Source organism: Prunus avium, chromosome 1 (genome assembly GCF_965620075.1).
Source record: "Prunus avium chromosome 1, drPruAviu1.hap1.1, whole genome shotgun sequence".
Lineage (NCBI taxonomy): Eukaryota > Viridiplantae > Streptophyta > Magnoliopsida > Rosales > Rosaceae > Prunus > Prunus avium.
In genome coordinates, this window is record NC_142284.1 from 57,219,144 (window position 1) to 57,273,254 (window position 54,111).

General features: G+C 36.2%; 7 protein-coding genes across 9 annotated transcripts in view; 4 read left to right on the forward strand and 3 right to left on the reverse strand.

Moving 5' to 3' along the window:
* Positions 1-13,818: 13,818 nt before the first annotated feature.
* Positions 13,819-16,835, reverse strand: LOC110752018 (cyclin-D4-2). The gene is given in 7 exon segments (XM_021952594.2): positions 13,819-14,461; positions 14,464-14,533; positions 14,712-14,842; positions 14,942-15,143; positions 15,259-15,357; positions 15,483-15,569; positions 16,052-16,835. Coding segments are annotated over 7 exon segments (972 nt in total). The 5' UTR covers positions 16,370-16,835; the 3' UTR covers positions 13,819-14,396.
* Positions 16,836-24,838: 8,003 nt separating this feature from the next.
* Positions 24,839-26,700, forward strand: LOC110752019 (uncharacterized). Of its 3 annotated transcripts, none has more exons than XM_088247297.1 (4): positions 24,839-25,165; positions 25,459-25,510; positions 25,753-26,010; positions 26,107-26,700. In XM_088247297.1, exons 3-4 carry the CDS (start codon positions 25,966-25,968, stop codon positions 26,641-26,643), a joined length of 582 nt encoding a protein of 193 aa, XP_088103423.1. In that variant the 5' UTR covers positions 24,839-25,165; positions 25,459-25,510; positions 25,753-25,965; the 3' UTR covers positions 26,644-26,700. The 3 variants fall into 3 exon arrangements, with proteins under 3 accessions (XP_088103423.1, XP_021808287.2, XP_088103424.1); XM_021952595.2 differs by having other exon boundaries at positions 25,851-26,010; XM_088247298.1 differs by having other exon boundaries at positions 25,888-26,010.
* Positions 26,701-28,157: 1,457 nt separating this feature from the next.
* CUTA (Nitrogen regulatory PII-like, alpha/beta) lies at positions 28,158-31,052 on the forward strand. The gene is made up of 6 exons (XM_021952581.2): positions 28,158-28,369; positions 28,491-28,600; positions 29,343-29,405; positions 30,064-30,095; positions 30,290-30,384; positions 30,686-31,052. The coding sequence occupies exons 1-6, from the start codon at positions 28,182-28,184 to the stop codon at positions 30,765-30,767; spliced, it is 570 nt and encodes a 189-aa protein (XP_021808273.1). The 5' UTR covers positions 28,158-28,181; the 3' UTR covers positions 30,768-31,052.
* A 620-nt stretch (positions 31,053-31,672) lies between these two features.
* Positions 31,673-34,347, reverse strand: LOC110752013 (14-3-3-like protein G-BOX factor 14 kappa). Its single transcript, XM_021952590.2, has 4 exons — positions 33,740-34,347; positions 33,334-33,456; positions 32,079-32,192; positions 31,673-31,965 (listed from the first exon to the last, which is right to left on the reverse strand). The coding sequence occupies exons 1-4, from the start codon at positions 34,235-34,237 to the stop codon at positions 31,945-31,947; spliced, it is 756 nt and encodes a 251-aa protein (XP_021808282.1). The 5' UTR covers positions 34,238-34,347; the 3' UTR covers positions 31,673-31,944.
* Positions 34,348-37,162: 2,815 nt separating this feature from the next.
* Positions 37,163-40,473, forward strand: LOC110752014 (Pentatricopeptide repeat (PPR) superfamily protein). Its single transcript, XM_021952591.2, has 2 exons — positions 37,163-37,695; positions 38,579-40,473. Exon 2 carries the CDS (start codon positions 38,652-38,654, stop codon positions 40,203-40,205), a length of 1,554 nt encoding a protein of 517 aa, XP_021808283.1. The 5' UTR covers positions 37,163-37,695; positions 38,579-38,651; the 3' UTR covers positions 40,206-40,473.
* Positions 40,474-41,309: 836 nt separating this feature from the next.
* Positions 41,310-44,657, reverse strand: LOC110752015 (Chaperone DnaJ-domain superfamily protein). The gene is made up of 5 exons (XM_021952592.2): positions 44,404-44,657; positions 44,194-44,271; positions 44,014-44,089; positions 41,809-41,882; positions 41,310-41,702 (listed from the first exon to the last, which is right to left on the reverse strand). The coding sequence occupies exons 1-5, from the start codon at positions 44,515-44,517 to the stop codon at positions 41,631-41,633; spliced, it is 414 nt and encodes a 137-aa protein (XP_021808284.1). The 5' UTR covers positions 44,518-44,657; the 3' UTR covers positions 41,310-41,630.
* Positions 44,658-49,881: 5,224 nt separating this feature from the next.
* PGI1 (phosphoglucose isomerase 1) overlaps positions 49,882-54,111 on the forward strand; it is a 6,005-nt gene continuing 1,775 nt past the window's right edge. Inside the window, exons 1-9 of the mRNA XM_021952492.2 lie at positions 49,882-50,566; positions 50,670-50,792; positions 51,119-51,217; positions 51,642-51,725; positions 52,257-52,400; positions 52,479-52,544; positions 53,110-53,178; positions 53,297-53,404; positions 54,062-54,111. The exon at positions 54,062-54,111 is cut by the window's right edge and continues 3 nt beyond it. Of these exons, the coding sequence (XP_021808184.1) occupies positions 50,027-50,566; positions 50,670-50,792; positions 51,119-51,217; positions 51,642-51,725; positions 52,257-52,400; positions 52,479-52,544; positions 53,110-53,178; positions 53,297-53,404; positions 54,062-54,111 (1,283 nt within the window). The 5' untranslated portion in view covers positions 49,882-50,026. The remainder of the gene's footprint in view (positions 50,567-50,669; positions 50,793-51,118; positions 51,218-51,641; positions 51,726-52,256; positions 52,401-52,478; positions 52,545-53,109; positions 53,179-53,296; positions 53,405-54,061) is intronic.

Sequence of the window (54,111 nt, forward strand, 5' to 3'; positions counted from 1 at the left end):
AGTTTCCTTGTCTTTCTTTAAGCATTTCTGAAGTAGCTCAATAAGAAAGAGGGAGAGAGAGGAGACAACCCAATCCATAGAGACATGGAGTATGGAGTAGCGGAGAAGTCGACCTCCAGCTGCTATGGCCAACCACTCTCCAGCTAATCGCTTCAAGGGGGAGCATTTCAATCCTTTCTCTTCTTTGAATTCTGTTTATTTTCGTAGTTGTTTTTGCCTTTTGGTCCGCGTTGAGTTCTTTGTTTTTCTATGCTGAATCCAACTATATAAAGAACGTAAAATTTGGACTTACGGTTGGAAAGTTATAACCTAAAAACTGAACAGAGGTCGAAGCTGAAAAACATAGAAACGAATCTGTCCAAATGGTAATAAACGGGTGATAGAAAGTGCTGTTTGTTTTTTTTTTTCTTTGGTTTCTTGGTTTGTTTCTTTTAGTACAACAATTTATGTTGTTTGTTTGAATTTGTTTACAGTACTTAGTTCATTTTTGTTTATGGTTTGTTGTTCCATTTTATCTTAATTTGTTTTTGTTTCTTATCTTAAAAATTTTAAAAAGATTTTTCATATGAGCTGACTTATGGTAACTCCAGTGAGCACTTCCGTCAATACAGTGTCTAGGAGTTCTATAGGCGACACCTTCGGTGTCTAAGAAGTTTGGGTTTTAAGCGGGACCATTGTGACCCCTCCAACCTTCCCGGATCCCCTGGCTGTGTTTTCTGAGGCCCTTAACTGGTCATCCGTGAGTTGCTTGTATATTGTGTGTTTTTAAATTAAGTTTTTTTTTTATTTTCTTTTCTGTTGAGTCTTTGTTTTTGTTTTGTTTCTGTTTTTGTGTGTTATGTTAGTTTATTTATTTATTTACGTGGTATGGTTAGTTAGTTTATTTCTGAGTGTTAAAACACATTTTTATTTCAAACATTGCATAAAAAATAAAAATAAAAACAAAAATAAAAACAATAAAAATAAAAAACATCATCATCATCATCTTCTTCATCATCTTCTTCATCTTCTTCATCTCCATCATCATCATGGCTTGCCTCTATTTTCTCTTACTTGTAGAATCTGCAGCAGCTCGACATGATCCTCATTTTTCCTCTGCAGTGCTTCCACGTGCAGATTGGCACAGTAGAGCCGCTTCTGCAAGTCCGCCACCATAGCCTTCAAGGAAGCTATTTCCTCGCTCATCGCGGCACACTCCCTTGTCCTCGCCAGTAATCGCATGCCCAAATTGGTAGCGGAGACCGCGTGGAGCACAGTTAAATTGTGGGACTCCTCTACCGCTGCCTTATCAGACCTCTGTGCCACATGCAGATGATCTGTTGGAGTGAGCTTGCTGCTAATCATGCCTCCTAGCAGCACTGCTCTGTTCGACAGTGCCTCAGAAAAGTTCGGTATTGCCTCAGCAAAGTTTGAGGCCGTGCCGTGATGATATGTGGAGTTTGGGAAGACAGGAGTTGGAGGAGCCCTTGTCTGGGCATTCGGTGGTGCAAGTGAGAGCTCAAGGTTGAGATCATCAAGGTGAGTGCATGAGGATGCCATTTGTTTTGCTTCTGAATTTTTTGATGTTTTTCCTTGAGTTTGCAGGAAGAAATGCTGGGTATCATCCGCTTGCAGAAGTGTGGTTTAAATAGACATATGCTGATGAGAGAGAGCCAACACCATTTCGGATTTCCCGGGCATGCTCGACCTAATCGCTTCAAGGGGGAGCACCTTTACTTTACTTTACTTTTTTTCCTCCGTGTTTTCTGGTGTTTAATATTTTTGCCCGTTACTTTCATTTTCTAGAGCTTTGTGTTTTTGCTTTTCCCTTTCGGCTATCATCTTTAGTTTATTTTAGTTAGGGAACTGTGCTTCCATTTCCGTTTGTCGTCTTCGTTTGATTTAAGTTTGGAAAGTGTGCTTTCTTTTCCGTTTTCTTTTTCCTTCTGCAAATTTACTCTTTTATTTCCAAAACAAAATAAAGACAAAAACAACCAAAAAAATAAAATAAATTAAAATAAAAACATCAATAATGCAGTAGAAGTCATTTCTTCACAGTGCTCGGTGTCTCGACCATTGGAGCTTTGAGTTTGGCCCTCTGGCTGTCCTCTTCCTGGGCTTCATGCACAGCCTCTTGGGGCTCACCACTTGAGCTCCCAAAGATCGCAATCTTAGCTTGAGCGTAACTACTCTCACGATCTGCTTGCTTGCGTTTACCCGGTCGGTCTAGGTCCTCCAGCTGCTTTCGCATGTCGCGAGAATACAACTCTACCATCTTTGATAGGTTTTTATTCTCGTCCCGCAATACTTCTAGCTGGTGTCGATTCACCTCCACTATCCTTGACCTTTCCCTTTTCAAGCTTTTTATAGCACTCTGACAATCTTCAACCATACTTCGCTCCGCCGCCAACTGAGCTTTGAGCACCTCTACCTCATGGGACTTCGCAAGTAGGCGATGACCCAAACTTGCGACTGTTGCTGTACTCTGCACGCTCAGTGCCAGGGCATCGCTCACGACCCGGTTGTCATCCCTTGTCCCCAGAACACGTATATCTTTAGGAGTCACTAAATTTCTAGCCACTCCAATGGCAACATCGTTGTCCAGGAGTATTGAGTCAGTTACTGTCACAGGCCCCCGTGCGGAAGCAAAGTAGGGCATCCATACTGGTGCCGCTGCTTGGCCTCGTGTCTGAGTCGGTGGAGCTAGGTTGAGATCCAACGAAAATGGGTAGTTAGAGGCCATTTGATTTCTCACTCTCTTTTCTTCTTTCTTTCTTTTCTCTTTTGTGTGTTTCTGAGTTTGCGTTTTTTTTCACCCTTTCTTATAGACTTAGTCTTTGACAAACCCTAGCCATTACAGCATCTGAGCATTTTCTGAATCTCCAGCATTCCTTGAGTCCCACAACCTTCTCGCCTTCCAACCATACCCAACTCATTTATCACGACGTGTCTTTTCTGAACGAACGCGTTCAGTAAAGTCTTCGCGCCTTTCCATGAGCCCGTAATTTTTGCTTGTGGAGTCTGCGGCGCCTCTACGCGTCAACACGTGTCTCGCCCTGTCAGTTGGTCCCTTACACTGAACCGAGACATCATGACCCATGTTCTCTTAAAAATAAAAAATAATAATAAAAAAACGTGTGGGCTTCGGATTTCATTGTGGGTCGGGTTTCACTTTAGTTTGGGTTTCAAAGTGGGTTAAATTCACCGTGGTTTGTGTTTCGAAATTGTGGGCTTTGGGCTTCAAAATTTTTTTGGGTTTCAGAATTGTGTGATTAGGGTTTACTGTTTTATTTTTTGTTTGTTTGTTTGTTTGTGTTGTAATTTTTATTTTATAATTGTTTTGTTTTTGTTTTCTTTTGTGATTTTTTTTATTTGCTTTAATACCTTTCATTTGTTGTTATGACATTGTTTGTGGCTAATTTTTAAACATTGAGGACAATGCTCATTTCTAGGTTTGGGGGTATTGGAGTTTAGCAAGTAAACTTGGTTTTTCTTAAAAAAATTTTAAATAAAAAATAAAAAATTTAAATTTCTTTCTTGTTTTGAATCTTGTTTAGTCACTTTCCGAACACATTTGATGAGATTGTGATAAATGTTTGCATGACTTAAATGAAAATTGAATTTTATTTATTATTTATTTTTTTGTTCCTTGTAAATTCTTCTTGTAAAATAAATAAAATAAAATAATTCATTAATTAATTAATTTGGCATCGTTCTAGCATGATATGTTCGAAACCTTCTTTGCACTTGCCATTTGTTTCATAATTTTCCAATTAAAGGATTTGCATGACCCAAAGAATTGTATCAAGCATAATTTAGACTTATATAACCATATAATGTGAGCTTTTGAGCCTTGTGCTTCATTTCATGAGTGTTATACACATACTCTTATTTTCTTGTCATCAAAGTTGTTGTTTGATCTCATTATTCATTGATTTGGTTGAACACTTAAAAGTCATTCATTCTTATGCAATTTGATTTCATGACATTTAAAGAAATGATATTAAGGCCTTCTTTGGATCGTTTGTGCCTTTCAAGCTAACCTTATGCATGCTTAAGCATGATTTTCCATTGTTAACCATTTTGAGCCTACATGTAAACCTTTTCTTTCATTTTACCAATTATATTTGCTCGCCTTAGCCCGAAAAACAAATATTTACCTTTCTAAGGAACTCATGAGCTCTAATTCGGATGTGTTTTTCATGCTAAGTTTGGGAAGGGATATTACATAGAAGAAAAAAAGAAAAAAAAGAAAATCACACAATTGGTGAAAGAAAAGAAAAGAAAAAAGTTATGATTAAATGGTAGTTGAATGAAATTTTGTTTTTGGGTTTCATTGGTGTTTGGAAAGGAGTTTAAATCATTGTAAATGAAGGTATAAGGAGTTTTGATCATGTAAAAGAAAAAAAATCTAATCGTGATGATTCCAAGTCTTGTAAACAATTTTTTTTATGCTCTTACATTGTGAGTTCCTTGGACTTTGTATTATCCATACCTTTCATTTCTCACTCACCTTACACCCTTGACCCCATTACAACCTATAATAAAGACCTAAATTGATCTTAAATGTCATGTGGTTGAATTGCATTCATTTTTCTACTTTTAAGTGTTTGGCATCCTTCTTGAGATCATATTAATGCAAGTTCTTCATCTTTCTATTTCGAGTTAAGTCTTTATGGTTTAACTCTAATCTCATGTTTATAACTGAGTGTTGCATTATAGCCCTCTTCCGAGTGATTCCTTTGTGAGAGGACAACTTTGGTGAGATTTGAAGTTGAACTTGTGCTTTGTATGATTTCTGAAATTGTGTGAAAACTAAGATTGGGGAATTTGTTGCATTTGGCTATCACACTACCACACTTTGAGCATATTATGTTTTGAACTTTGCCGCTTTGTGAATAATGTTTAAAATTGAGCTTTTATTGTTAAAACTTTTGAGTCATGTGCATGAGTCATTTCTCTTCAGAAAATGTTCGGAAAGATTGTTTTGAGTTCTTTTTATTTTTGTAATTTTTTTGTTTTGTTTTGTTTTGTTTTGTTTTTTTTGTTTTGTTTTTGTTAATGTAATTATTTTTTTTGTTTTTGTTTTTTATTTTGCTTAAGGACTAACAATCTTTTAAGTTTTCTAATTACCTTGTTTTACAGAGTCAGTAAAACGTTTGTGGGTATCGTATCTGTTAAACCCTCAGGAGACACAACTCCTCCTACTAGGGATGCCTAGAGGTTTAAAGGCTTGTTGCATATGCTCAATGCAATCGAGTTACCTACGAAAGTGGTCTAGTTAACTTCTTGTTTGTTTTTATCTTTGTTTTCCTTTTGTTTTGCTCGAGGACTAGCAAAATCTAGGTTTGGGGGTATTTGATCGGTGCATATTTACATATCATTTTGTACCCTTCTAGCTTATGATTTGGTTATGTTTTTGAGTTAAACTTGTGCTTTTAATCCTTTTTGTGTTTATCTTTCAGTTCATTGAGCTTTAGGTAATAATGAGGGCTTTGGATAGTAAATGATGCAATCTATGCATGTTAGGGCCTAATTTGGATGAATGGATGAAGAGCTTAAAGACAAACTCAATTTTGGCTACAGTCCCCTGCCAGCCCAGTTTCGTAGGTCATATTGCAAGCTTTGTTTCAGCAACCTACATAGCTCGGATGAGGCCACATTCTTCATGAAAGTTGTTCCAATGGGTGTGTAATATAACATATCCAAAATTCAGCCCCATTGGATAAATATGGAGTCTGTTACCTAGCAAACACAGATCCATGCTCAGGATGGATTTTATCAGCGCGCAAAATGAGTTAGCAATTTGTTTTGGCCTTAACTTCCTCCTCCGACCTTGGATTGGCCCAAATGATATATGGCTGGAAAGAAGACATTCTGAACTTCAAGTTCGAGTGCTTAAAGTCTTAATTTGCTTAAGGGAAGCCCAATTCGTAAGCCCTTGAAGTTGCTGGTCATGCTGACCTCAGGATGAGCTATTATTTCTGGTTGGAAGCTTGGTCATGGTGACATGAAGATGAGCTAGGGCTGCTGGTGGGATTTATTAGTGAAGTGCATCAACCATTTCAGATTTTATAATGGAAGTGTTGTATGCATTAGTGAAGTGCATCAACCATTTCAGATTTTATAAAACAAGTGTTGTATGCATTAGCCATACTTAATTCAGATTTTCAGCTTCCTTAGGCCTATATATAGTGAGGTTTCCCAAGCTTGAAAACACACCCCAAGGGGGGGAGCTCTCAAACACTTCTCTAGAGCTCCCTTCCCTTCTCTCCCTCAAATTCTCTTAGTTTCCTTTGTAGTTCTCAATTGTTGTAATAAGATCATTCTACTAAATTTTCTTCTCCAAATCTCTCAAACACTTCTCCCATCTCTAAAGTTCTCAAACACATTTCCCTTCTCTTCCAAAAGTCTCCATGTCTCAAACACTTCACAAACACCTTTCTCTCCACTCCCTAAGTTCCCAAAGTCTCCAAGTTCACAAACATTCTCCATGTTCTCCAAACACTTTCTCAAACAACTCTCTACTTCTACTTTCTTCTCCAAAAAGCCTCCATGTCCTCAAACACTTTTCCCAAACACTTCTCCTTTCTTCCTCAAAGTTCTCTTAGTCTCTCTTTAATGTTTTCTTAGTTGTAATTTATTTTTCTTGTAATGTACATTCTTTCTTAAGTATTCAAGTTTGATAAGTTTCCAAGTTTCAATTATGGTTTTTGTTCTTATTCATTATGCTTATAAGTTAATATGCTAGTTTGAATGATTGATCACCATTTAGGCTTGCATGTTAGCTATCTTGGTTTGAATTAAGAGTAGACACCATGCTTTAATTCGAATTGAACTATGAATAGGAAGAGTATGTATGGACATTCGACAACAGGGATTAGATACATGCTTGGTTGTTTAAATTGTTCTTCTATGCTTAATGGGTTCCTAATGCTTAATTTTAGGTTAGACAACAAATGATCAAATTAGGGAATTAGGAACACAAGGTTATGACCACACACCATGGCTTAATCATACTTTAGCTAGAATCAATCCATTAATCTAATTGAACTTGGGAACTTATCTACTTGAGTTAGTTATTTTCTTTCTTCCTTGTTTTATTTATTTCCTTTTTTTTTCATTTATGTTTTGTGTAGGGAAAATGAATTGGATCATTCAATCACCAATCCTCGTGGGATCGACCTCGCACTTACATATGCTATACTACCAAACGGCTCGTGCACTTGCGAGTATCACAAGTTGAGGATGCAACTGAATCCATTTTGGTGCAGCTGTATCTACACAACAGTAAGTATATGACTCATGATCCTACCTAGTAGCTTAACCAATTGTTACTTTTTAGGGTCGATTCCAAAGTTTGGCTTAATTGCAATGACACTCTTAATGCATGACACACACGACCCCTGTTGTCAGTCAAATTTGACAGAACCATGACATTTGGATTGGATCATGCTTAACTGGCTGATAAAATATAAGTAATATTAAAGGAGGGGAAAATCAAAGGGAGATTCATGATTATACTCAATATAGGGGCTCAAATTATAAAAAGACCGTATATGAAATGGATTTTAAAAACACACCCAAAGTTTATTTATAACATAACAAAGAGACTTTTAACTTTTTATAAATTACAAAATTGTTATCAATTTCTTAAAACAAGCCCAACCCCAAAACCTCATAAAAAACATCAAAACACTCAACGGGTTTGTTTATAGAAATTAAATGGTGTTGAATTTATCTATATCATTAGTGCTAAGAATGGGCATATGACTCAATATATCTCAAAATCAAACCTAAGAGCGAGTCTAATTGCTGGGGCTCCAAAAAGGGCAAATAGAGCTCCGATTAAATCTAAAATCGTACTTCCAATGGTTTGAGCTCTAAATACAAAATTAATGTATGGAGCCCAATTATTGTAAAATACAGGGCAAGTAACCTGCAATTTTTGATTCGCATGGGGTCCACTAGGTTTAAGGGGCTTCAACAAGCTCTATACATTTGTGGACTTGGTTGCAATGCTCTGGTTGGGCTTGACCTTTTAGAGCCAATTTTGTTTCATTAGGGATGGGGTTTTGAGGTGGGTTACTATACTTTGCAGCCCTAAGGTAGTTCAGCCCCAATTAGAGCTTTCATTGGACTTGCCCTAAGACCTCAGGTGCAATGATAAATATTCTTAATTATTTGGGCTACAATCCCCTTGTTTCCTTAAGCTCATTGAAAACAAACTTTACTTTAAACAATACCCACTATACCACCCCCGGCACCCTCTGTGATCCAAATCAAGAACAAAATTTCAAAATCGCATGCTCGAAGGCACCACGGTCGATGAGATGGAAAGGCGAGAAAATGCTTTGAGTTGACAATAATAAGGGAATCATCAACAAAAGCAAATGGATCAAGTAGGTAAAACAAAACAAAATCGTGGCTTCATCTTCGACAACAAAAACGAATCATTGGAAACAAAAAAATATTACAATGTGTTAAATTACCACATAAGTTATCAAATCAAAATTTATCATCTTTCATTCTCCCCTAAAACGAGATAGTGTGGTTCATGCACATAGCACATGAGGGCTGCTGGAACTTTTAAGGGAGATTCACTATTATATCAAATATAGAAGCCCAAATTTTAAAAAAAAAAATCCCAAAAACCCATTTACAACATAACAAAAAGGCTTTTAACTTCTTTTAAATTACAAAACTGTCATTGATTTCTTAAAACAAACCCAACCCCAAAACATCATAAAAAAACCCAAACACTCAATAGGGTATCAAAGTAATTTAATAATCAAAATTAAATTCAATAGGGCCAGCCCAAAATACTCAATATGCTTGTATTGCTACTCAATGCTTTACAAGTTGTGAGGTGATGATATACAATGAGACATCCTCCTTATATAGAGATCTTATCCCACCTACGACCACAATAGAGGGCTAAGATACAGTGTCACCAACTGGAATCTACCTACTATTGTCACCAACCAGAGTCTATCTACAACTGTACACTAAATCTAGACATGTGGGATAAGAGGTCTAGCATTATCCATCCGACGAGCTGGGCCTTGAACTTCTCTTGTGGGGCTTGACCTTCACAAATGGATCCTTTAGGTTGGCCCCATAATTGTTGGGTTGAGCCTTCAACATGCGAGCCGTGACACAAGGCACGACATGACAAGGAAAGGCAAGGCACGGCATGGCAAGGCAGGGCACGACATGGCAAGGCACAACATGGCAAGGCAAGGCAAGGGTTTTAGCCCAAAATATTTTAGCATTCCAAGAATGGATTTTAGCCTCGAAAAAGGTTTGTGAACAATTTCGGAAGCTAGGGTTTTTGGTTTAAGACTTGGATTTACACAAACTAATTTTGTGAAAACAAAAATTTAAAACAAAGTCCACAAAAAAATATAAAAGAATGAATTACTATTCATTAAGTAAAATATTTAAATATTCACTAAAGAAGTAATAATTAAACATAAATGCCAATTAAGGTAATTAAAAAAAGGCTATGATATTACTTAATTACATATATTAAACTAAAGAAGTTGGCCAAAAAATAAAAGTAAAGAAACTAATTTTACATGTTTCAAATTAAAATAATGACAATAATAATTTTTTTAAATTTTTTTATAAAAGGCCATAAAACCTCTCCCGACGACATTTCGTTGGCACAGGTCTATCCCGACGAAAATTTGTCGGAATAGACTTTCCCTGACGAAATTTTATCGGAAGAGGTAGTTTCGTCGAGGCAAGTCTTATACTTGTGCCGACGAAATTTCGTCAGGAGAGATTTTATTCAAAAATAAATATAAATTTAGTATCTTTTAGGTCTAACAAATTTTCTTTTTAGTAATTAAATAATATCTTAGATTTATTTAATTATTATTTCTGTAGTGAATAATTAAATACTTTAATTAACTTAATGAATGTAATTATTATTTTTATTTCATCAAATATTTAAATACTAATTATTCACTAATTAAATAGTAATTAAAACATAACTACTGAATAAAGTAATTTAAAAAGAGAAATCAAGATTATGCTATTGAAAGGGTATAGCCGGGCGGCTATACTTTTTAAAATTTTCTTTTTTATTCAATAAATAATATCTTAGCCTTGTGTAAATACTTTCATTAGTGATTACGTTTTAATTATTATTTATTTAGTGAATAATTAGCATTAAATATTTTAATAAAAATCCTAGAAATTTAGTTTTAGTACCCAAAATATTTTAGCATTCCAAGAATGGATTTTAGCCTCGAAAAAGGTTTGGGAACAATTTCGGAAGCTAGGGTTTTTGGTTCAAGACTTGGATTTACACAAACTAATTTTGTGAAAACAAAAATTTAAAACATAGTTCACCAAAAAAAAAAAAAAAAAATTAATTACTATTCATTAATTAAAACATTTAAATATTCACTAAAGAAATAATAATTAGACATAATTACCAATTAAAGTAATTAAAAAAAGGCTATGATATTACTTAATTACATGTATTAAACTAAAGAAGTTGGCCAAAAAATAAAAGTAAAGAAACTAATTTTACATGTTCAAAATTAAAATAATGACAATAATAATTTTTAATTTTTTTTTTTTATAAAGGCCATAAAACCTGTCCTGACAAAATTTCGTCGGCACAAATCTATCCCGACAAAAAGTCGTCGGATTACACTTTTCCTGACGAAATTTCGTCGGGGCAAGTCTTATATGGTGGTACGCCCAATATGAGGTTAAAGGCCTTTCTTAAGGGGCCCAACAAGAGGGATATAATAGTAATTGAAGCTTCACCGCCATTCACTTGAAATCAAACTAAACCAGTCCCGCCTTTTCTTTCGCTATTTATAGTCCTCCGCCATTGCCAGATCACATCCAGCTCTGCGCCCCGGAGAGAAAGGGAGGGAAGAGAGATTGTGGCCTGGATCCTGGAGAGCTTCTTCTTCGACGAAGGTCAGTTTGCATATTCAACTTCATCTGATATTCTAGGTGAATCAGACTGCTTAGAATTATATTGTGGTTCAATTTTCAATTGGAAAAAAAAAAATTAGGAAAAGAATTTGATCAAAGGTTCATATGCATATTCAGATTCATACGATTTTATTCCTAATTAAAACTGCTTCCGTCGTGTGCAGTTTTTGTTTTTTTGGTGATTCATGGAAAATCAATGTTCAATATAAGATCTAACAAATAATCATTATTATTATTTGTTTCGGTTACCGTTCCATGAATTCATTCTTTGTGCCATTCCTTTTTTTTTTGTCGATGATATTTCATGACCTATTCGACGCTTGAATCTTATGCTCACATTGTGTATGATCATTGTTCTTAGACGGTTGAGTTTTTATTATTTTCAGGCCCAATTCAAGCAACTTGAAAGTGTTCAATGAGCATTGTCCATTTGCTGCTCTGTGGTATGTTTTCTCTCTTGGGCTGATTGGCAAATGTTTTTAGAGATATAAGGAAAAGACAATTTTTTTAAAATTTTCATTTGTTATGATTTGTACTGTCTCAGTTACACCTGTTCTTTGATGAGAATTACCTTATGACCCACCCACAACTGCCAACCTCATCAGTCATCACCCTTCTCAGCCTGCTCCTCTCTAATTTAATCAACATATGTATACAGTATACACAATAGTACGTAACTTCGATTGAGGAATCTTAAAATAAGTTTATTTTGGGGATATTATTGTGTGGTTTACTTGGTATTGTATTTTAATGATCCGACTGTCAAAGTTTATCCCTGCTGCAACCGACTTGCATCAGAAACCACTAACCACTCAATCATCGTCATATTATTTCTTGCAAAGATGATCTTTGAATAAATTTTTTTAAAATGAACAATTTTGAATTGTTGAAGTACAAATGCAAAGTGGAATCCAGAAGGTACCCCTTAAATAACTTTAGGGATGCTTCAATAAAAAGCACTCCACACGATAGTTTTATAGAAGTGACGAATCAGCCTGCTCTGCATGTTCATTTTCTTGACAAATGATTGATTCTCACCAGCCTGTTGCAGCTTGATGAAACTGGGAAAATGACAATTCACTCTCACTTGGATTGGACCTTGAATAAACTTTCTCATTTGCCACCAGGTTGGTGGTAAACAAATAGCTACTTCTGAATGATAAGCTTCTCCCATACACTAAGCCATTCCTCATCTACAGCCTTTAAATTGTCACAAGATTGGCCTTAGATTTTTATTGTTCTGTATCATATTGAATTGTCATTTCATCTTAAATGTTTGTCTGAGATGTTTAGATTTTCAAAGATTGCTTAAATAATTGTTCGGACTCTTTTGTTTGTTTTCTTGAAATTTCATAGATCAAGAAAATGATTTGGCATTGGTACTTGTCTGTCTCATAGGAAGGTTAGCTTTTAGAGTTTGGACTTTGTCTAATAGGTTCAGCTTTGCAGCACATCCTCAACCACCTCCGCTGATTCTGCTCGATTTGCTTTGGTTTCAACTTATTCTTTTAGACAGGTTCTGAAATTTTGATTTTGAAGGACGGTGGCTTTACAGTATCAAGACTTATGTCCTTTCCTTCATAGATTTATCTATTTCCCTCAACGTATTTTCAGGATTCTCTCCTATTTGTGATAATTTTTAATATAATGAAAAAACGACATTACTTAGTGGAAAACAAACGTCTGCTGTTGGCACATTATTGATCAGAGCCCTTGTACTATTTCTGTTGATTTTCTTAGCCCCATTTTGATTGATTTATAATTTTTTTTTCTCTGCGGAGAATATCCCCGAATTGCAATTTCCTTAGGCTAGTAGTATTTGGTGTGATTCTCACGATTGTCGGTAAAAATTAACTTTGTACAATCGATGTGCACATGACATTATTGTTACAGTGCCTTGTTGTTCGGTTAGTCTATTGTTGTTGTTGTGATCAACTATTCCTTAGAGAGGTTGATGGTTTTTTTCTTTCATACATTACATAAAATACATAAAATGCTTGTGGTCAGTGTTCTAGGTGTTCTTTTAATTCTTCTTTTTGAACCATACTTTGCTTTTGAATTATAGAATCATTCGTAAAAGTTGCCAGGCTTATCCTGCATTTTCATATTGAAGAATCATTTGCATATTTAAATTAGGGAAATGCTTAAGAATAATCAGCACACACCCGCAGACAACCATCAACCATTAGTGTGTGTAAGCTTCCTAGTGGATCTACAAGCATCTTTGGTTGACAATTACTGGTCCGCATTATGTATGTGCGTAGATTGTCACTGATTTTAACCTAAACTACAAGATATGAGAAAAACTTATATATTACGGGTTCGTATTGCCTCTTTAAATATCTCTCCTTAAGTGATTTGCATATAAATCGGAAAATAGGAAGGGAGGATTATGAAGATGGGATAAGTTATCTCCCCTCAAACTATGTAATTATATGTTGGTCACTTGAAAGAATAATGTTTAGTCATATGTCACATGTTTCTTTAAAGAGAACCATAATTCTTTCTGCTAGGATGGGAACAAGCTTGAAAGACTTTAACCTAGAGCTTGAGAGAGGCCAGATATTTGACCTAAAAAACCAAGAGAGCCCAATTATGACTTATTAGGCCTAGAAATAAATTCCAAGTATGGGTTGGAAGGTCGAAAACGTTAAGTGTTGCTTTTGGACCTGGTGACAGCAACTAGATGGACAAAACAAAATGCTGTAGGTGGGTGGATAAAATAGGTGCTCTGTTCTCTGACAAAGATATCACCTTAATTTTACATTAGGATATTCATTATTGCATTCCCAAAGTCCCAATGTTCATCAAAGCTGCAGACCCCATCACCCCCACGGTCCAAAATGGACAATCGGTCAAACAGAAACAGAGCACTGGATAAAGTAAGACTGACAATAAAAATATAACATAAGAACATATAAAATTCCTGCAATCATATATTACTTCTTATCTGTTCCAATTTTTTCTTTTTTCTTTTTGTAACCAATTAAAAAAAATACAAACTCCAAAAACTAAACCAAACTGTATCTCACAAACAGAACTAGCTTTTCCATTTCCATTTCCATTTTCCATTTTCCATTCTGTTCCCCTCACTTTTCTCTGCTCATAGTCTCTGGCTGCTAAGAAGTCTAATATTTAACAGCTGGAGAGGTTTTCTTCATGCCAAAAGCATGGCACATATTGTTTCCCTTCTCCATCCTCCATCCTCCATCCATGATCTAACTTATTCCATTCCTCTCCCATCATTCTACTTTTCCAACCATTTTTTTTTTCAATTTTCTTTTTTTTCCTTGATCAACTTCATCAAACACACCAATCTACTTATGTAACAAAAATCAAAATAATTTAGCTTCTATAACTACACCTCAAAGGCTCTGTTTAGCTTCCTTCTTTTAGAATCAGAGCTATTGTGGAAGGAATTTGCACATGACCCAACTGTGCTCTCTTCACTTTTATAGCTGAAGCATGCAGCATCCAAGACCCCAATTGGACTCCGGGGCACAGACTGGGCAGAGCCACTAGCATCCTTAAAGGCCCCACTCATTAAAGACATATCATGAATCAAATTTACACACTTTACCACTCTCTCCTGCAAAAACCAAAATAAAAACAAAAAAAATTCAGTATGGCATGTCTTTTAGGGCAATCATATTTGTATATTTGTATTTGTTTGTAATTGTAATCAACTCAAAATGATATGAGCAAAAGCTTAAACAAAAACCATCATTTATGTCTCCCTTTGGGGACTTGGACCACCAACCATATACCTTTACTAAGTGTACATGTTGAATGAGCATAGAGATTGCTTTCTCAGTGTCTAATGTTTTGGCTTCTCCTGCAACAGAAATTGCTACTGCTGCTGCAACCTCTGATGGCCTGAATTCCAAGAAGTCAATTCCTGCATTCAATTCCCACCCACCACAAACATCAGCCCCTCTTTCATAATACTGGTGCAATTGCAGAAAGAAATTATAACATATAGCAGAAAATGCAGTACCTTTAGCAGTGGTCAAAATGAGTTGGGATGATCTCAAGATTGAAGCTCTGAGAGGGATTTGATCCTCATTGATCTGGAGAAGGAAAGAATCTATGAAGGAGAAAGGGGTAACTGCTTGCATTCTCCATCTTAATGTGCTCAAAACCAGAAGCTCCATCCTTTGAATTGTTCTTGCCTCAAATACAAATTTTGACTCCGCCACCTGTTTGATTGAAAACCCAAATCTTTAGGACAATAAGATCATCTAAAACAGAAAAATCAAGAAAGATCAAACAAAGAAAACTTGACAATAGAGCATGCAAATGAGTTTCTCTAACCTGTAAATCTAGAGAGAGAGGAACATCAATCTCCTCCATTTTGGCTGCAAGAGAAAAGCATGCCACAGCCAACAATTGCATAGTCCAAGCTTTGCCATTCTTCACATAGAATGCAGAAAGAATAGATGCAATCAGCAATGGACTTGGATGCAATAAAAGAGACAATGTGTAAGAAGCACAGGTAGGTACTATAAGTCCTGCTTGATTTATTCCTTCAGACTTACAGGGAATTCATAGGCAGAAAGGAAGCGATCCAAGTAGTTTATGGATAGATATTGGCAGAGTGGTCCAAAACTGAAATGGGCATTTGCCTGTTGAAACCAAAAACAATGTTAGCAATAATCATTAACTTAATCAACCCAAGAAAAATATAATCAAGCTTTTCCCCTCTTTTTCTGGCTTGGTCCTTGGCATGTACAGCTAAGAACAGGGTAAAGGGTAAAATTTCAATTTCTGTTTTGGCTTTGGCCCAAAAGCAAAACAGAAAAAGATTCCCCACCAAGCCAAATTAAGAATGATTGGGATACAATGAGATGTCCAAATGAAAGACAACCAGAACCATGTTCATCCAAAACCCCGAACATAAAAATTTACCCCAAAAAAACATGAAACTTAAGGCTCACTTGCAAAAACCCAGCAACCTTATTTCTTTGAACCCAAAAACAATTGAAAAGAAAAGCTCTTTCTGATTGGAGAATAATACCCATCTCATAAAACTTACCATCAAATGAAAAGAAACCCAAAAAAAAAAAAAAAAAAAAAAAAAAAAACTCACTGAGACTAAAGAACCTACCTTTCCAATCCAATCAACAGCCTGTTTTCTAGCACCCAGGTCCAACTCTCCACTTTGCAACCTCATCAAGTAATCAGAACCAGGCGAGTGGTGGCATTCCTTTTCAACCATTGAAGCCAAATACTCATCACTCTGCAATGGCAGTCCACCCTCATCATCAAAGCCACGATTTTGATCATAGTTTCGATGATTTCTAAGAGGCCACATAGCCTCATCAAACTCCTCCTCCAATTTCACAGACCCAAAATCGTTATCATCGAAAATGTTGTCTTCTGCGCAAAGCAGGCTTGAAACCGTACAGTCAAAGCTGGGTGCCATTGCAACAACAACAATAATCTCTCCAAAACGGACACAAACTCTCTCTTTATCTCTCTCTCTCTCACTTTGGATACCAAAATTTCATCAACTATGAAACAAAAGTTATTAAAGACAGACTTTGGTTTTTGTTTTATATATGCAGTGTGTGTTTGTTGAGTGTTTTCAGATATTGGGGATGAAGAAGATATTTTTAATCAAAGAATAGAAGAACAATAAATATGATGAAAGGAAATAAAAGCCAATAAAATGAATAGTGTATTGAAGGGAAGCAGAGACCCTCTCACTCCCTCTCTCTCTCTCTCAAGGTTTGCGGAAAAGACTGCCGCTTGAGAGGAGCTTATGAAGGAGATGAGTGGCTCCTTTTAGGGTAAAGTGAGTACGAGAGAGAGAGAGAGAGAGAGAGAGAGCACCAATAGGGAGATTGAAAAAATATACACAGCTGGAGACCAGAAGGGTAATTGCCAGATTTTGTGTGAGATAGAGAGAGAGAGAGAGATGTTACTGTCTAGACTAGGAGTGAAATGTCTTAAGGGTGTGCATGGCAAGAAGATTTACTTGAATTTTAATTTTAGATATTTTCTATGACAATAATAAATCGATTAATAAATTCGCTTAACTACCATATGCATGCTAATGGCCTCATGCTACCTACCTTGTTATTTTCCGTGTAAACAATAAATCATATTATTCAAATTTTATTCTCTTAAAATGTGAATCAGTTGTTTCATGTAAATGAAATCAGTCAATCATATCCATTCCAAGACCAAGAAAAAGTAGTGACAAAGGACTCAAAACCATGTGATAGAAGAATCAAATTGCATTATCAAATGTTTGACCATTGCATCAAAATATTGTTTTTGTTATTTAGATTTGTCATATTGAGCATATCTAAACCACATGTAGCTTTTCTAAATTTCCTTTATATACTTTTTTATTTATAAATTATTTTGTTAGTTTTGTAATATTTGTTCGGTACTCTTATTAAACAGAGTGGCATGATAAGGTATTCGTATTACCATATTGTGAATTTAGACTAAATTTCATATAAGAGAATCCTAATTAATAGTCAAAATTCAACATATCCATTTTATGCTATATGACAAGAAAAGAATTACGTCTGTTTAGTTATTCATGTATGTTTGGTTCTCTCTTTTCTTTAATTATAAAATTTCCTATCCCAAAAAAAGACACAAATAAAAGGACATTTTCGGGCTAGTAAATATGGTCTCAAACTAGGAGGGTAAAAGTGTAAATGTGAATAATGAAGAGGGAGCATTGGAGCATGAGGCTGTCTTTTTGCTCCCATGCTGACGCGTGTACAAGCAGCCGATTACCGTAAGCATCCGCTTCCGAAATTGGACCGTTTTGGCCTTTCTCATGCGTGCTCTTATCTTATGAAAAGAAAGTATTTCCTTGACATACGTTTTCTGAAAATTAACTGTTTATTTTTACCTTTCATCTAGTTGCTACATCTTTCTTCTTTTTTTAAATTTACTTGATACACAATACACGTTTAAATTTCTTTATCAAAATTTGTAATTATTTTATTGTTTTATAGTAACAAAATGTCTATTGACTTAAAATGGTAACGATATAAATTGCTTTAATTCCATCGGAATCGTCTCAGTTTTAAATTTATTCAAATCAGACTTTCTATTTATTCTACAACTCATTTTGGATATAGGTTATGCTCTAGATACAAAGAATAAGGTTGTAAGTTGTAACTTAACGAGACAATATAATACCATTCAAAGGGTAATCATGATTTCGCGTAAATTTATAAGTGATGATAGGCTTGATAACGCGTGGAATTTTAGTGTGTTTGTGTCGTGTTATATTCGTGTAATGTAAATTTAATATATCCTTAAATGTAACTTCTTATCTTTTCATGTATAAATATACAAACATAAAAATGTGGCCTTGTGTTTACCCATTTTACCTATAAAGAGTAAAGAGAGATACAAACATCTTCATGTCAATAGTGTTAAATGAATGAACGTTGACTCAATTTATTAAGAAATATTCATTATTGTGTCAAACTGTTAGGGATTCGACCCCAACACTTAATTCTTCGTACGTGTTCATGTCATGTTATAGTTCATACATGATTTTTAGCAATGCTACCCAACTTACTCTTACCCTCCATTTAGATGAAAGAATTGAAAATTACATAGAATTCTAAAATGACGGAATTTAGATTTCTATCATTTTAATTTTTGGCAATTGAAAATTTTAGTGTTTGGATTTATGATATGTCGAATTTTGTAAACGACAAAATTTTATAAATGACACTATAGAAATTGTGAAATGACGACTATTTTGGTGGAAATTAAACTTGGAATTTGATGCCCAAATTTCCATGATTTTTTCCGCGTGTCATTTAATAAATTCCGTGCTTAAGTTGCCAAACAAGAGAATTTTTAATTTCTCCTCTTAAATTCCCGACTTTTAGTTAAATTCCGAGTTATTTACCCTCATACAAACGGATTGTTACTTATTTGATGGCTCGCATTCTAGCACCGAAAAAGGCAACAAGCTAGGCCAAATTTGCAATGAGAATAGTAGCTAATGCTGATACATAGTTTGATGAGAGGTAATAAATTGTCGTAAGTACTTGATACATGAAAGGGAGATTAAAATTAATTGAAGAATTTATTAGCATTTGAGAAGTAACTGGATATTGCAAGTTGAATTTAAACATATTTCTATACATGCTTGAAAGTTAATGAGAAGAAGAACATTTTGGAATAATATTTCAGCTTAGTTACTCTAGTGTCCTTTTAAAGATGTCATGAATTTCACTTTGTTACATGAAAGTCACTTTTACCCAACTTGACCTATAAATTTACTTTTTGTGTTCCACTTTAACTTCCATCGTCAAACATGTTAGATTTTTCATCCAAAGTAAGTGTACAATTCTTTTTTAAAGTGGTTAACTATTGAGAATATATCATCAATCAACTACATCGAAAATTATAAAAACCAAAATATCAATAATATCGATAACATATTGACAATATATCGATGATGTAAATCCATTACGTAAAATATATCGTACATATGCATAGTAGTACTAGCACGGTTACAAATCGAACCCGAGACTTTCTTAAATTTCCTCTGTGTTTTATCTCAAAAAATAGTTAGATGCTCTCGAAGTTGCTTAATATTTTATGTAATTATCATTTATTATGAAGTACGAAGTTTAACATAAACCTTGGCACTAGCACTAGAATAAGATAGAATGTCACATCACAAAATATAATATATAGTGTCGAACCCTGGTTTTTATTTTTTATTTTTTAATTTGGGTCGAAACGCAATTCTGCAAAACAAACTTAACTAATTAATTATTCAATTCGTTTTTCTAAAAATGCCAAAGAAGCATTGCATATATCATATTAATTAAGTCTAGAAAGAATTAGAGATGCTTAAATCTTAATTAAGAAAGGAAATCACATATATATTCACACTTATAAATTAGCCTAAAATGTGCAAACATGCATGTATTTCCTATTACCTTTTTAACCGCGTGCTTCTCATGGCCATAGCACCAAAAGCTATGTTTAGAAATTAAAAAATAAAAATAAAAATTAGGGTTTGTCTTTTTAGTGACCAAAAAATCCCAAAAAGAGATGTACTTTTGCTTTTCTTTTCTTTTTTGCTTTATTTATTATTATTATTATTTCACTTTTAGGCATGATATCTATTTTTGGAATGTGTGAAATTGGGGATTTATATGTAAAGTACAAAATTTCCATAACATTCAGCAATAATGACTTTAGTCTTGTAGATTAGGACACTTAATCACAAAGCATAATGACAGATTTAGATAACAGATGTTATAAGCAACGAGTCTAAAGAGCGCCTATGAATGCTAATTGGAGACCTTGACTTGCTAAGTTAACCCGTCCCCCCTCAGTCAATATAACATTATATCTTTCTCCTTGAGAATGCTGTTGATGATTATTTACTTAGTTTAAAATTCCGGGGGGACAAAAATCATGGAAATTTTCAACTTTAGGGTTACAAAAGCTGGTCCATTTCCTATGGTCCTTCTCTCAGATGCTTCTCGACTATGCCTTGCGATTGATTTTGTGCAGAATGAATGGTTTTGGTCACTGCAGCAGAGTTGAAACTTGAAATTCAAGCTTTCTTTCTTTCTTCTTTTTTCCCCCTGTTTTTTCTGTTTGTTTTTCAGGTGGAAATCAGAGTATTGTTTATTAGAAGTCATCGATTAAATTGATGGGACTTAGTGGTACTAATTTAGCTTAAGAAATTATATAATCAGATTTCAGTCAAAACATTTGTACTTGGATGAATATTTTTTTCAACCATTTGATTCCTTAAGACAGGATTAGGACACTTAATAGTGACAAATTTGTGTGATGTAAGTCCATAAAATTATTATTTCATGACTTGCAAAATTAATAGTTCTTAAATGGGTTCCTATTTGTTTGATTACTTTGACCATGACCTAGCAAACAAAATGGTAAAAAAAATATATATTATAAATGGTTTTGGACCACATATTAGAGTAACTATGTTTTTAACCTTGGATGCTTGTTCCTTGGATTCAATATTAAGACATGCTTATATATTCTAGATCCAAAAGAGACTTTAAGGGACACAAATTTCTAACCCTTTCCCCCCCTTCTGCCTTCTTTCAAATGCTCTTTTTCTACTCTTTAGAATTCACCTTTTTCCTCTTTTTTGTTTTCAAAAAAAAAAGAAATTACCAAAACCCTAATATTAAACTTTGTCTATGTCAGATCCTGTGCTAATTTCAAAGACCATAGCCCTCTTTATTTCAATAAAAGATGAGGCCCCCTCCTCCCCTAAAGACTTTTCCTTTTGGTGTATGAATCTTAAAGAGAGTCTTCTTGTTTGAGATCTGAGCTATACAGAGTTTCATTCAAACCCACTACACATTTTTTTAACTCATCCATTGCTACTCTCTTTTTTTTCACTGCTAAATTTCAATGACCAATGCTGAGTTATATGACTAGATTTAACACTTGATGGAAGGGGTTTGCAGTTCAAGTGGTTAACAACATTTATCCCCGCACTGAAAATCCTATGTCTGATTTCCCCAACCCTAATATCGCTTGTATTAAAATAATAAAAAAATATTCACCACCTCATTGCACCATTTGTTATTTAATGACGTTTATAACTCTTTTAACTCCTTAAGCATGCATGGAAAAACAATTCATGGGGAGGATAGAGATAGGGTTATTATTATAATCAATTTTCATGATCTTTGTCTTTAACTTGAATTTCTACATAAACAAAGTGTCCATTTGGATCACGCTTGCATTGTAATTAACTAATTAAGCATTCATCAGCTGCATCTAATTGGCTAAAACTTTGATTAAAATTTGCATTCACAATAGACCTAAAGTGCTAGATATTAAACTCAAACCTAAGTCCTTGAGATTCACCACTTCATTGCTTAATTTAACTTACAAGTTACATCCTTTGACTGCCAAAATCAATTTGAAAGAGTTTACTAACAAAACCCAAGTCATAAATTAAGCTAATAAAAATTGGTTAATTAAAATTTAAGAACTAAATGAAAAAAATAAAATAAAAATAAGAACTAAATATTCTAAGCATGTGCAGCAGCAGCAGCAACGCCGTGGTCCGCCATCTACAGAATCCAGAACATCCGCCGCGTCTTCCGTGTCTCCACGACAAGCCTTTAGAGCCATCGATCAAAAATAAAGGCTCCACGTGGCACAAGATTGGGGTCCACGCGTCCTCCCTTTTCGTGCCTCTCGTGCAATTTTATATGAACACCATGTCCTTGTGAATTTTTAATTTGGTCTCCCATCAGCAATAACATTCTTATTATAGACGATAAATTCTTTTCTAACACAGATTGAGCTGGCAAGCAAAGCAAACCCACCTGTCTTAGCATTCTAGCTTCATTTTGTTAAGCTATCTTGAAGCTTTGTCTTTTATCAAACTTATCAACTATTATAGAATTCATATGGGCTATCAAGATTCTACCTTAAGAAAATACTAAAATCTATTCTACCGTCAGTCGCATATGTATATGTTTACGATTTATTAACATAGATCATTGTAGAATTCACATTTGATGAATGATTAGAATGTAATTTCTGACCAGATAATTAGTTGATTAAAATGTAACTATTCATCCAAACTTATTAATATATCGTAGTTTTGATTCTTGTATCGCATTGAAGATATTTGACTTACTTAAATAAGATTGAATAATTCAAATATCAACTTGAATTAGCATTTTTAGAGGTGACTTCATATCGTTACGGTTAACTAACAAATCAACAGCTATATCATGTGATCAACTAATATGGTCATAAAAATGACGGTTTCTAAGCTGCAAAACTGATGTGAGTTTCTTCCAATGCTTACTGTGCGTTGGGGATTCTGTGTGTGTTTTGTAGGTTGGGAGAAGGGAGGTACATTTCTCATGTCATGTCCTTAATTAATAGACTAAATAAAGTATTAAATTTGGGAATCCCAGTCCATGATTCATCTCATGTTTAGTCAAATGCACTCTCAATGTCTCACTGTGGAGATGCCAAACTCCATTTGACAAAATGCCATAGCAACCAACAAAACCTCGCAATTCGCTTGGAGATGGAGGAGGAGGGGGACCTCTTTCTTATTTGTGCTCCTCCTAGGACCATTTCTAATCACACTTGTTTATTTAGCCATGTCTTTGTTTCATTTGTCATCACATATTTCCATTTTTAATAATATCTATATGTGACTTCATGTCTTTTGTTTATTAATTACAAGTTGTCTTTCCACTTCAAGTTGTCAAAGGAGGGAAAAAAACTTATATATAATAGGGATAATACTGTTTTGTTATTCTCAGCCAATAACACAATGACACGTGAAAAAGTTATTCTATATATCATTGTGTTATTGGCCGGAGAAAACATTTTTACTATAGAGTTTCTCTTCATAAGAGGAGTTTGCGACTTGATGAGTAATAAAAGAAAAGGTGCTTGACCAAAAAATAAAATAAAGGAGAAGGTTGGGAACTGAGAATAATGTATTGGATGGAGTAGATCCTAGAATTCATAATACTTTTGATGGGCCTAAAGAAAACTGCAACACCTGATGGCCCAATCCAACCTCTTAATGCTAAAGCTTTTGTATAAGCCCATATCTTGAGGGTGGACGTAATGAAAATGGTAAATCAGACCAATGCAATGCAACATGGACACTAAATTTTGTTGTTACGTCTCACCTATAATGTTACGAAGAATAATAGTATTATTATTTTAAGTTTTTTTTTTAATGCAATAAAGTAAATTACAGTACGAAGCCCCTAGGGCAAGAAGGTCCGAAGAGTCAAAGTAAAAGGGAGAAACAACATATAAAGGAAGATCATTCTCCCACAAGTAGGAGGAAGGAATTTCATGGCCCAAGTTCGCTAAGGCGTCAACTACAAGTTTAGCTTCCCTAAAAACATGCTGAAAAATGACACCTTAACGAACTTGGGGCATATATCTTGAATAATTTATTAAATATGTCAAGGAATCGTAACTTTCTTAAGAACATAGACAATAATCAACTTGGAGTCACCTTCAACCACAAGCTTCTTCTAGTTGCGGTTAAGGGTATTGGCAAGACTATCTCTCAGAATTATTTCCTCAGCTAAAATGATTGTCGAATCTCCAAGCTTATTGGCACTGACAAGTAACACATGACCATAAGAGTTTATTATCACAATGCTAGTGGTATCTTGATTTTGACTCAGTCGGGTCATGCTAGGGAGATCACATTTTAGATATCACCTTGTGTGCTACCTTTCTAATATAAGTGGAGGCCACCAATATAATAGGTCTCACTAGTGGCAGAGTCAGGATTCACATTAGAGGGGACCCTGCACAAGATTTTAAAAAATAATTAGAGGGTTCTCATTCTCAAGCGCTAACTGGTCAATTAGCTAATACTACATTAATTAATCATTGGCTCACTTCATACTATCATTTTATATTAATTAATAATATATCCATTAAGTATAACCATATAATTGTTTTGAATTTCAAATTTAAAAATGGTTGAAGATTAATCTCATCATCTACACTATTCAGACTCAAAAGAAATACAAAAAAATGTTCATAAATCCCAAAGTTAAACAAAAGAGGAAGAGAGATTTTTTAAACATCACGAGGAAAAACAAGCTACAAGGCAAAGAAACCAATGCAAAAGCCCAAAAGTCAACAAGAACTAAAAGCTACAAGGTGAATTAGATCATCCAGAGAAACAAATTACCCAAAACACCCAATTTGTGTATACATACATAAGGACACATATTGAAAAACCCGAGAGGGGCATGGGCCCACCCTGGTCCTTAGATGGCTCAACCAGTCTCACATCTATTAGAGAGGTGGTGCACAAAATAGTATATAACTGCAGTCTCCATAGCATAACCCTTATTATAAGTTACAATTGAAAATTATTTGATTAAAATTACAAAAAAAACTTAATTGGAAAGGAAGTATGTTTGTTTTACCGTGTGTTTGGCAAAAGGAAATAAAGACGGGATTTCACCGATGGCAAAGGGAAATCCATGCGTTTGGCAAAATCTACTAGGGATTTGGCAAATCACTTGCGGGAAATATGGAGGGATTTCCCAATCCAAAATCCCGAGTTTAAATCCTATCATAATTGGTGGAATTCTGCAATTCTCAAGAGCGGGGGAAATTGTTTTTGCTGCGCGCCAACAAATACACCTTATATCAGTTTTCTATCAAGAGTGGGAGAAGAAGGCAGGCCATCCAAGTTTTGCAGGTGAGCTTTCAATCTAGTTGTAATTTTTTTTAATTTTTTTGTTGATATTATTGATGGGTATTCAATTTAATGGGTTTGATCGATCTATCTCTACTTTCTTTTTGTTATATGATTCTTTATCTAATGGGTTTGACCGGGCTCTGTTTGTATTCTACTCTCTGCACGGTGTATTCTTTATCTCTACTTTCTGTTTTGTTATCTGATCTCTTTTGGTTTCTTTTTGAAACTAGATTTCAACCAAAAAAACAGAAGTTAATTATTTTTTAATCTGATAGAGAGTGTTTGGTTTTCAGATTTTGCTATCTATCATCTTTCAATCTAAGACTCTGTTTTGCTCCAATAAAGGTATAGTCTCAACCTATCCTTGCTTTTCAATCTGTGTTGTTCCAATAAATGATAGATTATATGTTGTGAAATTATTGTTTTCTGCACTTTCTGGCTGCAGATTTTTACTCTGTATTTATGATATGGGTTCCTCAGTTCTTATGGCTGAGGAGATTATAGCTTACCTTGTAGTCTGCATAATTTCTTGTAGTTTATGTTTATGGTCTCTTCTTCTCTCTGTTTGACTAATTTTTGGATTTAAGAGAACCGTCTGTATAATGGGAGGGAGGTTGACTGTATTGAACAATTAAGAGTTAGCAAGAATGCATTTAAGAGTTTATGCACTATTTTGCATGGAAAGGGTGGATTGACTCCAACAAGAAATGTTTCAATTGAAGAGTCTGTGGCTATTTTCTTAAATATACTTGCGCACAACTTGAAGTCAGAGTGGATTTAGTTGGGATGCAACAAAAAAGATGATCACTATAGATGAAGAGAATGTTTGGAATGAGTATGTGAAGGTAATTTACAATGGAATTACACCTTTTTGGCATGACTAGAATATTTTTTGTGGTAAATTTAGAGTTATTTAACCTTTTTTTTTTCTTTCTTGATAGTCTCATGAAGATGCTAGAACTTTTCGATATAAAGTAATTGCAAATTGGGATGATATAGTGGATTTATGTGGCAAAGATAGAGCTACTGGAGAGGGTGCTGAAACATGTTCTGAAGCTGCTGAGGTTATGACCCTTGATAGCGAACCGAATAATTTTGTTGACTTGGGTGCTGATACTCAAGGTTTTGAGAATTCTCACATTGATGATGTCTCACCCAATTCTAGTTGTCCAAAGAAAAGAAATCAACCATCTTCTGAAATTCGCCCACCAAAGAAAAGAGATACTCCTAATGTTCTTGCTGATTCAGTGGCTAAAATGGCTTCATCGTTCGAACAATTTATCAATGCTACCACACAAAAGCTTGATCCATTAGAAGTATATAATGAAGTTAATGCAATTCCAGAACTTAGTCCAGATGAACAATTGAAGGCATGCACTTGGTTTATAGAAAATGAGAAACAATTTCTCATGTTGAAGACACTTCCAGTTGAGAGAAAAAAAGGAATGGTGTTGATGTTTATTTCACCAAGGGCATAAAACACATTTTTCATTCTCATGTTATCTTTATTAATTATCATTTGTTAATTACAAGTACCTTAAACAGTAGTTGGAATGATTGGATTCATTTGTTTTGATTTACTGTTACATTTGTTTTTTTAGTAATATAGATGACTTTGAATTGATATTGATCGAAATTATCAAAACTGTACCTTAAACAGTTGCAGATCCAACCTAGCTCCCAGAATCATATATCCAACCTTTTGAATTGATATTGATCGAAATTGTCTTTGTTGAACAGTGACCTTCTGTCACAATTACAGGACAGCTAGCTTATCATGATTTCTGAGATGCTTTTTTATTCTTAAGCCTCCTTATTCTCTGCGAGCTTCAATTTTAAAATTCCGTTTATGATTATCCAAACAGGGGAAATTGTAATTTCCGTCATTTCCTAAATTCTATATACAAGATATCCAAACACTGGAAATTTGGAATTGACGTAATTTGAAATGATGTAATTACAAATTCCGTCATTTACAAATTCTATGAAAATTAGAATTACTTCATCCAAACACAGCCTTATTTTGTTGTTGCACTTGGAAGTTGGAACCAGTTACAAGTTACCTGCATTTTTTTTTATGGAATCAGGGTAACTCATAATTTATTTGGTATTTTTTGTAACAGAAATTTGGATAGAAACTTGGGGTTATGGATATTTAGCTCCGTTTTTTTTTCTTCCACAAAACAAAATTTATCCTCTTTCAAATTACGACATTGTTAGAGACCCATGGCCTTTTGTTATGGCAAAAAGCCCCCTGGGTTGAAAGAACCTCTCCACCAATGCATTCTAGTCCCGGCAGGATGTGGGCTCCATCAAGACTGGACATGCCAAAAAGTAAGATCTGCCCGTAAAGAGATTTTTTAAAAAAATTCTAAAAAATTACCAAAAAATTCATAATTTTTATTTATACATACATAGCAATTTTGTATTTATTAATCTCATACATACAAATAAAATCAATCCCATGTGAATAGTAATTATAGATTATTATAAATAAACCCAATCCTAGACATGTATTTATAAAAAAACTCACGCACTATTTAAACATAGAAACACACCCAAAAGCAACTCCAAAATCAACAATTGTATATTTTTTGGGTGTGTTTATAAATGGGTCTTGTGTGTGTGTAATGATGGGTTTTGGGTGTGTTTATAAAGTATTTTGGGTGTTGAGTTTTTTTATAATTTCAACCCCCATTTTTAGTGTTTTAGTGAAACTCCCTAGTAATTACCCTTTGATTTCCATGACAATGAATGGAAAAGCACAAAAGAATTACTAGGCCATGCACTATTAACATAAATAGTAACTGTCCTTGTCTCCTTTTGCCTTTTGCCATGGCGAATGGGTGGAAGTTTCTATTATGCTTGCCCAATAGAAATTCAACAAAAAAGGAGAATTGCTTGGCTGATGTGATTATGTTATCCCGGGTAAGAGCATCAAGTAAAGCATCCCAAACAGGCTTAATGATGACGCGCAACAAAAATATGATAATTACACACCAACTGCTTCTCCCAAATGGCTTCAACAATCTCCTGCAGAGCCAAAGCCATACGCGCCTTCACTTCCCCCACCACAATACGACGTCGTCTGCCCCTGGTGGGAGCATTCTGCGTGCTTAGCTTGGGCATCTCCAACCTCTTTCCTGCTCTTTCCTTCTCCGCGTTCAAAACGGGCTCTGCTCAGTCTCTCGCTCCTCTCTTGAGGTACAACGCCACCAACCTTCTTCACCTTGTTCTTTCTCTGATTTCAAAAGGTTTTTTTTTCTTTCTGTGATTTCATTATTTATTGTTTAATCAGAATTTGTGTTGAATTGTGGGTTTTTAGATCAAAGTTTGGTTGCCAAGCAGCAGCTGTTCACTCTGGGAAAATGGAAGGGAGTAGCACCACTGTACCAAGTATTGTTGTTTATGTGACTGTGCCCAACAAAGAAGCAGGTTGGTGTTTTATGAATACTGGGTTTTCTTTATTTTTCTTTTTGGTTTGTTATCCCTTTGAAAAAGTTATATGATTGATCATTATATGGCACTAACTCTTGAGTAAAAAGGATGGGTATGGTTGAATTGTTGTGCAAAGTTACGAGGACTTGAAAGTAGTATGCATGATAAATTATTCTATGAGCATTCTTTAACAAATAGGTGAGCTAAATGGCAGTTCTAATGATTGGATATTTGCAAATTTGGGGAAAATGGGACAATATCTGCCGCAGGAAGGCACAAACAACTGGAGGCACAAAGTGTCATTCAGTAATGTAGTCCTTCACCAGCTGAGAACTTTATACATCCCATTTCAAGTCATCCTGCTAGCTTTGCGTTGTACGAATTTAGGCCAGCAAAGTTAAACATGGACATTTGTACAAGCAACAAGCACTTAGAGTTGTGGAATGTTCTTGTGTTTGAACTTTGTTTTTCCAGAGAGGGTTCTGTAATTAGATTTATGAAGAAAGTATTCTATTTTCGTTTTCATATCTTGTGATATATTTAGTTGAGACTCCAATAATAAACAATACATATGGGCCTACAATAGCCTATGTTTGAACTGTACTCAATCAATATTACGAGTTGCACTGTTTGCTCATAACTTCTAAACTGCATAACTACTGAGCTTTTTTTTTACCATTTGGGAAACTGAAGTTGAAACCGCTTTATTTATTATTTATGACATACTATCTTTGTGCAGGAAAGAAGTTAGCTGAAAGCTTGGTCAGAGAAAAACTTGCAGCATGTGTTAACCTAGTACCAGGTACGCGCTTCATCTTAATCCTTTCATTATGCTTGTATATTGCGTGGGCTGCTAAGTTTACAGTTGCTTGTTCCCATGATATTACTGAACTTTTTTGTTAAATAGCAAAACTCAACCAGAAAGTACTGAACACATTTTCCACAACTTGATATTTTCTTATGTCTGAATAAGTCATAGTTTTCAGGTCACCACCAACCATCTGACTAGGAACTTCCCCGAAGTTTTGGATAATTTTAGATGTCCAGATTTTTGCAGCCTGTCAACAGAACGTTGTTCTTAGTTTTTACTGAAGTGTTGCAATCTAATCTTTCTAGTAGTCATCTAAAACATGGTTGTGGCCTGTAGTTCTTACCGAGATTTGTACCCTATTTTTTACTCTTTTTTTCTAGTGTTCAGCTTGGCATATATTACTGGTAGACCATGGACTATGTACTTCTTCACATAAACTGTATCTACTTTGAACTACTATTTGCTTCTTCTTAAAATAGAAATATATATAATAAGAAAAAGAGTATTTACGTCCTCCCTTCCATTGGTATTGTGCTTTAATCTTCAATTGACAGTTGAACATTTGAATTTTCTTATTAATATTATTGCATACAACTTGCATCAAGCTTGTAGTTTCTTGTCTGATTCATGATAAACTCTGTGAATGCAGGCATTGAGTCCGTCTATTGGTGGAATGGAGAGGTATGGATCACATTCCCCAAGATATCCTGGATTACCACATGATCATAGAGAAGGGTGCATAGAAACCCTTATAACCCTTGCCATTTGGATTATTCACTTGTTATTTTGTTGCATTGACATTTGTATATTTTCACAATTCATGAGATATGGAAAATATATTGTATTGATTTCGCTTTTTAATATTGGTTTGATAGGTCCAGACAGATTCCGAGGAACTTCTTATAATCAAGACTAGGCAATCCCTTTTTGAAGCTCTGACAGAGCATGTGAAGGCAAACCATCCATATGAGTAAGCCCAAAGCTTCTCCAGTATAAATTTCTCATAACTGATGTACTTTGCTTTTTGGTGAACTTTGCTGTATCAAACTTAGTTGCAAGCTGAAAATGCCAAATAAATAGAAAATGTGGTGGCCACAGTACTCTACGGAATTAATACACAAGATCATATGCCTAATCCCCTCCGCTAGAACTGTTGCCACAAATTCTACCTGGTAGAATCAGATGTTTATGCATTCCCTGATGGCTGAAAATAGAGCTCCACCTTGACATTAAGTACTCACTTCTTTTTTTTATGTCTCCTCATTGATCAGTGTTCCGGAAGTTATTGCGCTACCTATCAAGGCAGGCAGTCTCCAGTACCTAGAATGGGTCAAAAACAGCACAAGGGACTGACTTAAAGCTTATTATTAGGGTTCAAGTACATAGAACCATTTGACTGGTTCTTGAAGTGGTCAAGCAGATGGTTTATGTGTTTGTCTGTGTGCAAGTCTCTGTGTGTGTATATGCGCATCTCAAATAAAGCGAGCTGCATGCCAGCTTCTTAGTGTTACAGTTGTAATGGGGAATAATCGCCTTTGGGTTTTCTGTTGGTTACTTTCTAAGATAATGTGCGGACTTATTTTAGTAAAAGCATACTAGTTGAATATGCCCCTCTATGGCATTCTGCTTCCTCACAAATTTTTGTCATCTTTCAGAGTGTTTTATTTTAACTATAGGACGGGTATAATACTTATAAAATATGTGGGTGTATTATTCGGCAAATTTCTTACACACATACGATGTACCAAACATACCCATGAGGTGAAAAATTCGGCCGTCATATAAGAATTTGAATTTGTTTATTTAATTTTTGTTATTTGTAAATTTCTTACACGCATACAGCAAATTTCTTAATACGTGAATTTGAAATGGGTATTATGTTTGGAACAAATTACACAGATGGAAATTAGCCGTTAATTCCTCCCATATGATGCATCATGAGAGAGACGCATATGAAACATATAATTTCATTAGAAGTTCAGGAAGCTAATTGAACAATTATTTGAAAGTAAATAAATTTAGATCCGATTGAAAGAAACTGAGCGCATGTTCCAAGTTCGTCCTTGCGTCACTATGAGTTACAAGGTTTGTCACCATAGAGAAAAGCAAAGTGTCCCACAATACAAAGGTTCTAAGTTCGATTCTTCCTTCTCCTCATTGATTAAGAAAAATCTAATTTACAAAGTTTCGATGAATCCCATTAAACAAGTATCAACGAATCCAATGACACTACCATTTTTCTCATTTGCTATCCTCGATTATCTCAAATGCTATGATGCTATAATCCAAATTCAGAATAAAAATAGCTCAAAAGACAGCTGGTTGCTGCTAACACCAGATTCTACCCATTCCAAATCACTTAACAAATCAAGAACAAGTTCAGTTTCAATGTTTCGAACAGCATATATTGCATGACCTAATATACAAATTAACACACTTTCTTTCAATCAGCTTCACACAGGCAAATGACATTCAACGCCCACCTCCTCCAAAGGAAGGATAGGAGGACCCTTCAAGCTTTCAATGCTCTCTATGGTTCATCCAACTGGTCCTGCATAAACCCAACGTAACATATAATTAGGTCTTGATCAATCAGGTTCTGTGTGTGTGTGTGTGTGTGAGAGAGAGAGAGAGAGAGAGAGAGAGAGAGAGAGAGAGAGTTACCGCATCTGAAGTCCAAAGAGTGAGGTTGTCCCTCAAAAGTTGCATGATCAGAGTGCTGTCCTTGTATGATTCTTCTCCCAAAGTGTCTAGCTCAGCAATAGCTTCCTCAAATGCCTAATTATAATACAAGCAACTTAACTTAATAGAATGTAAAATCCAAATGGAATGTTTATAGAAAAAGACCATTTCAAAGTAAGACACATTGAACCACAAGCCTAACATGGCCCCAAAGTGTCAGTCTTTCAAGCTTTAAATGCATGAATGTCAGGAAGCAAGTGATTTCCTTTGGTACTCAATGTGGGGCATGTTTCTCACAGAATATGTTTAATTTCATCATCTACTTAAAGTTGGGACATGTAAGGCAAATCATGAACCACAATTTATATTAATATCCCCTTGAAATTTTAAGCCATCCAAGGATACAATAATTTTGCAATCACATATAAAAAGCTAAAGATCTAGGAATTTCAACAAAATGACTTAAATGGATCATATCCAATAAACAAATTCTGCAAGATTTTAACAAGACAGTGTCAACTTCCAAACTCATGTGGAGAGAGGTATTGCTAATAAACAATTGTACCCCCAATAATTCATATCACTACTGGTACAGCAGGGATGAAAAAAATAATTTACAAATAGAATACGATCTTGTTTCGTTTCCGTATATATCTTTTTTCATATTATATTTATGCATATAATATAATTGCAAATTATTAACACAGTCCACCGCCAAACAGATGTGCAAATAGGTATTCAAAATAAATACATACCAATAATTCATGTAACTTCTAGTGCAGCAGACATGCAAGCAACAAAGTCAAAGAGCAATAATTATCACCGCAATATTCATGGGTGACTTTTGTAAAAACCAAAAAATCAAAACCTATTAAAGTCCCATCCCTACAAAGTCATATGTAAAACATCCCAAATTCAGTTATTATCATGACTTATTGTGACTTGATGCCTAAAAATACACCATACAGAAACCAATTATGACAAATTAAACTTGACCCCATTCACACAGCTAAGCGGATGATTCAAATAAATAGATAAATTGACCTTATATAGAACACTTGAGCAGTGACACAAAACAATATACAAAATTCACTACATCAACTTACCTAATACCTCACATGAGTAATCAAAATTTCAGTGATTCAAAGAGAGGACAAGAAACAATAGAAGGAAAGAAAGAAAACCAATAACTGGAAAATCGTATTAGATTCTAACAAGATGGGATATCGAAAGATACCTGTTTGGCCATGCTGCAAGCTTTATCAGACTGATTGAGAATCTCATAGTAGAACACTGAGAAATTCAGTGCTAGACCCAATCTTATCGGATGCGTTGGTGCAAGATCCGCAAGCGCTACGTCCTTCACAACGAAAATTCAAGCCTCAAAATTTCAGCTTTCAAATTCTAATCAATACCAAATACCAATTACCAATCTTTTTAAAAGATTGAAATTGACAAAATTCTACATTAGTGTTTTTACTCGCAAAATGAAAAAGACAAATAAATAAGTGATTAAAATGTCAACGCTGACTGAATGATTGCCTCAAAGCTCTAAAACTGTAAAACCCCCAAAAAATAAAGGTGAAAAACCCAGAAATGTTTAAAAGGTCAACACTTTAGAGTATATGAAACGACGTCATCACCTGGGCAGCCTTGTAAGCGAGCATGGTGTCTTCTGCAGCAGCCTTTCTCTCATCAGCAGCCTTGAACTCAGCCATGTAGCGGTGGTAGTCGCCCTTCATCTTCAGGTAGAAGACCTTGGACTCGCTGGACGTGGCAGAGGGCACGAGATTGGAGTCCAAGATCTTCAAGATGCTGGCGCAGACATCAGAGAGCTCGGCCTCGACCTTGGATCTATATTCCTTCACCAGAGCCACGTGCTCCTCGTTCTTGCGACCCTCCTCCTTCTGCTCGATCGACGACACGATGCGCCACGCGGCTCGGAGCGAGCCGATCACGTTCTTGTAAGCCACGGAGAGCAGGTTGCGCTCCTCCACGGTCAGCTCGCCGGCGGGGGTCGCGCCGACGACTAGCTTCTCCATGAACTGGACCATCTCTTCATAGCGCTCGGCTTGCTCAGCTAGCTTCGCGAGGTATACGTATTGCTCCCTGGTTAGGTTGTCGGGGACCACGGACGCCATTGGAGTGTTTGAGAGAGAGCTCTGCGTGTGATGTGTTTGTGGAAATGACCAAGAGAGAAAGGAAGGGGAGGGAGGGGATTATAAGAGAGGGGAAGTGGGGCCCAAGGGACGGGGGTTTAATGGGGGCCGTCGAATTTTGAGAGTTGGTGGTGACAGATATGGCTTGAAGATGGTGGTTTATTGCTACATGCCAGTCAGCAGCATTGTCATTGGTTCACTTTACTTTCCTAAAATTAACTTTTATTATTTTTATTTTATTTTGTAAGTTTGTTTAGGGTTTTCGTTGGGAACAATGTCCTTAGCCGTTTCCTAATGCCGTCAATGCCTGCCTTTAAATTTGCCTTGTAAGAGCATCTCCAACCGATATGTCAAAAGTGCCACATAGACATTTAACAGCTAGAAATAACATCTCACACATTCCAACCGATGTGTCAAAGCTGATGTATAATGAAGGCTGAAGATTGAGATGTTATTTTTGACATCCCAAAAGCAAGATGTCAAATGAATATTTTATTATTTTTTCTTTTCTATTCTTTTTAATTAAAAATAAATCAACACTAAAATGTAATAAAATAATAATTTAATTTGACATATCGGGTGGAGAGTAAAGCTGTGTAAGATGTCAAATTGCCACATCAGCCATCAAATTTAAATTTGATGTTTGGTATTTGACATCTCCCTTGGAGATGCTCTAAGAGCATTTCCAGCAGGGAGGGCAAGGGGAGGGCTGGGGGGGAAGCCCAAAAACCTGTTTCCAGCAACAAAACCCAGCCTGGGCAAGCAGTGGGACCCAGCGAACTGGGCTGGCCCGAGGGCAAGTCTAGCCCCAGGTCCAAAACTCGGGCAAGCTGACGTAATTAATGACGTCAGCGCTACAGTGCCGCTACAGTGCCGCGCACAGTACTCTCTGCCACGTGGCTGCTGCTGGGCTCTCCGATTCGATTTTTTCCAGCAATCCAACGGCGACGATTTTTTGTGCAATAAAAAATTGAAAATCGAAAAAATGTTTTAAAAATTCCAAAAAAATACTGAATTTATTTTCTATAAATACCAACAAATACTCTTCACTTTTAAAAAAATACCGAAAATCTTATCTGATATGAATAGTATTGACACGTAGGAACCCAAAAATCTTACCCGAAAATATTATCCAAAATAATTGTTTAAGTAAAAAAAGTTGTGAAAAAAACAAAAAAATGAATAGTAGTTGCCATGGCAAGGGTTTGACTGCTGGAAACACACATAGCTAAAAAAGGCAAGGGCAGCCACTATTCACATAAATAGTGTCAGCCCTAGCCCCCCCTTGCCATGGCAAGGGTTTGACTGCTGGAAATGCTCTAACCCCTTTGGAATTTTATTGGAAATGTTTTGGACCCAAGTGGGCTCAGTCTTGGGGGTGAGTTTGCATAAATATAAATATATAATAATAATGGTTAAATTTGGTTTGGATTGGGTCGGTTCGATTTTGAGTGAGGAGACAAAAAGAAATGGAGCATTTAAAAAGAAACGCTAAATTAAAAGTGAATACAGAGATCAAGTGTGTAGTTAGAATTTTGAATATAGAAATGATAAAAAATGATAGATGTAGTTTATGGTTAGAGAGATCAAATGAGTTTAGATCCTACCCAAAATTATAAGCCAATAAAAACACACCACTTGAAAGTACATGTAATATTTAATTAAATATTAAGTCATTGGGATTAGCTCAAGTGTTGGGTTAGAATTATATTATCCTCGAAGTTGAATAAATGATTAATTTTTTATTTTAGAATCTTTTTTATTGGGAGAGACGGACACACTACACAGATGTTATGACTCGAACTCATAACCTCTCATGGAGGAGCAATTGCTCTAAACCACTACACGTGGGTGCTTTGCATAAACAACATTTTTAACCGAATAAGATAGAGATGAAAATGAGCATAGATCTTTTCGATTTGTGAATCTTTAAACTTTGATTTTAAAGATATAGATATAAAATTCCTCAAAAAAGAAAAGAAAAATATATTAATATAAAATTGGACCAACCAAGTCTGTCAATTGGTTTTCTCAATTTTATGGTCATTTTTTGCACCCCTAAATTCAATGCATACCCAAGCAAAGCATATCTTCAATCAATGCATCAATGCACTAATTAAAATAAAAAGTGATGACTTGTCAAATTGGGAGCATCTAGCCCCCCATCTCATATGGGCAAACTACTTTACGTGGAGTCTGCATCTATTATCTCTATCTAAACATGGAGGAAAGCAAAACAACTGGTTTTACATAGGGATGCCGCTGTCAATAACCAATCATGGCTATTTTTCGAAGATAATTATAACTTATTTAATACTTTAATCAGTGCATTCAATCCTAAAAATGGTCAATTTAGGACATGTTTCTTTGTCATGTTAGGCTGCTGATCAATTATCAAACGCTTGTGTAAGAAAAAAACAAACAAAGATTTCCCAAAAAAAAAAATCAAGAAAGAAACTGGCCATATGCAGCTTGGGCTTTTTCCCTGGGCCTCAAAAACCACAATGCTCATGACCAAAAACAAACCCCACAACGCTGCGTTTTGATTTGGTGCGCCTTCCTCACTCAGAACGGAAGCAAGCAGCACTCTTTCGTCTTCTCGCCCTGCTGGGACCTGTGGCGTATCTAGGAATTTTTCAAGGAAGGGGCGGTATTTAAAAAGCTAAAAGCTCAAAAAGTGAAACTAGGCTGGTAAGTGGTAGGTTTAAAGTCACTCACGTGTAGGTAATAACTTACATCTAAACGTTTTATTGCCCAAAAAAAAAAAACAAAAGAACTTGTTACAACTTACAAGCAAGCATGGTTTATTTCAGAAGAGGTGTGCTGTCTTATTTTAAAATAAAAAGGTGGTTATTCCTCTTTAAACACATCCACACCGTTTCATTAAAAAACAATTGAAAATGCACTGTTTGATTATACAACACAAAGCCAAAACAGGTTGTTTTATTAATGAAAAAGAATCACAACAATAATGCAAACGACACCGCTTGTGTCAAATTATTTGAAAAAAGAAGGTCGTCTTCTTCGCCTCGCACACCGCTTCTGTTAGACACTTCCTCAATACCTGAAATTTGCAAAACAATGATAGGCTCAGGCAAAACACCTCCGCCTCTCCCCAAAGTGAGCCTGCACGCGAGCTAACAAGCAGAAACAAAACAGAAGACAATTCTCTCGAGCAAAACAAGAACGTCTTTCGGGCATTTGCTCGAGCAGTTGGTGGGCACCAGAGCAGAGGGGCAAATCTGGTACCTCCAAGGCTTTTCTGGGCGAAGGGAGGTGCTGCACCTCCTTGCGCCTCTGTGGGTCCGCCACTGGCTGGGACGATCCAGTCCAACTTTACTAGGTTGAAAGTGGTATTAGCTTTAGCTCAAGTTAACAGCTAGATTTTGGTCATAAAGTGATTTTTTTTCTGCTACAAGGCAAAGGTTGCTGCTGCAGAGGTCAGTTTTCCAGGCATTGCAATGTGTTTTTTCATCCAAAATTTATGTATTTGTTTGCCTCTTCTCATACATATGAGTTTCCATGAATATTAAGGCATTTGGGTTTTCTTTGTTCTTTCTTTAACTTCATTTTGTGTTGACCTTCGGCTTGATTTCAAGGAACTTTGATCGAAATAAAAAGAAACCCAGTATAGGAATTGAGTTTAGAAACTTTCTTTGCCCACGAAGCATTTCATTTCATTTATCTTTTAAACATTTATGGGGCATGTGGTGGGTTGGATTTTCAGAGAGCAGGTTTAGAGGATTAGTATTAGGATGTGAGAATTAATTTTACTAATTGAGGATGGAGAACCCATATCATGCAATTGTGATGCCCCTATGTTCATGAATTTTTTGTTGCTTTTGTTATATGGCATTCAACTTTTACAGCAATGGTGTATAGTGAACTGTTTTGTGGATTTGATGGATGGTTCAAATGAAACAATTAGTATCTAGGGACCTAGGGTGTTATATGAATAAGACTAAGTTCATTCAAATTGGCGGTCAGGGCAGAAATATATTAGATATCTGAATCCGTTTGCTTTGTGTTCTCTTTTGGTTGATGACTTTTGTGTGTGTAGCCAAGATAATTCCAAGGGTTTCCTCATTAACTCATTTTATGCGTCTTGTGTCTGTTTATCATATTGTTTGAGTCCTACTCAATCTTTTAATTAGAATGTATTTTTCATCCAGGTTAATGACAATTACTCAATTTGCAATCGTTTGGATGAATCCATGTTTATACAGCTGCTGTCTATGGCTATTATCTTATGTGGTTGTTGTTGTCATCGCCATTATTCTTAACTGTGCCATGGACTGATTTTACACTATTTCTTTAAAACAGCTCACAGACGTAGGTATTTAAGATCCTCATCTTCTTCAGATGGGAGGGCCTTAGCAAGACAGCAACAGTTTTCATGAATATTAAGAGAGTTAACTTTAGTCAGTGCCGTTGGTTCTCATCCTCTCCTTCAACACTCTCAGCATCACTTCCATGGATCTCTCCTCTTCAGTTTACAAAAGTCAACATTCACAAACCAGACCCCCCACCCGAAACCACTACCACCCAGACAGAAACCAGGAGGAAAACCAAGTATATTTCTCACGAATCTACCATCAACCTAATCAAACGTGAGAGAGATCCACAACATGCCTTGGAAATATTTAACATGGTATCGGAACAAAAGGGTTTTAACCACAATAATGCCACTTATGCAACTATCCTCCAGAAGCTTGCTCAGTCCAAGAAGTTCAAGGCTATCGACGCAATTCTTCATCAAATGACCTATGAGACCTGCAAATTCCATGAGGGTATATTCCTTAACCTCATGAAGCATTTTTCAAAATCCTCTATGCATGAAAGAGTGCTTGAAATGTTCTATGCTATCCAGCCAATAGTTCGTGAAAAGCCCTCTCTCAAATGCATCAGTACTTGTCTCAACTTACTGATTGAATCAAATCAGGTTGATTTGGCCCAACAATTTCTCATGCATCTGAAAAAGAATCTTAACTTCAAGCCAAATACTTGCATTGTCAACATCTTGGTTAAGCACCATTGCAAGAATGGGGACCTTGAATCTGCCTTTGAGGTGGTGAAGGAAATGAAAAAGTCTAAAATTTCTTACCCTAATTTGGTTACGTACTCAACTCTGTTGGGTGGTCTCTGTGAAAGTGACAGACTCACAGAAGCAATGGAGCTCTTTGAAGAAATGATTTCAAAGGATCAAATATTGCCTGATGCCCTAACTTACAACGTTTTGATTAATGGGTTTTGCCGTGGTGGGAAAGTTGATAGGGCTAGAAAGATATTGGAGTTTATGAAGAGCAATGGATGTCAGCCAAATGTATTCAATTACACGGCTCTGATGAATGGTTTCTGTAAGGAGAAAAGATTGCAGGAGGCCAAGGAGATTTTTCATGAAATGATGAGCTTTGGTATAAAGCCTGATACAGTTGGCTACACTACTTTAATCAATTGCTGCTGTAGGACAGGAAAAATGAATGAAGCTATAGAGTTGCTCAAAGAGATGAAAGAAAGAGAATGCAAAGCTGATACTGTGACTTTCAATGTGATACTTGGAGGGTTGTGTAGAGAAGGTAGAATTGAGGATGCTCTTGAGATGCTGGAGAAACTTCCTTACGAGGGTGTCTATCTGAACAAGGCAAGCTACAGAATTGTGTTGAATTTCTTGTGTCAAAAAGGTGAATTGAACAAAGCGACACAGTTGTTGGGGTTGATGATGGGTAGGGGGTTTGTACCGCATTATGCAACTTCAAATGACTTGCTGGTTCGACTTTCTGAGGCTGGAATGGCAGAAAACGCTGTTATGGCTTTGTCTAGATTAGTGGAGATGGGGTTCAAACCACAGCCTGATTCATGGGCTCTTTTGGTAGAATCAATCTGCAGAGAAAGAAAGCTGCTGTCTGCATTTGAACTGCTAGATGAGTTAGTTGTTATAGAGCAGGATTAAGCCCATAGATGGATTTCAGATGCAACAGAAACTTTAGATCCTGGCTTGAAAACCCAACGGATGAAGATGCTCATAATAGAAAACAGTTATGGAATTCTGACCTATTTTGTAACTGTGATCTACATCTTCTATTTGGTAAGACGAAATGGATGATATTTTTTGATATTATTCAAGAGACACGGAAGCTTTAAATCCTTCACATGAAAATGGAATTTGAAAGATAGCATTATGCTATAGAATGAAAGAAAATAAATTTTCATTTGAGAAACCCCTTGGATCTTTGTTCAAGCCAGTATTGGAAGGTCAAAGGGAAGCTGTTGAACAAAGAAAGAAGAGAAGAAGGAGGTCTATAAATTGTGCTAGGGCACCTCTATTTGCAAGGGAGCATCAGTAATTAACCATGTTGCTATAAAATTGTATCATTAACCAGTTACATTGTAGTATTCTTTGACATACGTAATGTAAAATCTTTTGGCTGATTATATAAGAGATAAAATTTGAAACCCAAAAGCATGCTACGGGTAGAGAAATCCCCATCATTTTTCTGTTTTAAACACTACTTGAACACCTGCGTCCTAATAGAAAGAGGTCTAAGCCGCTAGGCAAAATAACCAGGGACATTCTCTGTAGTTGTTGGGCCATGCCTTCAAGGCTTCAAAAACTCGTATGTTGGTTGGGTCAGGTGCAAATCTGACTGTTGATATGTTTTGAACCTCACACGCATCAACAAACAGGAATCACTCACGATACATCAACGAACAGGAACAGGAATCACTCACGATACATCAACGAACAGGAACAGGAATCACTCACGATTCAGGATTGACTGTTGATACAGTTTGAGCCTCACACGTATCAACAAACAGGAATCGTCCATGATTAACCATGACTGACCGTAGTATTTTTCTTTAATATTATTCAGGGATTGTATTTCCATGTTTTGATTGCAATAAATCCACCTGGACTAAAATCCACAGATTACCAGTAGCATAAGAATTCAACAGAAGAGATCAAAAGGCAAAACCTGAAGAGCCATTAAAAAAACATCAACAATCTACCATGTGCGCTCACATGCCACCCACAACCAATTTTAGTACCCAAAAAGAGAAAAAGGATTGTGTTATGTTTGACCATTGAACAATTCATAGTTATTAGTTAATGGATAAGCATAGGGGCAAGAAGATTATACAAATAGAACTCTACAAGAAGAGTAACGTGGGCAGGCATGAGACATCACAACAAAACGATAGTGATGTCCCCATTTTCCATTTTATACATGAGCACATGATAATAGTAACCCCAGAATACAACCAAACCAACTCATCAATCCTTGTCCCCAACTATGCCAGTGTCACCAATAATGTGCGTTGCATGCCGTAAGGTTTTTCCGTCCACGCCAAAAAGGATATCTATGCATGTGTTGTCTCACCAAATTGAATGCCTTATCCCAAGGCCATTGCATGTCAATATAAGACCTTTGTAGCGATTAAGATACTCCTGCAGACAAAGAAGAAAAAGTTGCAAGGCAAGCAAGCCACAAAAGGGAAATGTAGAAGCAGAAAAAGAAACATATCTGATACCAAAGAAAGAGGAGGATACTTACAGTTACATTGTAATCATAGACATAAAGCATCCCTTGCTTGTCATATTCTCTTCTCTTCACTGGATCACTCAAAACTGTTTAAGAAAATCAAAACAACTTGGTTAGATTCAAATCATTTGCTACACATTTCATTACAGTTATATTATAAAGGAGAAACAAATATATACATATACATGGAAAATTATGAAGGATGAAGGCCACACTGGCTCAAATAAGTTTAATCTCAATTGGTTTAGTTACAATAGTCTTCTTCTGCCATTACATATTCTCTCATATATCCAGTACTTAACTCCATATGATTTTTTAAGGGGGGAAAAAACCATACGATTTTAGACCTATCATTATGAGGATACAGTTTTCAATTCCCACTATTTAGCTCCTAATATAATTATTAGTCGTAAGTGGCAATTAGTCAGGTGGCTCAAATGGCCACTAGTACTCAAATCTCACAGTGCTTTTATATATTAATCAATGTTATGTCAAGATAAATGAGTTAATGAGTTACACATCTAAAATCACATTTCACACAATTATAGTAGAGACTGGATAACATAATTACCCAACACAGTTGATATTCCAGGGTTACTATCACACAACTAGTCTATCAAAATGGAGAATGATATAACTTTTAAAGTTTTCTAAAGCCATTAAAATACGTGAGACATGCATCTATTGAGTATTTGGCATTGTCCATATAATACTCCAAGACTGCATTTGTGTATGAGGTATATATCTAGTGAACTAATCGAAGTGATTATTGCCTCAATCATGCTTGTTTTGCAAATCCAGCTTATCTTAGGTGTGATAGGCACAAATTAGGGGTGCAGAAAGCCAAACTATATGCTTCAAGTCCTATCTGATCTAATATTTTGGGGAGCCAATAAAGATCTAAATAAGCAGCTAAAAACCAAAGATATCAATACAAAAGAAAGGCCATTCGGAAACAGATAAAGCCCAAAATCAAGTAGTTTCATCTAGATGTTACCTTTGTGAAGCATGCCTTCCGAAGGTTAACAAACACATAGTCAACAGGAAACACATATCTAAGATAATAATTCTAGATAGCTCTTCATCAAGTTGGGAAACTTAAATGGATGAAACATATTGACCATGAGAGATGACGCCCACATTACTTATAAGGATTCACAAGAACAAAAATGAACAAGCTGGAAAAATCAATTCTGCAAATATTTACTTTCCCCACTATATTCTTTTGCAAGCCTGTCTAACTATTCCCTCACATTGTGCATGATACATTTGGTAATAAAGCAATCATGCATCAAGTCATTGTTTGCCCATAGATGTTCTCCTTGAAGCAACTCTTGAATTATTATCACCATAGGGTTCAAAATCTACTTCAATATTGCCTTAGTCATAACAGGTTGGTGAGCCATTAACAATTGCTGACATGCCAATTTCTTTAATGAAATTGGGTTTGAATCAGCTACAGCATGAACTAGACGAGCCACAAAATGTACAACTCTAAAATGAGATTCTCATCATTAGAACCATAAAAGGTGCCAAAAATTTGACCTTGAAGTGCTTGTTGTAAGTGTACCAAATTCAGACACACATTCTATACCAACTTCGAGCCACCTTCCTCACACTCTTATCTGGCAAAGAGGGGAACATAATGTTCCCAAATACTACAGCTGGTTCATTAAACCCTATCTGACAAGTTGACAGTCAAACTGCAAAGCACTAAAGACGTACAAGAATAATGAACAAAGGATTGAAACACGCTAAATGGGTAGGATGATTCAATGGTGATGACACCTAAATGTTGCACTAGAGTCCACTAACAATACACCAGCAACAGCTACCTAACAAGCAACAGCTACCTAAGTGGTCGATTGTTAGGTAGCTGCAGCAAACCACCAAACGAGATTTTTAAATCCCACAAACGTCTTCACCAACATATACTCTTGTAAATTTTTTTAACCATGAACACCACCACTTCCTAGCCCGAAAATTATTAAACCCCACAAAGCCATATCTAATAACACAGTCTCTGATTACTACCCAAATCAAGACATATGCTCCCCAATTAGCACACAAATAACTCATGTCAAATAGGATGTTCTAAGCTCAAATTTTTGCACCAAACACAGGCTTCTTCTTCTGACAACCTAAAAATTCTAACCAACCAAGCAAAGCTCAAAAGTATAAGCAAAATGAAAACGGGTAAGAAAGTGAGTCAGTTACCTTGATATGCCTCGTTTATCTCTTGAAACCTGGTGGTGGCACTGTCCTCGTCTTTTTGCTTATCCGGATGCCATTTCTGCAGACAGAGCAAAAAGAAGCAAACTTTAAAGCACTGCAAAGTAGTAACAAACAAAAATAAATAAAAACAAAAAAATTGTATGAAAGAGAAAAACCACAAACCAAGGCGAGGCGGATGTAGTTGGAGCGAATGGCGTCGTCGTTGGCATCATAATCCACTTCCAATATCTTATAGTAATCCTAAATATCCATGTAAAATAGAAAATTAAAAGCTGCCCAATTGAAAATTAAAAATGACAAAAAAGACAAAAACAAAAAATAAGAACCCTAATTTTGCGGTAAATAAAATAATTAAAAAGAAAGAGGAGAAACCTTGGGCTTGGAAAGGTCGGAGAAGAAATCGAAATTCAAGTGGGAATCCGGGTCGGGTTGCTGCTGTTGTTCGGTGTGGGAGAAATTGGCGTCGTCCCACTCGTCCCACATCATGCTGGTTGTTTGGTGGCGGTGGGTTTGGGAGATGCGCAAATGGGAATTTTGGAAGATGTGGTGTTGGGGGATATGATATGCTGAGCCTCAGGTGGTCTTGCTGTCTTTTCTCTCTCTGTTTATCGCGAGAGCCGATGCGTCTCTGCATAAATTTGTAAAATGTAAGTAAAGTTTTTTTATCTGTTTATTTATGCATAACCTCCTCTTTGCTCCATTTTTTTTTTCCTATCTTTACCAAAACTCAATGTATTGACCCAAAAAATGAGCACAAAAACAGTCAAATTTATCAAATATATCTGGTTTCTAGAAATTTACACAGAGTTCGGTGTTTAGATTATCTAATTAAAAGGTATGTGCGGGTTACGTCAGTTAGTTAAGAGCTCGTTTGGTACGTCAGACTGTACTGACTAATTTCTGTCGGATAGTATTAATCTGTTTCGGAGAGTACGTTGGTGGTGTTCTGGATAACATCATATCATACTATTTTTAAAAAAAAAATCTTTGATAATTTAAGTGGAAATTGAAATTCAAATATCACAAAATTTTTTACTACGGCAGTTCTGCTCCTTCAAGATTCCAATCTCCTTAGTTTACATCCCTTGGCTACTTTGTTATCCAGTTGCTGGGAGCTTATGCATCAAATTGATAATTGTGTGGTGAACCACGTCTATAGAGAGAAGAATATGGTTGTAGATTGCTTGGCTAAGGGGAGTTTCAATTTTGATTTGGGACTTGTTTCCTTTGCTAATATTCCTAATTGGGTAGGGGCTAGCCTAGATGAGGATATGATGGGAGTTCATATAACTCACTTTATTACTGCTGTGTAGTTGTTTTGGGGCTCTTCCCCCATCTCACCCACAAAAAAAAAAAAAAAAAAAAAAAAAAATCTGCCTGCATATATATACACTTCAATTCAATAGCAATCAATTTTGAACAAGGAGAACTTCGATAGTCATCCACAACAAAATAATTTCCACAAAAATTCAATAAAATATAAAATATAAAAAGAAGAGAGAAGAAGCAAGAACAATCATATTGGAGAGAGTATGCAAGAGAGAGAGAGAGAGAGTGAGAGATGGATATCTAGAGAAAAGTGAAGAAAATAACTTATGGAGAGTATTAAAAGCCCAATCCATATAAAATAGTCAGGTAATTAAATAATACAAGTTGACACCAAACACTTGACATATACTATTTACTCCTATTCAGAGTCTAATACGATATACCAAACAAGCCCTAAGTGTACTCTTTTGTACTAGTGTTCGAATTTCCTCCTTATAAATTAGAGTAATTTAGATCATCACTTGTATTAAGAAATTTTTTAATTTAAATATAATTTAGTTTTTACTTGAGTTGGAAAATTATAATTGGTCGTTCATAGTTGCTTCTTTCTAACTAATCCTATATTTTGTGTGATGATAAAAGCTAAACCCTATATTTTCTAACTAAAAATAACGACATTTGTCCGGAATTGATAAGAAAATATCTTTTTAACTTTTAAGTAGTAAATATCTTTTTTGTTTAGCTATTTTCCTTCTTTTGGTTATATTTTTTTTTTGTCAAACTTGAACCAGAAATATTAGGAGGAAATATGAAACTTGATCCACAACAAAATAAAAAAATAAAAAATCTGATGTTTGGTAAATCACAGAGCCCACATTGCATACCGGACCCAAGGCCCGGATCCAAATCTGCAACCTTGACCCGAAGCAAGGTCATAGTTTTACTTTTATATTGGATGCCATGATCAAGAAAAGGAAAAAAGGAAAAAGGCCGAAGACATATATGTCGAATTGTTTTGCATTTTCTTTTGGGTTGAACCCATGAGCTGCTCAACTAACACAACTGCTCCCATTAATTGACATTTTACAGCTGGGAATTTTTAAAAAAAATTATATCGTTAAGTATGAAGTAAATTGAAGATATGTGATTATCCAAATTTGAAATAATGCATCTTTTAAAGTGAATAAATGCATTACTTGAGTCACATATTTTGAATATTCTAGTTATCGGCGCAATCGAATTACTTATACACTTGTAAATACATACACGCAATGCACTAATACTAGAGACATGGACATAACTATAATTATAAGATTGAGGGACCGAAATGTAAATATTAATTTGAGAAATAGATAAATATTTGTTGGCACTAAAATTGAACAGATAGAGATGAGTGCAACTTACAAGATATGTGGACGATCTAGGAGATCGATTGAGTGATAGAGGGAGATTCTTCCTATCTTCGGATGCTGATCCTGAATAGGAGATAAGCGAAGCCCGTGAGGTCTATGGAACCGGTGTGGAACCAGCCTAAGACCCTCCGATGCTCAAGTAAGATTGTTTATATAAACTCTTGTTGTTGACCATATAGAAGTATAGAAGTCAAGCTGAAAAGTCTTACCCCTGTACTATGGTGAAGGGGTATATTTATAGGGGGCATTTTGTGTGCTTTTAGTACTTACTTTCGATGTGGGACTCGTGGGAGGGCCCTATGAGGTTGACACGAGTCCGTAGATATTTCGGGCGGGTACTTCGAGGTTGATTATGTACAATCGGTAAGGGATGCCGATTGTAGATAAGGTAGGCCTGTAGCGCTTGTTTGTTGCTTTGAGACAATACCATCGGTAGGGGTTGCCGATTATTCGAGGCCTTGGGTACTTGAGTGAGTTCCTCCAATCCACGTGTCGTCGTATGAGTGGAGGGTCAGATATGGTACAAACAATATTAAAAACCTTTTATTCCTCTGTGTACTCATTTGTCGGGGGAGGAGGCCATTGTAGTGTCTCATAAAATGAGTCAACGTGAGAGAGTGTTGAACCCTAATTTAGTGCAAGGATCTTATGGTTTGAAATATTACTACCGGTAATTATCTTAATTAAGTATAGTGATACAAGTGATAGTGGAGTGCAAAATTATCTTAATTACCGGTAATTAATTTGTTAAATATATGTTATGACATTATGAAATAATCATGTGTTGGCATTTTACCTTTTGTGATATTGGTGGGTTAAAAGCACTTCCAGCGCTATTCCCAGCTCGGGCAGGAGGCCTCCCAGGCCCTCGAAGCAAGCAGCCCGGGTAGATCCAAAGGCAAAAACAACATGAACTGTTGCATGAGGACGATGACGTCAGCGTTGATGTCATCAACTTTATAAAAAAAAAAAAATCGAAAAAACTTCTGAAAATTTCCAACAAATTCAAAAACATTTTTTTTTATACATACCTATCAATTTTATTATTATTAATCTCATACATATAAATAAAATTAATCCCATGTAAATAATGGTTGCTCTTAGGTTGTCATGACAATAGGTGGAAATACAACTTACCTTTTGCAAGGGTTGCCACTATCCACTATTCACATAAATAGTGACTGCTCTTACTTGCCCTTGTCCTTTGCCATGGCACCAAGGAAACAAAATGATGTTCTTATGGAATTACCTTTAATTGGGTCATGCATACGAAGGTTCTTGACAATTGCATTTTAGCATATTTTTCATATGTATTATTTTATATATATAATTTAGTAAAATATGTTGGCTCAATTTCTATGTTAAAAAATTCAAATGAAAAGGTGAACGGAATCAGCCTTTGATTTGTAAATTAGTGGTCGCTGGTTCAAACCCGTGTAGATCACAGTATGGCTTGTATTTAAAAAAAAGGCTTTTTATCACAAATGGTCCTTCACGTTTACGAAATTATCACGAATGGTCCTTCAGGTTTTTTTGTGACACTAATAGTCCTTAACGTTTGGGTTTTTTTATCACAAATGGTCCTGCCGTTATAAATTCCGTTAAGTGTGACGTGGAAGATAAATGGAGCCCACAAGTCCAATCACATTGTGACATGTGGATAAAAAATAATTAAATAATTTTTTAATGAAAATTCCTTTTTTTTTTTTCTGCAACTTTTCATCACCTTCCTTACTCCGTCTCTCTCCCCCTATGCCCTTGCTCTCAACCCTTTGCTCTCCATCTCTTCTCCCTGTCCTCTCCTTCTCCCTCTGTTTTTTTTTTCTATCCCACTGCCACCTGCAAGAAAAAATATAAGATATACAGTTGCTCTCCACCCTTAGCTCTCCATCTCTTCTCGCAAACCCGCAACCCATGCCCAACAAATCTCTTCTTGCAACCCACCTATTCACGGTCCTCTGTATGGAATGGAATGGAAAATTCCCATTCAATTCTAACTTTAAGTCATAAATATAAAAAGAGAAGCCATACGCACATTGGACCAAGAAACAAAAAGATGTCCAATTTTGTCGAGAACCAGAGAAGGATAACAAAAACAATACGTACAAGTAGGAGGAAGGAAGGAGAGCACCGCCATTATTATTCAACTGGTGTCGTCATGTGCTCTATGTTCTTGTCATGTGTGTGCCAAAAAAGTCAAGGCTGACTCTCTCAATGACTGGCTGGCTTATAGTTCACCAAGTGAGGCACAGCTGCAGGGCTAGCGACTGCTCTCTTTGTCCCTATGCCTGGTGCGCCAAGCTGCCATTGATGCAGAGAGTTTGACCAAATCCTATACTTTGTTGAAGAATTTGTTATTGGGAATGAAAGCAACAGTTTTTTCATATCTCTCCAGTGAACATGAATAGGTGGGTTGCAAGAAGAGATTCGTTGGGCATGGGTTGCGGGTTGCGAGAAGAGATGGAGAGCAAAGGGTGGAGAGCAATTGCATATCTTATAGAAAAAAAAACAGAGGGAGAAGGAGAGGACAGGGAGAAGAGATGGAGAGCAAAGGGTTGAGAGCGAGGGCAGAGGGGGAGAGAGACGGAGTAAGGAAGGGGATGAAATGTTGCAGAAAAGAAAAATGAATTTTCATTAAAAAATAATTTAATTATTTTTTATCCACATGTCACAATGTGATTGGACATGTGGGCTCCACTTATCTTCCACATTACACTTAACGGAATTTATAACGGCAGGGACCATTTGTGATAAAAAGCCCAAACGTTAAGGACTATTAGTGTCACAAAAAAACCTGAAGGATCATTCGTGATAATTTCGTAAACGTGAAGGACCATTTGTGATAAAAAGCCTAAAAAAAATTCAAACAGAAAGTAAAAAAGAGAGCAAGGGAGGCTATAACGTGAATCGTCGTTGATGCTAAGCTAAAAATAAATAATCAACTGCACTGAAGCGGATCGATAGCGTTTGACGAAATTGACCTTTCAGGACCTAAAGGGTTAGCTAATCCCGCGCCGGCAAATGACGAAGACCAGAGGGCAAAAAAGAGCGCGCAGGAGAAAAACGAAGAATATTCGAGGGTACTACCGTAATAACAGGACCAACAGAGGCCCATTTTCGTCGACGATGAAAAAAAACTACCAACCAATCAACGTGTGAACCTTGTGAAACGCCGCCCGCTCACAACAAAAATATAGAGAGAGCCAAAAAGACAAAGCCACTTCTCAACTTCAATTCCCGAGCACCAAGAAAAAACCAGAGGCACATACATGGTGTGAGGCCAAAAGCCCCAAAATTCCTCAGTCTCAAACCAAATGGCTTCAATTTCAGGCATTTCCTCGGCTTCCCCAACTCTCAAGCGCCAGAAACCGCTCCTGAAACCGACGAGTTTGTTCCGGAAGGACTCGGGTTCCGTTTCGGTTTCATTCCCCGCCCGGTCGAAATCGGCCGATCGGGGGTTTTCTGTGTCTGTGGCTCGGGAGATCTCGGCGGAGTTGTCGACGGCCGACGGGGCTCCGGCCAAGAAGAAGGGGCTGGTGAAGGATCCGCATGCGCTGTGGCGGCGGTACGTTGACTGGCTGTACCAGCACAAGGAGCTCGGGTTGTTTTTGGATGTGAGTCGGGTCGGGTTTACGGACGAGTTCGTTTCGGAAATGGAGCCCCGGTTACAGGCGGCTTTTAAGGCCATGGTGGAGTTGGAGAAAGGTGCGATTGCTAATCCCGATGAGGGTCGTATGGTCGGCCATTACTGGCTTAGGAACCCTAAGCTCGCCCCCAACTCGTTTCTCAGGTTGCAGATTGAGAACACGCTCGAGGGTCTCCTTAAGTTCTCGAACGACGTCGTCAGCGGTAAGGTCAGATTTTTGTGTTTCTATGTGCATTTGTGAAGTGTTGTTAAATTTGATAAGAGGTATTGGGGTGTTTAATAGAGGAAATGTTGTTCGTTGAAAATTGCAGATTAAGCCACCATCTTCTCCAGCTGGTCGGTTTACTCAGGTACTTTCAGTTGGAATTGGAGGTTCAGCACTTGGACCACAGTTTGTTGCTGAGGCATTGGCTCCTGATAATCCTCCTCTTAAGGTAAACTAATAAGCTTGCAATGCAAACACCCTTTGCTTTTGACTCTTTCTATCTCAATATTTTGTGGTTGGGTTTGTTTGTTGGGTATGTTATTTCCTAATTAAGTGCAATGTCTTTGCTGCCTTATGCAATTTTTGTGAGAGTATATAGACTTCCCCCATTGAACTAGGAGCGATGTACTAACTTTATATGCTGAAAGAAGGCCCAAGCTTCGGCTTTTGTATGAAATATGCTATTGGATGCGGTTAAAGTTGAATCACTTTATCCCTTCTATTTTGATCCTTTAAATATGTGCAACTTAACACCCTTTTTTTTCTTGTTGGCAGATAAGATTCATTGACAATACCGATCCAGCAGGAATTGATCACCAGATTGCACAACTTGGCCCCGAGCTGGCTTCTACACTTGTAATTGTGATTTCAAAGGTTTGAATGGACATTTAATTTTCCCTTTACCCTGTTGATGTGTTAAATTGTTAATGCTACTATATGAAGTAAACTCTCCTTCTGTATAGACTTGTGCTTTAAAGTATGAACCATATCTAAAAATATTAGAGATATTTGCAAAAAAATAGTTGTAACTTATATGCCATATCAAACAATTTTACTTCATCCCCACTCTACTGGCAAAAACCTACCTACATCGTCCTTTTTCAGTTAACTCTCTGATACCACAGATTAGAGAGAACTTACTCTTAAAGTATACAACAAATGTGAGAACCTAATATGAGACAATGTGTGTGCATGCATTTATGTTGCATTGCCATCTAGTTTTGTATTCTAAAGTTCTTGTTCTTGATTATATTGTGATGCATGTTGCTGATATAATGCCGATTTCAATTGTTTTCAGAGTGGAGGTACTCCTGAAACTAGAAATGGTTTACTGGAGGTACAGAAGGCCTTCCGTGAGGCTGGCCTGAATTTTGCAAAACAGGTTTTGATCTCAGGTTTTTCTTTCTGCTTTATTAAAATTCCCCTGCTCAATTTATGAGATGTTAATTTTCTCCCCGCTCCATAATAGTAAAGTAGAAACAAGTGTTAGTGCTATTGGGGCTAGAGTTGTGGAGTAGGATATTAGGTTTACTCACTGGCTGGATGTGAATTGATGTTCCTTTACTCATTCTTGTATTCGAAAATGGTCCTTAGCATGTGGACTTTTAAAGTTATTTGTGTTTTTTTCCTTTTTGGTGTTTAACACTGACTGACAAACATGCATAAATTTCATGGGCCTGAGGAAATTGCATTCGTCCTTTTCCATTTCTATAGTGGAAGATGATTGTTGGTATCTGTCCTGGTATATTGTTTCTATTAACAGCAACTTCTGAAACCTCCTCCTAAAAGCATTATTGCTTTGTTCTGGTTTGCCCTTTTGAATCATAACAGTAGAGTATGATAGAGGGACAGTACTCATGTCCACATGGGCCACACATAACAAAATTGCTCATGCTATTTGTGTGTGTTGTAGGGTGTCGCGATAACTCAAGAGGGTTCATTATTAGACAACACTGCCAGAATTGAGGGATGGTTAGCTAGATTCCCCATGTTTGACTGGGTTGGTGGTAGAACATCTGAAATGTCTGCAGTTGGTCTTCTTCCGGCAGCACTTCAGGTTGGTGACCTTAACTTCTGGTTTTGGTGTGATCATCATTCATGTTTTTATGGGATATGTATTTGATCCTTGCTTCAGGGAATTGACATTGAAGAAATGCTCGTTGGTGCCTTGTTGATGGATGGGGCAAATAGAACCACTGTGGTAAGTATTCGTTCTTTACCTCTGATTTTTATGTTTGGATATATTGCTGCCAGTTTGGTAAGGGCGAAGTTACTGATTCATAATGTCAGTATGAAATATTTATTCTGATTTTGATGGCAAGTCATGATTCCTGTGATGTACTTATTTGGGGCAAACGAGCAAGGCTATCTACGAGGGTTAATTTTGTAAATAGTGGAAAAAATTATTCGGTTTATGTGATGGATAATTCTTCTGTGTTGCGAATATTTCTCTTCTGTATCTGACTTGATCTGCTACGAGTTATGATTGAAAGTCATTTACTTGCCATCTCTGTTTACTGTTGTATTCTGCTTTCATCAGTAAATCCATTTCTTGTTGTTTGTTGCTGGTAATATAATTTCTTCTTTTTCCTAACGGTGAATGATTTCCCAGTAGAACTTACATGAGAACAAAATTGCATAACTAAATTGAAAGTAATAAATAATGACTAGTTCTATTGTTTGTCTAGTACTTCCCTAACGAAAACGGGAGTGGAAAACAAAAGATTAATGTTTTTCACAATTTTACAATTTGTTTTTTGGTTCAGGTTAGGAATAACCCTGCTGCATTGCTTGCTCTAAGTTGGTATTGGGCATCTGATGGGTTAGGATCCAAGGTATTATATGCTCCCTCTATTTATACTCACTAAAGTGTGTTACATTTGATTGAGATTTCTTTATGGTGGGTTTTTCTTTCTGAGTTTTTTAAAATGTTCCTCCTTTGGCTTTCCCCAGGATATGGTTGTTCTTCCGTACAAGGACAGCTTATTATTATTTAGTCGGTATTTGCAGCAGCTGGTCATGGAATCTATTGGGAAGGAATTTGACCTTGATGGTAATCGGGTATGTGTAACAAATCTGTACACCCATCTTTTGTTTTTTTAGCAAAAAATGAGCATCCCAAAAACGTGAGTTCGATTGCCAATATAAACATGTATTTGCAGTATCTTGAGGTGTTAGTCTTTGCATTGTGCCTGTTTGCAATTACAATTGGGAGTTTAGTTTAGGTGTGACACTTCCATACAGTATTTTTTCCATTGTTTCCCCAGAGCTAGCAGAATTACCCAATTGTTTGTTTGTTTGTTCATTATCTGTCATGCTGGCTGGCGGTGGTTTTGGGGAGGGGGGCGCGGATTGCAGGGCATGATTTTCAACTTACAACGGGGTAGTTAGTTGATTCTTTCATTTGTTTTTTAGTACTCTCAGATTGCCATTTACCCAAGATGATGATGCTTCATCACTTTTACGAGGCGGCATAAATGATGAGTTTAGTATTAGTCATGCAGCTCCATGAGCTGACTTGCTTCAGAGTTGATCACTTGTCAAATAGCATAGTTTGCTTTCTGATCCTTCTTGGTGGCCAAGCATAGTGGATTGTTTCAGTCTGTTCCTCCCGTATTTAGTAGTATCCATCATTAAAGATGCTCCACCCCTAGGTTTTTGTACGTATGTATAGTTTCATCATGGTTTGCTTGCAGCTCACCTTTTTGGCTTTCACAGGTGAATCAAGGACTTACGGTTTATGGAAATAAGGGGAGCACGGATCAGCA

Coding starts and splice junctions, on each gene's coding strand:
- LOC110752014 (XM_021952591.2), top strand. CDS start 38,652: ATGAATATTAAGAGAGTTAACTTTAGTCAGTGCCGTTGGTTCTCATCC.
- CUTA (XM_021952581.2), top strand. CDS start 28,182: ATGGCTTCAACAATCTCCTGCAGAGCCAAAGCCATACGCGCCTTCACT. Junction 30,096..30,289: donor TCTATTGGTGGAATGGAGAG/GTATGGATCACA, acceptor TTGGTTTGATAG/GTCCAGACAGATTCCGAGGA. Junction 30,385..30,685: donor AAGGCAAACCATCCATATGA/GTAAGCCCAAAG, acceptor CTCATTGATCAG/TGTTCCGGAAGTTATTGCGC.
- LOC110752013 (XM_021952590.2), bottom strand. CDS start 34,237: ATGGCGTCCGTGGTCCCCGACAACCTAACCAGGGAGCAATACGTATAC. Junction 33,457..33,739: donor TCGCTTACAAGGCTGCCCAG/GTGATGACGTCG, acceptor TTCGTTGTGAAG/GACGTAGCGCTTGCGGATCT. Junction 32,193..33,333: donor CTTGCAGCATGGCCAAACAG/GTATCTTTCGAT, acceptor TATTATAATTAG/GCATTTGAGGAAGCTATTGC.
- LOC110752015 (XM_021952592.2), bottom strand. CDS start 44,517: ATGATGTGGGACGAGTGGGACGACGCCAATTTCTCCCACACCGAACAA. Junction 44,090..44,193: donor ACTACATCCGCCTCGCCTTG/GTTTGTGGTTTT, acceptor CTCTGTCTGCAG/AAATGGCATCCGGATAAGCA. Junction 41,883..44,013: donor GATAAACGAGGCATATCAAG/GTAACTGACTCA, acceptor TTTCTTAAACAG/TTTTGAGTGATCCAGTGAAG.
- LOC110752019 (XM_088247297.1), top strand. CDS start 25,966: ATGATCACTATAGATGAAGAGAATGTTTGGAATGAGTATGTGAAG. Junction 26,011..26,106: donor TTTGGAATGAGTATGTGAAG/GTAATTTACAAT, acceptor CTTTCTTGATAG/TCTCATGAAGATGCTAGAAC.